Source organism: Hemiscyllium ocellatum, chromosome 23 (genome assembly GCF_020745735.1).
Source record: "Hemiscyllium ocellatum isolate sHemOce1 chromosome 23, sHemOce1.pat.X.cur, whole genome shotgun sequence".
Classification (NCBI taxonomy): domain Eukaryota; kingdom Metazoa; phylum Chordata; class Chondrichthyes; order Orectolobiformes; family Hemiscylliidae; genus Hemiscyllium; species Hemiscyllium ocellatum.
The window spans coordinates 30,711,593-30,783,681 of NC_083423.1; the positions used below are offsets into that span (position 1 = coordinate 30,711,593).

Below are 72,089 nucleotides of genomic sequence, written 5' to 3' on the forward strand. Positions count from 1 at the left end.
GTAGAATTGTAATGGACCTTTAACTAAATTTTATTTGGAAAAAATATTGTGACTGCTATTTCTGTTACAACTGAGGCATTGATATTTATTAGCGAACTGAATATAAGTGGAAAGTATTGTCCTAATTTTGTTTTCTTTCCATACTATTGTCTCAATTCTGCATTAACTTTGCTCAGTCATTGCTATGCTAGCAAAAGATAATCAGTTGCTATCTTCTGTTACTGGGAGTTAATATGCTCCTGTAATTTAGAAGACGTTTTAAAAACATTGTCTCCTTTGGTGACCAAATGTTTATCAGCCACAAATCTCTTTCATGACTTCCATTTTATTATGAATTCTTTCCCGTGATTCGCTCAAGAGATGTTGTAAAGAGATTTATAAAAGACAAGGAGTCAATGGACAGTGCTAAGGAATAGAAATGCACTTGGGAATAATATGTAACTAATGAATGAAAAGGATACAGTTTGAAGAAATTGTGGCTCCAACTTTATACTCGTGTAAAGTATATACATGAGCGGCTGCAGCAAAATAGTTTTATTTCCTGTGCTGTCAAGTATGATTTAAATACCTTGAAAATATTACTGGATAATAAAAAAATCTGTTATATTTGTATCATAACTAGCAAACATACTTTGGATTCTTTTTCAAGATGCTGCCCACTCTTTACCATTTGAATGCTACCTGAATAAAATTTATGGAAGAAATCTATGTAGTCTATGAAAGAAAATCTACAGCCAGCTTAAGAGTCAATTGAAAAATGATTTACTCCATTTATCAAATCAGTCTCCGTAGGAATTGAGATGTGCAACAAGTCTTTACATCAACACTCAATTAGTTTCCTTCTGTCTATTAAATTGACACCTTGTCAAAACGAGCAGACAGGTTTAATACTTTAATTCTAATACTAATGATAAATTATTTATTATAATTTACTCCGATATCATAAATTGCTTTTAAGTGAACATTAGTCAGTTTACACATACATATTTTATAAATATTCCTATAAACTGTGTGCAAATCAATTAGGTGTCTTAAAAGGTCTGGGAATTTTGGATGTAAGAAATTACTCAGGTAACTAGGGCACACACAAATGTCAATATTTTTACGTCCATCCTTCCACTCCTCTGTCAATCCAAATCTCAGCCATAAAACTGGCATTTCCCTCAAGTCGTCAATGTGACCATCATCTGATTGCACTTGTTCAGGAGGAACTCACAGCATTGCAACCAGGTTTTCAGGTGGAATAGGAAACAAAATAATCATATTTTGAAGGCACGTTGGCACAGTGGTTAGCACTACTGCTTTACAGCACCAGGGAGCTAGGTTCAATTCCCACCTTGGGCAACAGCCTCTGTGGAGTTTGTACATTCTCCCTGTGTCTGCATGGGTTTGCTCTGATATCCTTCCCCAGTCCAAAGATGTGTGGGTTAGGTGAATTGACCATGCTAAATAGACCGTAGTGTTAGGTGTAGGGGAATGGGTATTTGTGGGTTGCTCTTCGGAGGGTCGGTGTGGACTTGTTGGGTGGAGGGGCCTGTTTCCACACTGTAAGTAATCTAATATCTGTTTTGAAGTTGAAGATTTTTTGAGTGCTTTAAAAGACAGACCTGCACTGAGCCCTGTTCTGTTTCAATGAATGCATTTCAATGCCATATTTGTTTCAACATTATAAGTTGAAAAGCTTCCCTTTATTGCAGGTTCTTAAATTGCTCTGCCTGCTCTTCATGAACAATAATTGCTCTGCCTGCTCATCTTAACTTGCTCTGCTTAACTTGCTCTGCCTGCTCTTCGTGAACAACAATTGAACTTACATTTTAAAGCTCAATGATGACACATTCTTTTGAGTTTGGCATTTTCTTGGGTGCTGATCATTTATGTTTATTTAAGCCTATGTCTCCCTATTTTAACTGCAGGTCTATTCTATTATGTTTGGGAAGATACTTGGATATAACTTAACATTGGAAAAGTAAGGGCTATATTGAGCATATTTTGTGGTCTTTGGATTACACCAAAGAAGGAAATTCCAGACCTTCTCTCACAAATGCACCAATAGATATTTTGTTGTGTACATAGTGTATGCATTTCAAAAAAAAATCCTTGATATCAAGTGAAAATTTTTGGCAAAGTAAAATACTGGAGTTACTGAAAATCTGAAATCAAACCAAAAATGTGCTGGCCATTCACAATCGGTCAGGTGATATCTGTAGAGAGAAATGAGGTAATGGGTTGAATCTTACCTGAAATTGGCTAACTATCAGTCTTTGAGATGCCTAGTAAAGTTTCTTAGGCTTTTGTCCCAGATTCACCTCATTAACCATGCACCATGCCATTATGTTGCTCTGCTTCTCGGATTCTTCCACTCACTGTGTGCAGAAGTCCCTTACCACTACTAGGATATAATGGGCTCTCTACGGTGGCATCCAATTGCTCAGAAATGGAGCTAATGTATTGGGACAGAAAAAAAACACTGACTCTGGCTACTCCGGGTATGGTTGCAGCCATCTTACATTTGAAGGTTGCATTTAGGAATGGAGAGAATATGGAAAGCAATGCAGGTCAAGATTGGCACTGTGAGATGTTGGCTAAGCCTGGTAATCAGCAAACCCCTACCATGCTTCCACGACCCTCTCATTCCTGGACAGCTCATCAGTACTGACCCCAACATATTCCCACCCATAACCAGCAATTGCATTTGCAACTGTCGTCCTTATCCCAGAGCCCATCTCTTCAGTTTGATCCTGCCAAAAATCACGCTCCACAGAAGCCCCGTCAGGGCCACAATGGTGGTGACCACTGATAAAACTCCTACCCGACACTATCCATTCTTCTCCCATGCACTACTTTCTTCATTATATGTCAAATGTCCCCACTTTTCCATCCTTGTCCGCTCTATACTGAAATGGACTCCCTGAGAGTGACTGTCCCAAGTAAATGACTGACCACCTTCCCAAGCCTCTGGATAGTAATCGCTTGATGTCTTTGACTTAGTTTACTGAGAATTGCTAATTGGAGTTCCTATTTGACTGCAGCCCCAACCTTCTCCCTCTCCATCCTGACTGAGGACATGGACATTTGGTAGAATTATATGCAGTATGCTAGCTGTGCAGACTGCTGGTGCATACTGTCATTATGATATTGACATGGCAAGGTGCCATACAGCATAATGCCAATCAATGACTAATGACAGCTTGAACCAAATTGCTTGAACTGTGGCTGTGCTGAGCAACAGAGCAAGACTGTGAGCCCGTAAGCTGCAGCTGAGGGGGTAAAGTGCCAAAAGGCAAGTTAAGATAGGAATGTTGTGAGCATCAACATAGGAGCAAAGTGAATGAATAAGTGAGGATTCCTGAGATGCAGCCTGACCCAATCCATGAGATGTGTGCCTTTTTATTGTGCACAAAGTATCCTTGCAGCAGTATTGCAATACAGATACAAATACATTCCAATGTGCAGGACCTAACCATGAGTGGATTAGATATGTGCCATGATGATGCAGTGAGATTGGCACATATCATATGCCAAGATTTGTGGGTGCAAGGTGCATGTTGTCACTGTCCATGGAGTGTATCTTGGGACGGTCATGATTGATATCCAAGACAGAGGTCTGTAGAAGAAACAATGAGCCGGTGTTGCCAAGTTATCACTTGGCCTTTCATGTTGGGAATTATATAGAATCTCTAAGATGTGGAAACAGGCCCTTTGGCCCAACACCTCCACACTGACCTTTCGAAGAGTAACCCACCCATATCCATTCCCCTACCCTATTACTCTACATTTACCCTTGATTAATGCACCTAACCTACACATCCCTGATCACTACGGGCAATTCAGCATGGCCAATTCACCTAACCTGCACATCTTTGGATTGTGGGAGAAAACTGGAGCACCCAGAGGAAACCCACGCAGACATGGTGAGAACGTGCAAACGTCATACAGACAGTCACTTGAGGCTGGAATTGAACCTGGGTCCCTGGCACTGTGAGGCAGCACTGCTAACCACTGAGCCACCGTTTCTGTCTGATAGATCTGAAATGGGAAACTGCTTATTAATGAGGAGAGATTAATTACAATGAGATGTTAATGCACACTAAGGATGCAAATAGGTTTCTCCCTGATCTCTAGTGAGAATCTTGTCTTGTCATTCAACAGTTGTTTGGAAAATGGGACTTTTAACATTGAAAAGCTTCTTCCTTGCTATCTCACATGATTTTTCGCAACTTTCTCACAATGACTGACATCAGTCAGGGGCTGGGAAGATGCCTACCAATGTTTTGGATTGATATTTACCTTTCACTGGAACCAGAATAAAGAATGATTGGCAAATTTCATTTCTTGATACATGAAGGAATCAACACTGATTGAATCATAATGTGCCTAAAAGGTTCAATAGTGAATTGAATCATGCAAAGAAAACTTATCATGGTGCTCATGAATTAAAGGTTATTTAGCTTTTCATTAATCAAAAAATGAAAACACGTTTAATCGTATGCATTTACAAATGTATCTTATTAATACATTGCGGAAGAGATTGATTGGAGGGCAGTGGGTAGTGCAACTGGAACATGCACCCAAACAGATTAAGGCAATCTCTCAAAATCGATCCTCAGGGTTCATAAAATCCTTGAGCTGGGTGTACAGCGAGCTTACCTGGTTCAAATATCAGCATCAATCTGGAAAGCTTTTCATTAATTCTACAACTGATTTGGACATGAATATAGGAGTATGGTTACTAAGTTTGCAGATGACACCAAAACTGGTGGCGCAGTGGGTAGTGAAGAAGATTATTTGAGTACAATAGGACCTTGATCAAATGGGCCAGTGGCCGAGGAATTTAGTCTAGATAAATGTGAGGTGTTGCATCTTGATAAGGCAAATCAGGACAGGACTCATATAGTTAATGGTAGGGCCCTGGGAAGTATTGCAAACAAAGAGACCGAGGGGTTCAAATGCACAATTCCTTAGAAGTGGAGTTGCAGGTACACAGGGTGGTGAAGAAGTCGAAGAGTGTGGAGCTGGAAAAGCACAGCCGGTCAGGCTACATCCAAGGAGCAGGAAAATTAACCATTCGAGTATAAGCTCTTCATCAGGAATGATGGGGTGCCCAAGGGGTCTGAGAGATATATTGGAAGGGAGTGGGGCTGGGGGAAGGTAGTTAGGAATGCGACAGACAGGGTGGTGAAAAAAAACTTGGCATGCTTGTCTTCATTGGTCAGTGCATTAAGTTAAAGAGTTGGGATGTCATATTCCAGTCATACAGGATATTGGTTAGGCTACTTTTAGAACATTGCATACAATTCTGGTTTCCACGCTATGCGAAAGACGTTGTTAAACTTGACAGGGTTCAGAAAAGATTTACAAGGATGTTGCCAGGAATTTGAACATTTGAGCTATAGGAATAGATTTTTTCCCTGGAGTGTCAGAGACTGAGGGGCCAGGGCTCTACCATTTACTAGGTGAAAGTGGGTACTGCAGATGTTGGAGATTAAAGTAATGCTGGAAAAGCACAGTAGGGTCAGGCAGCATCTGAGGAGCAGGAAAATCGACATTTCAGGCAAAAACTCTTCATCAGGATTCATCATGTCCTGTCCTGATTTGCCTTACCAAAATGCTTGATTTACAAAATCATGAGGGGTATGGATATGGTGAATTGTCAAGATATATTTCCTAGGGTTAGGGAGTCCAAAACTAGAGGGCATAGGTTTAAGGTGAAATGGGAAAGAGTTAGAAAGGACAAGAGAGGCAACATTTTCATGCAGAAAGTGGTGTATGTATGGATGAATACCAGAGGAAGTAGTGGAGGCTGGTACAAATACAACATTTAGAAAGCATCTGGTTGAATAGGAAAGGTTTAGAAGGATATAGGCCAAATGCTGGCAAATGGGAGTAGATCAGTTTAGGATATCTGGTCGGCATGGATAAGTAGGACTGAAGGGCCTGTTTCTGTGCTGCATAACTCTCTGACTCTCTGACCTGAAAGTCCTGAGAGTGGGAGGAAGTTTGGGCAGTAAAGAAACAGAGAATGCCATATTTCTAAGAACGCAACTGAAACGTAGATTTACTTACCTTGCTTATGGTAGCTAACAGTGATCTCTATAAGGAGCTCCTATCAGATTGAAAGGTTCGTGTTTATACTGTGCGAGTACTGAGCTTAGGCTTTGTCCAATTTCAATGTAGGATCTATCACAAGGCCTGAGGTCTATCAACAGCACATTCAAGAGGTTCAATTCTGGTTTAAACTATTCAGCAGGATATCACCAGAGTCATTCTGCTGTCATATATTTCAATATCTTGAAGTCATTAGGCACACAAAATTGATCATTTTCAGCCTAGTTGAACAGGTTTGAATTACTCCCTCACTCTCCTCCTCCCATGCTAATTTTTTACTTGAAATGATACTCTGGAGAGCCATCTTCCTTATTGGTTGGATATTACATTCTTTTTGTTAGCATTAGAGAAAAGATTTTAATAACATTCTACAGAGGAAGAGGTTAATAGATCTCTGACGAGCAAGAGTCAGGCTAAGGAGTAATGCAGGAAAATTCAGGGAAAAATTAGACAGAAGTGATCGAATTGGATGGCTGACTCATGGTCATATGTTTGTAATACTGGATCAGCAATGAGCCAGGAAAACCAAGTTTATTCTTCCCATTCCATAACGAAGGGGTGCCAATTTGAGTCTGAACTGAGGAAGAATTTCTTCTCTCAGAGAGTTGTGAGTCTTTGAAACTCCTTGCGATGGACAGCAGTAGGGGTAGAGTCTCTGTGTATATTTAAGGCTGTGATAGATTCTTGACCAGTAAGGGAATCCAGGGTTATAGGGAATTGAAGGACATGTGGAATGTCAGATTCTATTGACTAGCAGAGCTGTCTTCAGGGACTGAACAGCCTCCTTCTCCTGCTCCTATTTCGTATGGTCTTATGGCAGTACAGGCTCACTGATCATTATGAGCACAGCAAAGTAAAACATTCATTACCCAGTCTTTTGTCTGGACAAATGTACTTGTGATTTGGTACAGAGCCATGAATGCATCGGTTAGATACAAACATGAACCGCAGATGCTGGAATCCAAAATAGACAGGTAGAAAGCTGGAAGAACACAGCAAGCCAGGCAGCATCAGGAGGTGGAGAAGTCGATGTTTCGGGTGACACCTGAAATGTCAATTTCTCCACTTCCTGATGCTGTTTTGTTAGCTGTGTTCTTCCAGCTTCCTGCCTGTCTATTATGAATGCATCAGTGACATTTCTGGATGATGTTCAGTTACTCACACAGTATAGAATCCCTGCAGTCTGGAAGCAGGCCATTTGACCCAACGAGTCCAAACTGACCCCTCAAAGAGCATTCCACCCAGACCAACCCCATTCCTGCAAGCCTGCAGTTCCCATGGCTAAACCATCTAACCAAATCATCCCTGGACACTATGAGCAATTTAGCACTGACCTGCTGATCTTTGGACAGTGGGAGGAAACTGAAGCAGCCAGAGAAAACCCATGCAGACACAGGGTGAACGTGTAAACTCCACATAGACAGTCACCCAAGGGTAGAATCAAACCCAGGTCTCCGGCAGTGTAAAGAGACAATGCTAAGCACTGAGCCACCATGCTACCCAGTATGCTGGCACTGTTATTAGATCCTATGTCCCTGAGTTATGGAATGGGAAAAATAAACTAGATTTCCTGCTTTATTGCTGATCCAATGCCACAAACATGCAAGGAGCAAGTGTAGGCTGTTCAGTCCTTTGGGTCTACGCCACCATTCAATAAGATCATGGCTGGCTGATTTTGGCCTGAGTTTCAAATCAATCACTACCCCGATACCCTTTGACTTCCTTGCTAGTAAGGGATCCAGTGACGTCTTCCTAAAAAAAATTCAATTCACAGGGGAAGAGAGTTCCTAAGATAGTCACTTGGAGAGAAAAGATTTCTCCTCATCTCCATCTTAAATAGAAAAGCCAATATTGATAAACCAAGCCCCCACAATGTTTAGGCTCTCCCACATGGAGAAATCCTTTCATCTCAAGATCTTAAATTTTTCAATAAAATCATTGCTTAGTCTTCTATTACCCAACTGATAGAGGCCCAGACTATCTAATCCTTTCTCATGAGATAAATTACATCTCATATCTTAGGTATCAGTGAGTGAACATGTTTTAACTGCTTCTAATGCATTTATATTCTTTCTTAAATAGGGAGATCACAACTGTACACGGTACTACAGATGTGGTGTCTTCAATGACCTGTACAACTGTAGTAAAACATCCTATCATATTTCATTCCCATGAAATAAGCAACAACTTTCCAATTGCCTTACAAGTCACTTGCTATATCTGCAATCAAACATCTTTTAAAAATTCATTGCCAGTGTGCGGACATTGCTGGTTAGACCAACATTTATTAACCATCACTAACTGCCCTTATGAGTATGGTGGTGATCTGCCTTCCTGAACTGCTGTAGTCCACATGGTGTAAGTACACCCACACTGCTGTTGTGTGGAATGTTCCAGGAATTTGACCTTGCAACAGCAAAGGAACAGTGATGCATTTCCAAGTTAGGATAATGTGGCTTGGAGGGGAACAAGAAAATGATTGTTTCCTCATTCATCAGCTGACCTTGTCCTTTTAAGTGGTAGAGTCATGGGCTTAAAAGGTGCTATCTGAGGAACTTTGATGAGTTGTTGCAGTGCAGTTTGTAAATGATGGGCAGTCTTTGGAGAGACAAGAAGTGAGATAGTCCCTGCAAAATTCCCAAACTCTGACCTGCTCATGTAGAAACAGTATTTATCCATTTAGTAAAATTCAGTTTCAGGTCAGTGGTAACTCCAAAGAATTGATGTGGTAGGAGATTCACTGATGAAATGCTAATGGATGTCAAAGGCAATGGTTGTATCTTTTTTGTTAAATTAGTCACTACATGGCTCTTGTGTGATGCAAATGTTATTTGCCACTATTCAGCACAAGTCTGAATATTACCTAGGTCTTGCTGCTTATAGATACAGATCACTCCAGTACCTGAGGAGGCGCGAATGGTGCTGAACACTGTGTAATCATTAGCAAACATCCCCACATCTGACCTTATGATGGTGAGAAGGTCATTGATGAAACAGCTAAAGATGGCTGGGCTAGGGCATTACGCTGAGGAATCCCTGTAGAGATGTCCTGGAGCTGAGATGATATACACCCAATGACCAAAACCATTGTCCTTTGTGCTAGGTATGACTCCAACCAGCAGAATGTTTTTCCTGATTCTAATTGACTCATATTTTTGCCTGATATCCTTGACACTGCACTCAATCACAATCTTAATGTCAAGTGCATCACCCTCACTTCCTTTCTTGAGTTCAGATATTTTGTCCATGTTTGAATCAAGGCTATCATGAGGCCAGGAGTTGAGTGGGCTTCGAGCAAGCAACCCAAACTGGGCTCACAGAGAAAGTTATTGTGAAGTATATGCAGCTTGATAGCCTTGTTGACATGACTTTCAATCACTCCACTGATGATTAAGTTAGACTGGTAATTGGCCAGATTGTATTTAGTTATTGTGTACAGGACATACTTGTAAAGATTTCCCCATTGCCGGATAGATGCCAATTTTGTAACTGCACTGGACCAGTTTGCCTAGGGGGCAAGGCTAGTTTGGAGCACAAGCATTCATTACTCCTGCCAGAATATTGCAATATCCATTGCCTTCAGCTGGTTCTTGATATCATGTGGAGTGAAGCAAATTGGTTGAAGGCAGGCATCCCTGATACTTAGCACCTCCTGTGATGCTAACATGAATAGGTACTTCAATCCATTGGCTAAAGTTGCTTGCAAATTCTTCAGCCTTGCCTTTTGTACTGATGTGCTGCAGCACTGAAAATGGGGATATTTGTGAAGTCTCTTCCACTGATCGCAACTGAATGTGTATGGATTGTCAAGTTTAGATCTGATCCATTGGTTGTGGAATCACTTATTGCAAACTATGCCTATTGCATTCTGTTCACACTGCTTGCTATGCAGGTAATCCTCTGTTCGAGTTACACCAATTTTTGTGAGGTATGCCTGGTGCTGTTCCTAACTTGCCCTCCATTTGATGATTCATACACTAGCATACCCAGATCCCTATGTACCACCCAGTTCCACAATATCCCTTCATTTATGTAATATGCTGCTTTTCTACCTTCCTACCAAAGCGGACAAGTTTAAATTTTCTTACATTGTACACAAACAGCAAATTTGTACCCCAACGTAATCTATATATAACCCTTTAAAGGCTATATTTGTCCTCATTACAACTGAATTTGCTTCCAACTCTGTATCATCAGCAAAGTTAGCAATCATACATTTGGTTCCTTTATCCAATTAATTAATATAAATTGTAAATACTTGATGCTTCAGCAGCAATCCCCTTCGTGGGGAGTTCCCTTCATCACATTCTACAGACCTAGAAAGGACCACCCGTCTACTCACTGTTTGTTGTTAGCTAACTAATTTGTTATTCTTTGTATTATGTTACCCCACACCATGAGTAATCTTTGATGTGGCAATTTTTCAACTGCATTCTGGAAATCTGAGTACATCACATCTATAGATTCCCTTTTATCCACTTTGTTACTTCCTTACCAGACTACAGGGAGTTGGTCAAGCATGATTACCCTTTCACAAAACCATGCTGAATCTGCCGAATTGAATTGAGATTTTCTAAGTGTCCCACTCCATCATGATTAATCAAAATTCTTGTAATTTTGTTATGACAGTTACTATGCTGGTCTGGTCTGGAGTTTTCTGCTTTCTGTTTCCACCTCTTTCTTGATGGTATGAGTTATATTTCCCATTTTTCAACATGAACCTTTCCTGCATCTAGGGAATTTTAAAAAATTAAATCAGTGCATCTGCTGCCATAGCAGCTACTTATTTTAAGAATGAAGTCCAACAGCATCTAGTGCCTTGACAGTTTTCAATCTAATGACTTTCTCAAAACCATTTCCCTTGCAAATGCAATTGTTTTAAGATACCTACTGAAGCAGGACATGTTGGATAATCTGGAGATAGCAAAGTCAAACAGTCACTCCCTAAAACAGACATTAGCCTTGTTTAATAACCAATCAGCGACGCCATGTCATATTCTGTAACGATTAGGTGTCATCTGTGCCATGTCTGTTCTGTGCAATATTTTTGGCACTATGTTGATCTAATTGAGGGTACTTAAGATGACTGTTGGGGCCACCTAAGAACAGTGAAGCTTTCATTTCTCTACTTACTGGAGTATGGCATCAGGAGGAACGGGGAAGGCTCCACATTGAGATGATTGGCTTCTGGCTGTTATTATGCAGAATAGACATACAGCTCAATTTCCAATGAGCCTTGAGTTTTAAACCATCTCCAAGCATCTATTATGGTGGACTGCCCACTCACACTGATTCCTGGCACAATAACAATTTCTTAGCTTATGTTTCATAGTCATGCATTTTCACAACTTTGTCAGAAGGATTTGAAACACCAGGTGGAGGCAATGACCACATAGGTTATAGTAATGGTAATAATTAGAACTGTAATATTTACAACAAATATATATTGATAAAAATTATTGCTACCCTTTACTTATACAATCGGTGTATTTATGTTTCATAAGAAATGGAATACAGAAATCTATTATTGATCTTCTACTTAAAGTAACATTTTCAGGAAATAAAACCCAAAGCATAAAAATCTGTAAAAGTTGAAGTAAAAAGTGAACAGGTTACAGCTGCTTTGGAGTTTTGTGATTCTTGTTACTGTTTATTGCATTTTTGTGCTATGAAGTAGCTTTCCTGCTAATGTAGTGAATAAAAGATGTGTAAAAATAAACTGTGTAAACATTTATTGGTTCTTTATTGGTATCATCTCGAACAAAGAACCAGTGAAGAGTGCTTCTTTCTATTCTCTGTGTCAGCATCTATTCAATAGCACTTGTATGCTTTTGCTTTCTGACAGCAAGACTTGCTAATTATAGTCCTTGAACTGTCTGACTGTAAACTCCAGTTGGTTATTCCATCAATTCTTTGTTGCATTGCACTGCTGGCAGTTTTAGAATAGATGTTTAAACCTAAGCTACAATTAGTAAAGCTAAGCACCATAAAATGTGTTGAGTCATGAGAGTTTTTGATTTAAAAACAATTTTTCTGTTTGGGAAACACGCCCATTGGCTATTTTGCATCGAGGGAAACTCATGGGGACACATTCAGAACATTATTTGCTTTATGTGTTAGTTACTGAACAGATGGAGAGGTTAGTACTTGTGCCAATGTCATCTTCCAATGATGCAATATCAGCCATATGATAGAACTAATTCTATTGCATATCTAATCTGCTAATATTCTATCGTGCTAACCATTACTATAGGGTCTTCAAACGTAGCGAGTAATATCTTCTCTGGTGAATGCGTAGGTAAATCTGCTGCATCTGCAGAAGATGTGACTCTTGCATTTAGAAAGCTGGAGGGAAATGCTTCATCCTCGCGATCTTCATAAAGTGCTGGGATGTTCTGGATGTTGATTAAGGGGTGAGTAGGGTTGCGGTTGAACTGGGACTTTGTGTCACAGACATCCTTTTCTAGATTGGATGGAACTGCTACAGTTGGCAAGTTGTTTGTATAGTTGGTAGCATAAGCTTTACTGATGGGAAGAGTTAGGCAGCTCTCTGATGAATATTTAATATTGCTTGTAGCACCTCCTTCAGACAGATTACTATCTATGAGAAATAACTTGTTAGAATTCAGATAGTCATGAAATGCAAGCATAAAACTTCAACATTAATATTGTTTTAAACTATTACAATCTGCAGTTAAATAAGTAAAAACTGTAAATTCATACTGTTAATATTGCAAATGCCAATCTGACCCTTAATTCAAATTAAAGGGAAATAACATATACTTCCTCTTACATCACCTGGATTTTATGGTTAACAGTGTTGAGAGCCAAACTTGAAGGATTTAATGGACTTCAGAACAGCAATTTTCCCTCTACTGACACGGCTTTCAAACTCTGCCTACAAATAAGCTGTGGCCTCCAGGAAAATTACAGCCACCAAGTCGGATGAGCAGCCCATCAGATTGAAGAATTCATATGGGTATCAAACCATAGAATAGATTATAACTCACATTGTTATCATTTTGCAGATACAAAATGTAGATTGGGACGTTGACATTAAATTAACACAGAAGTTAAAATATCATAAGGCACTTCATAACTAGTTTTATCTAAAAAAAAACTTTGTGATCATACTCCAGGGAACAGCATTAATTGCGCAGCATTCTACAGTGCTGACACTTTTGAAGGAAAAGACGCATTGTGATTTTTAGGAGAACATATCTATATCCATGATAGTTGACCATTATTTATCACCACCAACCTTAACAGGTCTTACATTCAAAAATCAAAACATGCTTCTCATAATATTCAAAAGCAGTGGGGTCAAGAAATTACTCTAAGGCTGGGAACTTGATTCAAAATTAAAAATCTATCCTATGATTATCTTGTTCTCCTTCTCTCATTTCTCCTTCACATTTCTTGCCTTCACCCCACTCCTTCACCTTATATTCATTTTTCCTTTCTCTTCCACTTTCATTAATTCCAGTTTAATCTCTTTCTCCTATTCATTTCTCTGTAGCAGTTTTACTTTCACTTTAAACAGTCTATAAATTGAAAGGGTGCATTTCAGGTGGCTGAAAGAGTCCAAAGTGTTAAAGTAACAGAGAAGGAACAAGGAGTATTGAAGGGAAGCAAGCTGGGACCACTGAAGTAATGAAAATAACAAAAGAGAGAAGAATGAGGCTTTTGCTGTTGAATAGAGAAGCACATTGTGTCTGGCGAAGGAGTGCTTACCATGCTCAGGAATGCACTATTTTATGGACAGACAAGCCTTGTCTTTGGTGCAGGGACTGGGGCCAAGGTCACATTGTGGTTCCTGAGAACTCTAACGTTTTTCATTACAAGGTGATATTCTTGCAGGCACTTTTGCTTGCAGTGTTTCTAATGAGAATGGCAGAGTTCTTAAGCCCCTCCGAGGTTAGGAATAGGTATGGATGGGGTTTGAAATTCTGGCTGACTGAATGGCTTCCTAATGCAATTCTAGGAACTATCTATGTATGTGGAGGTGTGTGTGAGGTTTGGATATTTTTATTGGTTCCCCAATCTAACCTTTAATTGACAAAGAAACCAGTCTCCAGCCAAATTAAAGAAATGCCTCTGTGGAAATTGTAAAAAGAAAGTGTTTTTTTCCTAATGGTGGATTCAGGACAAAGGAGCGATCTCAATTTCTGTTTTCTGATCCCTGAGGGACCAGCTCCAGTTAATTAGGTGAAGACTTTGTAATCTAGCAAAAATCTGAAGTTGGCTTAAAGGATGTGTTGTCTTTCATGTAGAAAGGGTAAAAGGGGTTTGAAGTCAAGTTTCTAGGTACATCGCTGATTCTTCTGTGTGTTTGCTGTCTCAGATATTTTGTTTTAAAATATGAGTAATGGAATGGGTGAAGACCTGCACTGTGGCCTCTTATCTTGATAAAATCTGGTTGGGTATTGATTTTTGGCTGGAATGTAATTGTAACAAAAATGTAAGTGCTAAGAGATGCATAAAGTGCATAATGTAGTCAGCAATTAATGTAAGCAGAACATAATTCAAATAGAATGTGGAAAATGATGGGAAACAAAACACTTAATAGAGAAAAGAAAACTTACAGATGAGACAGGTTATGAAATAGTGCTCAGAGTATTGACACTTGATCAAAACAAAAAGAAGCAATTTTAATATGAAAAACTGTCTCATAAAATGACATCTTTATGAGAAAATACACATTTCTGCAAATGGAGCGTACAGGTTTTTCTGTTTGATGGCAAACAATTAAAATTTACCAAAATCAGATTTTGTAATGTTGCAACTTCCCCTATATTGCACATACATTGAAATTTATGTTTGAGGTTTGTGAAAAAGAGACATACTGCTTGCTGAAGTTTAGTGTCTTGAACTCACCAGGGCAAATGTAAGAATATCAAATTTTTAAGGGGAAGAGGAAACTGCACTACAAGCACAAAAGAATACTGATTCATTGGAAAATGGAGTCTGGTTGGTCAAAGTGCTGACAAGGAGAATGCATCAGGAACAATTATCTCCCAAGCTTTTGTTTAAATTCAAGAAAGGCTAATCGGCCCAAATTCGTTGAGGAATAGACATGGGGAATGCATGAGGGAACAGTTGTCCCCAAAACTTTTGCTGAATAGAAAAAGGTACAAAGACTGGACATGATGTTTCTGTTTGCAGAACACATGGGCCTGCATAGGAATATGTAAAGCTTCAACCAGCACAAGTGAGCGAAACTGTGAGCCTGACAGACAGAGTTAAATTAATTATGATTATGCAAGACACAAAGCTTTGATAGTGAGTTTCTCTTTTTGGTAAAATTCAATTCTGTACGACCAACAGTTTTATATTTCTTAAACATCAACTCAGAACTATTCCTTAACTGTCGAATGCTATTGGGTTGAATGGGTAACAAGAAAAATATTTTTTCCAATAGTTTCATTATTTCAATAACGAATGGAAAAATCTATTGTTGTAAGTTTGGAATCTATGTCTTTTTTTTTATCTCTGTCTCTGCTAATGTAGTTATTGTTCATCCAAGTGGGTCAGTTTGATGCCTCATTATTCCCTTCAAATTCGGCCACCAAAAATATCTTTTGTCACAACTTTCTTCAGAGTACATTTTGTGGCTTGCTCTCTGATTAGAAACCTTTTAATTAAAACATTATTCAAAACAGATCTGGAACTTATCCAGTGAATTATGGGGTAGAAAATACTATACTGCAAATATACATAATATCAGTTTGCAGAAACTACAACTGCATTTAAAATAAGTAACAAAAACATTATCTCCACTTGTCTATTCTTTTAAGATAATTTGATTAATTAATATTCAGTAAACTCACACTTCACCTTTGATGGGAGATGGTACATGTGCCAACATGTTCTCCTCTGAATGCAAGAAGTTTCCATCCTGAGTCTTAGAAGTGCAACTTCCCTGATCCGGCCTGGGCTTTTTGGTGGTCACAATGCATGGATGAACATCCAAAGACAAGTGCCGACTGTGTTTTTTCTCACTGTTAACATTTGTGTTCCCTTCACTTTTACTGGAAGATGAATCTTGAAAATATTTTGAAGTCGAGTCTAGGAGAGGAGCCGCGAGGCCGTCTGTCGCTGTCTTTCGCCTTGCAGGCTTGGGTTTCTCCCCCTTGTTGTTTTCCAACTTGAAGGCGGTGGAGGGCTCTCTGAAAGGCTGGTGCAGTGGATTGGTGGTGGGGATCCACTTCATTTTCTTCCGGGGTCTCTTTATGACGAGTTGCTCGTTGCTGTCGATGTCAGCGGGGTCCACACTGGGGTCAATGGTTTGGATTCCTGCATCGCGCATGGTGGGAGTGACATCGTGGTTAGACTGAGCCAAGGCGGCCAGCAGTTGGCGCACCACATTGTCGTACATCAGGTCGCTCTCGTTGGTGATGAAGTCCAGGCGGTTCAGCGACTTGATGTGGTCGCGGTTCTCGTTGCAGAACAGGGCAAGGATGTTGATGTCGCAGAACTGCGACTTCTGCCACTGCTTCCTGGTCTTGATGCCGACCTTGTGCAGCTTGTCGAAGATGAAGTTGGACTTCCTGACGATGAAGAGGTGGATGAGGTTGATGAGGATGATCAGGTTGATGAAGCACAGCAGCACGATGTCCACGATGGCGATGATGCGCTGCATCTGCACCGAGGGCAGCTTACAGTTGACATGCACCTGGAGGGTCTCACTGCTGGACAGGTCAGGGGGCTCCCCCAGAGGGCAAGTGAACTCGTTCTGTTTCTGGTTGGCATAGTATGTGCACAGGTAACTGATTGGGATGATACTGAGGAAGACCACGGACAGCTGCCGCGACAGGTACAGCCTGGCCAGGAAGTTACTCTGGCCTCGCCGCTCCAGGTACTTCTCGAAGAGGTTCTGCTCCGGGCTCTTCTCCTTCTCCGCATTCTCAATGATCTCCCTTTTCTCCTTCTCCGTGATGCCTGCCCCTTTCGACTGGATCTGCTTCTCGATTTTGGGAGCCCTGCCCTCCGCCGCACGGTGGTAGCAGTTGTCTATTTCCTGAAGCAGAAAGTTGAGCTCCGAGGTCAGTCTGGTGGACGCCAGGAACTCCCAGCCCAGGGCCGGGATGTACATGATGCCAGCGAAGGCGAGCAACGCGTAAGGGAGGAACTTGTGCTCAAAGAGGGACGGCCGCTGACTCGGCTCCACACCCGGCACAGCATCTCTCAGCTCGGTCCAGCAATATCCTCTGGCGTATAACGCCTGGTCACGGGTGAAATTGTTGGGCGTGTAACAGTATATCGACTCCTCTGTGTAACAGAGAGAAAAGTCACGGTTTTTTTTTAAGAAACCCTGTCAATGGTGCTCTGTAGATTAAACACTTCAAATAACTCCGTCAATTGTAATACATTTCATTTTCCAAATGTTGACACCTGCCTTGAAGTTCCAATTCTTAAATTGTTCTACTCAAATCCAAAGATGTGCAGGTCAGGTGAATTGGCCATAGTGTTAGGTGCATTGGTTGGGGTAAATATAGGGTAGGGAAATGGATCTGGCTGGGTCACTCTTCAGAGGGTTGGTGTGGACTTGTTGGGCCGAAGGGCCTGTTTCCATACTGTAGGGAATCTAATCATTAAAAAAAAGCTCATTCCTGTCACACAAACTTTAAAACCCCCGTTTCCAGTCCGTTGCACTCCTGCCATGTTTTACTCTTTTAAACTGTTTTAAGGAACCATGTAAACCTAATCTCCTAGATAATAACACAACTGCATAAATACCAAATTTTTTTTTGGTGCAACTTGTGAATCCTAGCCGGCTTTGAACGTGGGGAAGGTGCTGATAGTTTGCACAGTCTCGGGAGATATTTCCAACATCTACTGATCCTGCTGAGTTTTTGAGTCCCACTGGGAAAACTCATGGATGAGTCGGCAGTGAGTATGTGGGTGCCACTTGTTTTCTGATTCCACCCTAGTATTGTAGGTGGGAGTGAGGGTGGTGGAGGGCTACCCTCCCACAAACAGCTGGTGGGCAGCTCATTGGTCTCATTAAAGGCCTAATATTGGAGACTCAAATGTTCCAATTGGCCTCCAGGTCCCTGGAGGTGTGTGGGGAAGGGTGCAGATTCCAGGAAGAGGTGATGTCCTTGTGCTAAAGTGGGTATCAGCCATCCAGGCAGTTTACAGACACTGCCAGGCCTCAGCAGCAGCCATTGACCACCCTTTGCAGGACATTCATGCATGCCCTTTCCCAAACAATGGTGACCTCACTCCTGAGACCACTTTTTAAAAATCTAAAATATTGAAGAGAGCTCATCACTATCTTGGAGTACGTTCTCTCTCGCTTACCTGGAAAGGCAAGTATTGACTTTTAAATACTCGAGGGATTCCTATTGATCTCCTCGCTTTGACAGCTCACCAACCATCCTTGGTCGGGTGGTCAGCCCACCTCTGGATACTAATTGACCAAGTCAGAGAAACTAATCATCTAGACACCTGCCCCCTATTCAACCATGACAGCAGTTTCCAAAGTCCTAGAACCTAAGAAAAAGTAACGCAGTGATCAAGTTTCTGAATGTAACCCCTCCTCTGAAGAATGGCTAACATTAGAAAGTTATTTATGAATAACTCCTTCAAACATTTGGGAAGTGTGATGGTTTTTGAAGCTATGCACATCTAAGTGTTTAACCTTAGTCTCCATATTTCACTCATTGAAAATTTCACAAGTGGTTATGAAATACTTTTATCCAACAGCTAGGCAATACTTCAGTTGATATATAGTTATAGCCAGTACATTTTCCAGACTTAAGATCCTTTTTAACTAGGTTAAATTTAAATTAAGCTAGCAACAACCTGGAAAGTGTCCAGTTGATTGTCAGCAGGATTCTTAAATTAGAGTTCAGGCGCAAAGAGACTCTTAATCTGGATGCAGCAAGATTTAGACTTCTGGGGGAAAAGAAACAGATGTAGTGAAAAATGATTGCCTATCTTTTGTGCTAAGATCCAAACCAATCTTACAAAGGTATGAGAGCACAGGAGATCTCTCTGCATGCATATATCATGGAATTTGGCAACATAGTTATGCTTAAATGGAATTATCTTAAATTAGCTAGCTCTGCATATTTTTTAATTCCTCCGCAGAGATTGGTTTTAAGCATGAAATAATTGCAAATAAATCAATTAGAAACTCAGCATACAGATTACAAATGTAGTAGAATTGTATGATATTCAATTGAATGTTAGTTCACTGTTTGTCTTATGGTAGGAAGTGTACTAAACTGAGTTGAATGCCCTGGCGTTGTGGAAATTCATTTTAAGCTGGACCATTTGAGATTTGATGAATATCATGCCTCATTTTTTTGTTATGTTGTAAGGGCCAATGTTTGTGAAGTAAACTTTGAATTCAACTTTTTTGAATAAAAATAAATAATGATAAGCCACTAGTAGTACCCGGCTGCAGAGTAATTTTGTGAATGGTGCAGTTTTCAAGTCAATGATTATTTTCCCTCCACTAGGATGACGCAAATACTATTACTAATCAAAGGAAAAGTAGGAGTACATAGTTTTAGCACCGCTAAATAAAGCTAATATTGTGAACTATGTTGTTCATGTAATTTAATATTTGGATGATTTTTTTAAAACCCAATCCTATATGTTGAAAATGAAAGCAACATTACAGAATTGTCTAATGATTACTTGTGGTGAGCAGAACATGCAGATGACTTTTTTTTTGCTTCTTTCATAGGATTTGAACATCACTGGCCAGGCCACATTTGTTACCTAAATGCTCTTGCTGCAGATGTGGAGTTATATTGGGCCCCACCGGGCAAGGTCAGCTGAGTTCTTTTCCTAAAGTTTATCAATGAACCAGTTGGGTTTTTGTAACAATCAAGATGAGAAAAGTCAAGACTAGTACATTCCAGATTTATTTGTTTAATTTAAATACCACCAGCTATCATAGTGGGATTTGTGCACATCTGGATTATGAGTCCATTTTGACATTAACACTGCAGCAGCACCTCTCTGCTTGAACTACCAAAAGACATGTAATAAAATGAACCATTAAGAAAAAAATCATTTTGCACAAATTGAATCAAATTTTATTCTTGCATTAATGAAGTCTTGTTTAAGCTAACTTATCCTAAGTCTATTTATATCTGGCTTTATCAGAGGATCACTAACACTGTATAAATAAATAATGTAAATGGACACAGTATTTGTGCTAATGGGTTCATTCACAATTTAGAGGAACAACTTAGCACAATGAAGCAAAATTGCAGAGTTCCATGATAATGCCCCGCACAATGATAGGATGAACATCCATAATTTACTTGGGTGAGTTATTGATCTTGGCACTGACATTCGGAGAAAGCAATTATTTTTACTTGAAGACTAGAGGAGGCAATGGCCCAGTGATAGTATCACTAGACCATTAATCCAGAAACTTAGCTAACATTTGGGTTTGAATACCATCATGGCAGATGGCATTTAGGTCAATAAAAAGATCTGGAATTAAAAACTACTGATCCCTTAAATCCCACTGCACCACCCCACCCCCACTCCGGCTCAATGATGTCCTTTAGTGTAGGAAATCTGCTACCCTCACCTTGTGTGACCTACATGTGACTTCACAACCACAGCAATGTGATTGAGTGGCAACTGCCTTCTGAAAAGACCTAACAAGCTCCACTCAGTTGTATTAGTTGCTATGACATCTCAACAAAGTAATGCAGCACCTGACATTGACAAAGGTATCATAAAAGACAATGGCAAATATAGTCCTGTCAGACCTGCAAAGTCCTCCTCACTAACATCTGTGGGCTAGTGCCAAAATTGAGAGAGCTGTCTCACAGCCTAGTCAAGCAACAGTCTAACATAATAGTACTCACGGAATCGTATCTGACAGACAATGTTCCAGATACCACCATTGCCATCCCTGGATATGTCCTGTCCCTCTGGTAGGACAGACCAGCACGGGTGGTGGCACAGTGATTTACAGTTGGGAGGGATTTGCCTTTGGAGTCCTCAACATTGATTCTGGACCCTGTGAAATCTCGTGGCTTCAGATTAAAAAGGGTCAAGGACACCTCCTGCTGGTCACCACATACTGCCTTCCTTTGGCTGATGAATCAGAATGCCTTGATGTTGAACAATACTAGGAGGTAGCAATGAGAGTGGCAAGTCCGTAAACTGTACTGGGGGTGAGTGATTTCAATGTTCATCACCACAAGGAGCTCGGCAGCAGCAATACTGATCAAGCTGGTCAGGTCCTGAAGAACATAGCTACTAGACTGGGTCTGCCGCAGGTGGGGAGGGAACCAACAAGGCAAGAAAATGTACTTAACCTCATATTTATGAATCTGTTGGCTGCAGATGTATCAGTCCCCGACAGCATGTCAAAGAGTGATCACTACACAGTTCTTGTGAAGACCAACTCCCACTTCACATTTTGAATACTTTCCATTATGTTGTGTGGCACTGTCACTGTGCTAAGTGGGATAGACTTTGAACTGATCTAGAAATTCAATACTAAGCATCCATGAGGCATTATGAACCATCAACAGCAATGAAATTATACTCTAGCACAATCTGGAATCTCATGTAGCATATACCCTACTCAACCATTACTATTAAGTCAGGTGATCAACCCTGGCTCAACAGAGATTACAGGAGGGTATGCCAGGAGCAGCACCAGAAATACCCACAAATGAGGTGTCAACCTGGTGAAGCTACTAAACAGGACTACTTGCATGCAAAACAGCAGAAGTTGCAAGTGATAGTCAGAACTAAGCAATCTCATAATTAAAAGATCAGACCTAAGTTCTGCAGTCCTGCCACATCCAGTCATGAATGGTGGTGGATAATTAAACAATCCATTTGAGCAACCAGCTCTGCAAGTATCCCCATATTCAATGATGGAAGAGCTCAACATATTGGTGCAAAAGATAAAGCTGAAGTATTTGCAGCAATCTTCAGTCAAAAGTGCCAAGTGGATGATCTATCTCAGCCTCATCCAATGATCCCCAGCATCATAGATACTAATCTTCAGCCAATTTGATTCACCCCAGCATAGAAACAGACCCTTTGGTCCAACTTGTCCTTGCTAACCACATACCCTAAATTAATCTCGTCCCACTTTACTCATATCCCTCTAAAACTTGCCTGTTCACATACACATCCAGATACCTTTTAAATGCTGTATTTGTACCAACCTCCACCACTTCCTCTGGCAGTTCATTCCATACATGCACCACCCTCTGCGTGAAAAGGTTGCCCCTTAGGTCCCTTTTAAATATTCCCACTCTCATCTTAAAACTATGCCCTCTAGTTCTGGATTCCCGTACTTTGGGAAAGACCTTGGTTATTCACCCCATCTATACCCCTCCCGATTTTATAAACTTCTGTAAGGTCACCCCTCCGTCTCTGATGCTCCAGTGAAAATAGCCCCAGCCTAATCAGCCTCTCCCTATAGCACAGACCCTCCAACCTTGGCAACATCCTTTTAGATATTTTCTGAACTCTTTCAAGTTTAACAACATATTTCCTACAGCAGGGAGACTAGAATTGAATGCAATATTCCAAAAGTGGCCTCACCAATGTCCTGTACAGTGACAACATGACCTCCCAACTCCTATACTCAATGCATTGACCAATAAAGGCAAGCATACCAAACACGTCTTCACTATCCTATCTACCTGCGACTCCACTTTCAAGCAACTATGAACCTGTACTCCAAGGTCTCTTTGTTAGGCAATACGCCCCAGGGCCTCACCATAAAGTGTATAAGTCCTGCCCTGATTTGCCCATCAAACCTTACATGAAATCACAAAACAGTTGGAGCCACTGGATACAGCAAAGGCTATGGGACCTGTCAACATTCCAGCAATAGTACTGAAGACTTGTGCTCCAAAATGTGTCACTCCCTAGCCAAGCTCTTCCAGTGCTGTTTCAACACTGGCATTTACCCAATAACGTGGGTCTGTACACAAAAAGTAGGACATTTCCAATGCAGTTAATTACCACCCCCATCAGTCTATGCTCGATCATCAGTAAGATGTTGGGAGGTGTCGTCTATAGTGCTATCAAATAGCACCTGGTCAGTGACGAGCAGTTGGGTTCTGCCAGTTTCACACAACTCTTGACCTTGTTACAGACTTGATTCAAACATGGACAAAAGAACTGAATTCCAGAGGTAAGGTGAGAGTGACAGCCTTTGACATCAAGGCTGCATTCAACTGAGTATGGCATTAAGGAACCCTAGCAACACTGGAATCAATGGAAATCAGTGGCTAATTCTCTACTGATTGGAGTCACATCTGACACATAAAATGGTTGTGGTTTATTGGAGGAATCATCTCAGCTCCAGGCTAGATCTGCGGGAATTCCTCAGAATAGTGTCCTAGGCCCATCGTCTTCAGCTGCTTCATCAATGACCTTCCATCCTTCATAAGGTCAGAAGTGAGCATGTTCACTAGTGATTGCACAATATTCAGCATCATTCATTATTCCACAGATACTGATGTGATCCATGTTCAAATGCAACAAGATCTGGACAACCTACAGACTTGGGCTGACAAGTGGCAAGAAACATACATGCCACACAAATGCCAGGCAATGACCCTCTTCAGTGAGAGACAATCTAATCACTGGCTGTTGACATTCAATAGTGTTACCATCACTGAATCCCCCACCATCAATATCCTTGGGGCTACCATTGACCAGAAACTCAACTGGACTCACCACATAAACACAGTGGTGGTAAGAGCAGATCAGATACTAGGAATACTGTGGTGAGTAGTTCACCTTCTGACTCCCCAATGCCTGTTCACAAGGCATAAGTCAGGATTGTGATGGAATGCTCCCTACTGGCCTGGATGGTGCAGCTTCAGCAACACTCAGGAAGCTTGACACCATCCAGGACAAAGTAACCTGCTGGATTGGCACCACATCCACAAACATTCACTCCCTCCACCACTGTCACTCAGTAGCAGCAGTGTGTACTATCTACAAGATGCATGGCAGAAATTCACTAGAGATCCGCAGACAACACCTTCCAAACTCACAACCACTTCCATCTAGAAGGACAAAGGCAGCAGATACCTCCTGGAAGTTCTCCTTCAAGTCGTTCTCACTTGGAAATATTTCACCATTCCTTCACTGTTGCTGGGCTAAAATCTTGGAATTCCCTCCTGAGTAGCATTGCACATCAACCCACAGCACATGGACTGCAATGCTTTAAGAAGGCAGCTCACCATCCCTAGTTGGGTAATAAGTGCTGGCCAGCCAGCAGAGTTAACAACGACTATTCTGCAATTCTGCTATATGGTTTAGTTCCAGAACACCATTGACATGATGCTGGAGAAGGTAAGCCACATACCATATTGGGGAAGACTTATGATGTGTGCAGAAGACAATTTTAAAAAAGAAAGTTCAAAATGCACCACCAAAAAATTCAAGCATGTTAGTTGTTTCCTAAAGTAGCCTAATCAGTGAGCATGTATAAATATCCTTACATTTTATAATGTGAAAATTCATAGTCCATACTTTTGCAATTTTGTGACAGACATGGTGTTCAAATCCAGAAATGATCTGATTTGTTGTATCTTCCTCTGTGTTGACAACACTTTTCTTTCAAGCAGCCTTGGATGAATAGAAATGGAGATCATGGTAGCAATTAATGTAATCATTTGGTTTGTACTTTATAGGAATTCTTGCAGAATTATAGGGATGTTAAGCAGTTTGCACTACTGTACTTATTAATTATGCAGTAGTGAACAGAAGCAGGTGAATTTGTTGTGAAAGAATATATACCCATGGTGATATTACTGGAAGGTACATGTCTTCTGAGAATTCCTATCTGCCTTTCCATTTTGCTTTAGACAAACAACATAATTAATTCAAAATAAGTGTCTACCTACCACTTCAGTTGTTTCCATTAGTTGTTTAGAGCTTCTGTGGAGAACAGTAATGAAGTCACCACTGATGTACACTTGAATTCATGACTTGAAAGCGTCAAAATATTTTCTGATGCATATTATTTGCCAATTGATGCATATTTTCATTTTCCTCCTTGCAATTCTCTTGTGCAATTCTAAAGGCGTATGTATAACTTTCTTCTGAGTAGAAGTTGGGACTTTAATGTATATTATGTACTTCCTTACTGATTTCATTTTAAATTTAATATGGCATTTTAAACAAATAAAGTTTGATTAATAAAGTTGCACTAGCATATCAAATATTTTTTTAATTTCACTGGCAACAAGTGCTTTTATGTTTTACTATGAGAAATAAAATATTTATATAATTCTTTGTATTTCCAGGGATGCATTTTTAAAAAACAATCATCGGCACTGAATTTTTAGAAATGTGGAAAAGGCAAATGTGAAAAGGTTTTCTTTGATGAATAATAGCCCAGTGAGTAAAGGATTGGAAATGCACAAAGACTGTGAATAAGGTAACCTCAACCAGTTCATTTGTTGGAATATGATAATTGGCTTCAGCACCATACGTCCACCAGGGGAAAATCAGCTACGGTTTCTGCTTCTGCATTTTTCCTTGCTGGAAACTCCCATGTATAAAAGTGAGAATGGGATCAGTCTTGGCTGTCAACACCTTAGTAAATCAATAAGCTCCGAACATTTACTGTGAGAGTTTACAGATAAAGATTGATCATTTGGCAATTTACCAGAAATGATTGGTGTGTAATGAACTGAGACCTTGCCAATGAGTCAACATATATAGGAGAGAAAAGAAGCAAATAAAATGTACAGAGAAGAAGTAAAAACAAAAGAAAACCTTAATGATAAGTTCAAAGTCCAAACAGAGCATACACAATACCTTCCCCACAATATGAGATTTGTGATAATGAAAAATTGGTGATGCTGAGTGGGCTGCCCAATTTTGTATTGCTGCCAATAATTGTTTCTTTGATTTCAGTCAAAATACCAGCAAAATTGCTGAAGAAAAAAGGTATTTACCTCATGAAGCTTACAAAGAAACAAATTGAGAAAATGTGCAATGCAAAACAAAAATTAATGTACCAAGCTAAATAGTACAATGAAACATCTAGAGCAGAAACATTTATTTGGCAAAGCAGTAAGTAAGCTTACATAATAAGCTACAAATAAGAAAAAAGGAAGAAGATTCTGATTGAATTTTTAAAGATGGATTGGAAATCTGATACGTATGGTTCCAGACAAATATTACGGCTGCATGCATTAAGTGCTGCATATCTTTAAAATGTGTGTGGCAATCAGGGCTAGTACATCCAAATATTAAATGGAACCAAAAGCTGTGAAATAATGCATATAACTAATACTTTCACTTGTCTCTGCTGGGAATACCAAATCAAACTACTTCCTTATTTCTATTTATGGTTGAAGAGATTGGTCAAAATATTTGTCAAAAGAAATATAACAATGAATTCACTGTCTCATCTGTAAAGGTCAATCTTTCCTTTGTTTATTTTCATTTTGTAATCTTTTCAACAAGCATTTGGGTATATACTAAACACAAACTATTGTATTACTTTTCCTATAATTTCCTTTAAACATTATTTCTATATTTTTTCTGTCCTTTGCGTCACATAGTTTTTCTTTTTCTTCTTTGTACTCCATTTACTTCCTCCTATACAGACGCAGGACTCTACATTTGGACACAATTAAGCAGCTTAATTTGTCATTGTTCATGTATGAAGATTGGCAGTAAGGGGCTATTATGGGGAATATTACATTCAATATTCCCAGGATATGTGTGCTTCCAGTAAGGATTGCTGAATTATAATGAGCACCAGGTACTTGCCTGGCATTTCCTTGCAATTACAGGGATAACATCAACCTGAGGTAAGATCAACTAACATAATACAAATATACAGGTTAAACTTGTGAAATTTTAAGAGGCTTATGTACTCACTCGTGAGCTGTGTACGGTCTGCTTTCTCTTGATCTGAATTCATTCAAATCACCTTAACATAGCAGGTAAGTTTCAAAAAGCATGTCAGTTTTCAGAATGATCATATACAAGTGACCCTTAAGATTGCATAACAATTAGTCACTGCTAGCATTTCCAGTATATGAGATTGGAAAAATACCAACATAACTGTCTTTACATTTTGGAAGGTTCCAGTAACCCCTTTTGCAACTAAAGCAAAGCTTTAATCACAAGACAGCCAGCAAAATAAGAAAGGTCCTCCCTTTGAAAAAGTGGAAGCCTTTCATTATTCAAAACTGTCAAAAAAAATTGACAATATCATCTGGTAAAAAAACCCAGGAATAATAGCTTTCTGGCAATCAGTAAGATATACTGTGAAAGTAACAGTGAAATCCAGCAAAGCTGCAGGTACATAACACGTTTAGACAAGAGTACAACGTACACTGAAGTGTTTCCTTCTCTATTTCTTTCCAAAAACATACTTTATTCATAAAATTTGTAAAAAATATTACAGAACATTGACCTGAATATTACATAATTTGCAATAAAATTCAATTTACAGCATGTTCCATTCATAGGTGCCTCAATATGCTTTTATAATTATAGTACATATTCCATGTCAGGCATACAGGTTGGGGGTGAAACATTTCAAATTAAAAATTACAGCAAGTGTAGTAACAATAAATATTTGTCTTTGCACCATATTCCAGTCTGACGTGCCTCAATACAATTTTACTAATTTTTACATTCTAATGTGCATTCTTTGTAAGACATTCCTCAGTTTTCAGCCCCTCAGTGTACTATGGCTGAAAGGTGTTAGACATTAACCTTTCCCCTCTTTGGTGGTTATTATTCAAGCTACTTAGAATAATAAAATGAATACAGCACAGCAAGTGGTCAATTGGCCCTTGAGGCCTGTGGTTCCAGCAATCAGGAACTTTGTCCATATGCAGAGAAAGGAACAGGAGCAGCAGACTGAGATCTGGGACACACTGGTCCTCATTGTCCAGAAGCTACAACAAAGTAGCATATTATATGACCATCTGGCTGCCTACTGGATAGGTTGACAGTTGCCATTGAGAGCTAGCTCCAGCACCCTCAGAGCCAGTTGAAGAGGAGCATCTGCACTCCCTTGCTCCAGCCATTAGGTCTCTTTGGAGATGCAGGCTCCCTGGCTGAGAATTCCCCAGTGGATGTCTGCCAATTCCCTGGAATGCTATTGGAGACTGCCCTTGATGTACTGCGCTGGGACCCCTTACTGATGGATCCCTCCATGCACTTCACTGAAGACTTGGAAACATTATTGCTTGCTTGCTGCACATGCAGTATGATTGCCATGTAAACTTCAGGGACATGATGAAGGTGCGAGAAACAACAAGAAGTACACCCACTTCATCAAGGACTACTGATCAGCAAGGCAAGCTGCCTGATTTAGTGACTGCACTAATTGGCATGGTAAGATAAGGCAGGGATGCTGTTAGCATGCAGTTGACACAAAATGAGTAGGTGCTTAGAAGGCAAGCAAGCAGGTCTGAGATGTATGCTGGTTTAATTCATCAGCTGGGTGCCTGTTGCTGCATGTAAAGTGTCCCTTTTTGCAGTCTTTTAATGCCATTTGCCAGTGCATGCTGCAATGCAAGTCTGTGCTGCCAGAGCATCCTGCCGGTGTATCTGAGAGGTGCCATGATGGTTGTGAGGCATTGGCAAAGGCTGGACAATGGGTGCCTGTGGCTGGTGCCAGTGGATCATGCCCTGAGCTGTGCTTTGGTCCTATGCAACAAGAAGGTCTTTCGGAGTATGTGATTGGTTGAACCCACCAGGTACCCACTCTGGTTTCCATGTTGAATTTTCTCGACAACGAGCTTGTTTGGTGAATTGGGGAATATAGAAAGCTGAATGCTAACGGGGCGAATCGAGGTGAGTGGTTAGCAAGCAATCATTCCCCTTAACTGGTGACTCACTACTGCCCAGTGAGAAACTCACCCTACTGCTTGTGAAGTACATGAAAGATGGAGCAAGATGCTCCAGATGTTGGACTTCTCGTCTGATTCTGACACACATCCTGCCACTGCCCATGTCGCTCAGCTCCTGTAGGTTTCTGTCTGACATATTTTTTCCTGAATTCTTGTGTTAGTGCACAACAAACATAAAGGTAAAATGAGAATTGTTTTTTGGGAACTCAAAATAGAAATACGTAACGTTGGAACTCCCCAATTAGCAACATTGGAAATATAAAGAGAAAGCAAGATTCAGATGGAACTCTGAATGCTGATGGCCACCCTGTTCTGTCACAGAGTCATAGAGTTGTACAGCACAGAAACAGGCCCTTCGGTCCAACTCATCCATGCTGACCAATATCCTAAATTAACCTAGTCCCATTTGCCAGCATTTGGGCCATGTCCCTCTAAACCCTTCCTGCCTTTTAAATCTTATAATTGTACCAGCTTCCACCATTTCCTCTGGCAGCTCATTCCATACGTGCACCATCATCTTCAGATCACCCTTGGCAGAATTTCCCTTTCCTCCACCACAGATCTGTGAAACATGAACTTAAACTAAATTCAGCAAACCCACAACGTAATATTGCAAAATGGACAATTGTTTTCTGAATTCACCTATTTCCATGGAACATAGAGACATAGAAAATAGGAACATTAGGCCTTTTGGCCCTTCAAGCCTGCCTGGCCATTCAATGTGATCATGGCTGTTCATCCAACTCAATACCCTGTTCCTGCTTTCTCTCCATACCCCTTAATCCCTTTAGCCCTAAATACTAGATCTAACACCTTCTCGAGAATATTCATTACTTTGGCCTCAACTGCTTTCTGTGGCAGAGAATTCCACAGGATCACCATTGGTGGTCGAAGATAATTCTACTCAGCTCAGTCCTTAATGAGCTAGCACATATAAATTTCCCTTTAGTGTTCAGTAGACTTTTTAAAACTCCTCCAAAATGAATATAAGGGAAATTTCTCATTCTGTGGATCTTTCCAATGGAACAGTAAATGCACTGATATTTAATTAAAGCATTTAGAATGTAATTGAATTAAAAAATTTACTATTGCTTACTGTGAAACCTTCTTAAATGACTTTGAAAGCAACTTTACTATTTCAAATGATTGAGGTTAATTGATTAATTTGTGTTTTTGAAAGTTATACTTTAATTAGTGTTAAACTTTGTAGCGGTTGAAAAACTAATCTTGAGGGTGTTAGAGGGACCCATTACATTCAGACTCCTTAGCTTATACTTTTTAGGAGATTGATTCCAAGTCATAACTGGTTCAAAGCTTTTAAGCTCCAAAATGGAAGTTTTGAAAATTTCCTATGCAAAATGTTGTCTTTGCTCTTCTATTAAGAAAGGCTTAAGCAGATATTTTACAAATATTCTGAATGCAATTCAGCGAGAAGAAGGTTGAGCAGTGTACGTATTATGGTGCAGAGTGCGCAATATAATTTGATGCATTCACAAGTATCAAGGCAGGTGACCATGTTCATTCAATGCTGCAGTATAAATGCACAAATTCTTATCATCAAGCCTAGATACATATATAGGGCAGAAATTATGAAGAACTGTTGATGTGACGCATCTTTAGCTGTGTGCATAAGTTGAATAAGATTTCAACCCTGCCACTCTGATACTGTTCCATATGCCATTCGAGTTGTGAAGCTTAATGATTTCTGCCTTGGCGTTTTTTTTTAATTTATGTGGGATGTGGGCATTATTGGCTGGCCAGCATTTATTGCCCATCCATGTGACCATGATAACAACTTAAAAGTGATAGAAGAATTGGTCAAGTACAGACAATGAGTTATCTTGTGTTACAGTTGTGCCTTAATTTGTCATGTATTTGCCTCTGAACCAATCACAAAGTTGTAGATTAACATTCCACATCAGGGCTTGAGCACAAAAATCAAGGCTACCATTGCAGGGCAGTTATAGAATCATAGACTCACAGAGATATAACGGACGGAAACAGACCCTTCGGTCCAACTTGTCCATGCCGACCAGATATTCCAACCTAATCTAGTCCCACTTGCTAGCAGCCGGCCCATACCCCTTCAAACCCTTCCTATTCATATTCCCATCCAGATGCCTTTTAAATGTTGCAATTGTACCAGCCTCTACCACTTCCTCTGGCAACTCATTCCATACATGTACCACCCTCTCATGAAAAAGTTGCCTGTTAAGTCTCTTTTATATCTTTTCCCTCCAACCCTAAACCTATGCCCTCTAGTTCTGGACTCCCCAGTCCGAGGGAAAAGACTTTATCTATTTATCCTATTCATGTCCCTCATGATTTTATAAACCTCTATAAGGTCACCCCTCAGCATCCAGCACTCCTGGGTAAACAGCCCCAGTCTATTCAGCCTCTCCCTACAGCTCAAATCCTCCAATCTTGGCAATATCCTTGTAAATCTTTTCTGAACTCTTTCAAATTTCACAACGTCCTTCTGATAGAAGGAGATCAGAATTGCACGCAATATTCCAAAAATGGTCTAAGAAATGTTCTGTACAGCTGCAACATGATCTTCCAACTCCTGCACTCGATACTCTGACCAATAAATGAAAGCATACCAAATACCTTCTTCACTATCCTATTTACCTGCAACTCCACTTTCAAGGAGCTATGAACCTGCACTCCAAGGTCCCTTTGTTCAGCAGCACTCCCTAGGACCTTACCATTACGTTTATAAGTCCTGCTAAGATTTGCTTTCCCAAAATGCAGTACCTTGCATTTATCTAAATTAAACTCCATCTGCCACTCCTCAGCCCATTGGCCCATCTGGCCCATCTATTGTAATCTGAGATAACCTTCTTCGCTGTCCACTACACCACCAATTTTGGTGTCATCTTCAAACTTACTAACTATACCTCTAATGCTCACAGCCAAATTATTTATATAAATGATGAAAAATAATCGACCCAGCACTGATCCTTGTGACACTCCTCTGGTCACAGACCTCCAGTCTGAAAAACAACCCTTCGCCACCACCCTCTATTTTCTACCTTTGAGCCAGTTCTGTATCCAAATGACTGGTTCTCCCTGTATTCCATGAGCTCTAACCTTGCTAATCAGTCTCCCATGGGGAACCTTGTTGAACACCTTACTCAAGTCTATGTAGATCATGTCCACCGCTCTGCGCTCATCAATCTTCTTTGATACTTCTTCAAAAAACTCAATCAAGTTTGTGGGACATGATTTCTCATGCACAAAGCCATGTTGACTATCCCTAATCAGTCCTTGCCTTTCCAAATACATGTGCATCCTGTCCCTCAGGATTCCTTCCAATAACTTGCCAACCACCGACACCAGGCTGACTATAGTTCCCTGGCTTGTCCTTACCATCTTTCTTAAACAGTGGAACCACGTTAGCCAACCTCCAGTCTTCTGGCACCTCATCTGTGACTAACGATAAGACAAGTATCTCAACAAGGGGCCCAACAATCACTTCCCTAGCTTCTACAGACTTCTAGGATACACCTGATCAGGTCCTGGGGATTTATCCACTTTTATGTGTTTCAAAACATCCAGCACTTCCTCCTCTGCAATATGGACATTTTCAAGATGTGACCATCTATTTCCCGACATTCTATATCTTCCATGTCCTTCTCCACAGTACACATTGATGTAAAATACTCGTTTAGCATCTCTCCCATCTCCTGTGGCTCCACACAAAGGCCACCTTGCTGATCTTTGAGGGGCCCTATTCTCTTCCTAGTTATCCTTTTGTTCCTAATGTATTTGTAAAAACCCTTTGGATTCTCCTTGATTCTATTTGCCAAAGCTATCTCATGTCCCCGGTTGCCCTCCTGATTTCCCTCTTAAGTATATTCCGACTGCCTTTATACTCTTCTAAGGATTCACTCAATCTATCCTGTCTATACTTGGCATATGCTTCCTTCTTTTTCCTAACCAAACCCTCAATTTCTTTAGTCATCCAGCACTCCCTACACCTATCAGTCTTTGCTTTCACCCTAACAGGAATATACTGTCCCTGGACTCTTGTTATCTCATTTCTGAAGTCTTCTCATTTTCCAGCTGTCCCTTTATCTGCGAACATTTGTCCCCAATTAGCTTTTGAAAATTCTTGCTTAATGCCATCAAAATTAGCCTTCCTCCAACTTGGAATTTCAACTTTTAAATCTGGTCTATCCTTTTCCATCACTATTTTAAAACTGATAGAATTATGGTCACTGGCCCCAAAGTGCTCCCCCACTGACACCTCAGTCACCTGCCTTGCCTTATTTCCCAAGAGTAGGTCAGGTTTTGCACCATCCCGAGTAGGTATGTCCCCATACTGAATCAGAAAATTTTCTTGTACACACTTACCAAATTCGTCTCTATCTAAACCCTTAACACAATGGCAGTCCCAATCTATGTTTGCAAAGTTAAAATCTCCTTCCTTAACCACCCTATTATTCTTACAGATAACTGAGATCACCTGATAAATTTGTTTCTCAATTTTCCACTGACTATTAGGGGCTCTATAATACAACCCCAAAAGGGTAATCATCCTTTTCTTATTTCTCAGTTCAACCCAAATAACTTTCCTGGATATGTTTCCGGGAATATCCTCCCTCAGTACAGCTGCAATGCTATCCTTATCAAAAATGCTACTCCCCCTCCTCTCTTGCCTCCCTTTCTGTCCATCATGTAGCATTTGTATCCTGGAACATTAAGCTGCCAGTCCTGTCCATCCCTGAGCCATGTTTCTGTAATTGCTATGTTATCCCAGTCCTATGTTCCTAACCATGCCCTGAGCGCACCTGCCTTCCCTGTTAGGCCTCTTACATTGAAATAAATGCAGTTTAATTTATCAGTCCTACCTTGTTCTCTGCTTTGTCCCTGCTTGCCCTGACTGCTTGACTCGCTTCTTTTCTTAACTGTACCCATCTCAGATTGATCTTTCCTCACTATCTCCCTGGGTCCCCCTTCCACACCTTACTTGTTTACTCCTCTTGAGCAGTTCTAGCAAATATCCCTGCCAATATATTAGTCCCCTTCCAATTCAGGTGCAATCCATCCTTCTTGTACAGGTCACTTCTACCCCAGAAAAGATTCCAATGACCCAAAATGTGAATACTTCTTCCATTCACCAGCTCCTCAGCCATGCATTAATCTGCTCTCTTCTCCTATTCCTCCCCTCATTACCTTTAGCACCAGGAGTAATCCAGATATTAGTACTCTCGAGGATCTCCTTTTTAAATTCCTTCCCAACTTTCCATATTCTCCCTTCAGCATTTCACCTTTTTCTCTTTCTTTGTCATTAATCCCAATGTGTACAATGACCTCCTGCTGGCCCCTCTCACCCATGAGAACATTCTGCACCCTCTCCGAGTCAGCCTTGATCCTGGCACCAGGGAGGCAACACACCATTCTGATTTTTTGCTGCTGGCCACAGAAAAGTCTGTCTGTGTCTCTAGAAAGTCCCCTTATATAATTGATCTCTTGGAACCCGACATACTTCTCATTTTATTAGAGCGGGTCTCAATACTAGGCACTTGGTTGTTCATGCTACATTCCCCTTAGAATCCATCACCCTCTACAGTTTCCAAAACAGCATACTTGTTTGAAATGGGTATAGCCACAGAAAACTCTTGTAAGTTCCTCATTGCCTCTAACTGTCTCTCCAACTGATCCATTCGATGCGATAGAATTCGCAACCAATGGCATTTATTGCAGATATAATCCTCAGTAACATGTAAACTCTCCCTCAACTCCCACATCCAACAAGAAGAGCTTAACACTCTACTAAGGGCCATTTTTGCTTCATCCAATCTGCAGACCCAGAAAATAGCACTGTCTTATTTCTCTGCAAAACACTGCTCCAGGCTAACTTCATACTTATGGCTTATATTTTTAAGTTTAATCAAGAGACATTTCTCAATAAAACATATAATCAAGAAAGAACCCACTCTACTCACTACTGCAGACTTAATGTAAGGCCACACTTAAAAATATTAACTTATCTGATTCTGTGCTGTGACCTCTCACAAACAGGTTCCTCCGAGATCAGTTGTGAATTTCACTGTATGTTAGTTTTCTTCCAAATTTCAGTATCCGGAATATATGATATTTGCAATATAAACACTTGTGTTTAACTTTAAGGACATTGAAAATTTTTGATGTGTTGAAGATTGACGGCCTTCTTGACATTAAAAGTATGAAATAAGCTGATAGTGTTAAGATATTTATTCTGTTCTATCTGGTAATGCATGAAGTGAACAGTCATTTAACAATTACATGGGGTTCTTAGCTAACATTTTCTGTTGCCAATAGTACAGATGGTCACTAAAGCACTGATGAATTTACAAACTATTTACTATTCACTGGTGTGGCATAATAACTAGAAACTATATATAGGACACTGCACTAATAGCATATAACAACAAATCCCCTCATGAATAAGAAAGATTCATTCTGACTGCAGGCATAAATCAGTTCTGAAAACTGAAAGAACAATTCCTATGCACATAACTATGTACTATAGTAGGAGAAAGTGAGGACTGCAGATGCTGGAGATCCGAGCTGAAAATGTGTTGCTGGAAAAGCGCAGCAGGTCAGGCAGCATCCAAGAAGCAGGAGATTCAACGTTTGGGGCATGAGCCCTTCTTCAGAAATTCCCTGAAACGTCGATTCTCCAGCTCCTTGGATGCTCCCTGACCTGCTGCACTTTTCCAGCAACACATTTTCAGCTGTGTACTATAGTAGCACTGTACTTGTCAGAAATAAAATCTGTCTATAGTGCTTTATTCTGACTGAAGCAAATGAGAAGACTAATGATGTGGAGGTTTTAACCTTTTTAACTGGATCTAAGTTATGTTGCCTATTCAGCATCAATTTTCTATGCAGCAACCTTCTAAACAGAACAAAAAAGTCAAAGTGTTACACATTATAAAACATTTGAGAACAGTGCCTAGTAATAACACTACTTTCTCAATGCGAGTGAAAGATAAAAGAAGGAAAGGAAATTGGAAATCAGAAGTTTAGACAGTGCTGGCCTAAAGCAAGATCTGTTCAACCCTGTAAGAAATGACTTACATTTTCATCATTATGTAAATGACAGTAAATCATTGGATGCCCCTGCAGCTCTTGAATCCCACCTCTGATATTGTAATTATGCTCCCAAACTCCCAAAAGATCTCAATAATCGAATTGTAGAATTGCTACAGTGCAGAAAAAGCCATTTGGCCTATCGAATCTACACCAACCCTTCGAAGTGCATCCTACTCAGACCCAGCCCCTATCCCCTAACTTTGCATTCACCATGGCTAATCCATATCACCTAGACATCTTTAGACTATGGGAGCAAACTGGAGCACCTGATGGAAACCCTTGCAGACTGGGGGAAAATGTGCAAAATCCACACAGATGATCATCCTAAATTGGAATCAAACCCAGGTCCCTGGCAGGGACTAACTCCAGAATTATTCACACTACTTGTAAAAATTTAAAACACAATTCAAATCTTCCAACTTTCTTGTGATTAAAATGCACCAAAGGTCAGTATTATTGCAATTGTCACATACTACATGGAATTGCCCTTCCCTTTCTTTTGGAAATGGACAATAATGTAGAATTTCCTTAAATACCTTTTATAAATCAAAATAAACTTAATTACAATGCAATTCTGCGTATGTAACAGTTACAATTTGTCAAACTAAGTACTTTGAGATAGATCTGAGAGACAGTTTTCCTCAGTTTTCTTAACAATTCCTGCAGATTTCTGAAACATGACTGATGTTAATTGAACCATGCTACTTAATTTGATTTTCATAATTTAAGATGAACGTCGATCATATCCTTTTAAAATTTTCTAAATCATTACACCATAAAACCAAGTAGCAACAGGTTGCTTTGAATCTAGTTTTGTGCAATGAAAAGGATTCATTGTTAACTGTTTGGAAAATAAATATCAAAGGAGAAGAGATCATGGTGTGATTTCATATCATTTGATGGCGATTTAGTTAAGCCTGAAGTAATTATGTTAAATGTGAACAAAGCAAACTACATAGATAAAAGAGATAAATTAATTAAGGTCATTTGGATATAGCTTAAAGAGTTAGATAGTAATGACAACCATTAAAAACATTAATTTCTAATTAACAAAGATACATTTCCTTAAGGAATTAAAAATGAAAAATAAGTGATCAAAGCGTGGGTTAAGAAGAAAAGTTAAAGATAGAACTAAATTGAAAGAAGAAGCTCATAATATTGTAACAGAAAAGACTAAGAAGGGTGAGGATTGTGAGGAATTTAGAATTCAGAATTCAGCAAAGGACAACCAAGTAGTTAATCAAAGGATAGGGGAATAATCTGACAAGAGACATAAAAATTGACTGAAAATGTGTTGCTGATTAAAGCACAGCAGGTCAGGCAGCATCCAAGGAACAGGAAATTCGACGTTTCGGGTCAGAGCCTTTCATCAGGAATGAGGAGAGGGTGCCAGGCAGGCTAAGATAAAAGGTAGGGAGGAGGGATTTAGGGGAGGGGCGATGGAGATGTGATAGGTGGAAGGAGGTCAAGGTGAGGGTGATAGGCCGGAGTGGGGTGGGGGCGGAGAGGTCAGGAAGAGGATTGCAGGTTAGGAGGGCGGTGCTGAGTTCAAGGGAATCGACTGAGACAAGGTGGGGGAGGGGAAATGAGGAAACTGGAGAAATCTGAGTTGACTGTAAAATTAAAATTGACTGTAAAGTTCTGAAATTTTATAAAAGGAAGAGGTTAGTAACAGCAAGTGTATGTTTCTTAGATAGGAAGAAAATCTCTGAGGCATTAAATAAGAGCTTTATATCAGTCCTTATGATAGAAAAAAAATTCTGGAATTGGAGTGGGGGGGGGAGCTAAGCGATTAATAGAATGTGGAATTTAGCAAAAGTAGGGTTAATAAAGATGTAGTGTTCCAGAATTAATGATACTGAAAGGCACCAAATTCCTGTTAGACCTGATTGTCTACATGCAAGGGGTTTATAATAGGTGACTATGGAAACTGTTAATGCATTGGTCTTGATCTTGTAAAATCGACAATTTCTGAAATGTTGCCTATGGTTTGGATGTTAACAAATAAACATTACCATTCAAGAAAGGAGGGAGGTTTTTATTCTGAACCTCCAAACATTCTCATTAAATGATTTAAAGGGAATAAATTTTAAATGTCTTTAGCTTAACAGCACCATTTGACAGACAATTTTGACAGGTCCTTTTGATAGGTACCTCTCACAAATTGTCTTGTTAACTGATTTGAAATACTTTAGTACCATCATGCTTTTCATTGAAGACTAGGATCATACTTACTGGTCTATAGACCTTTAGTATTAGTGGAGGCACAGAGACTATTCAACTAAATCCTTTTCCTTTTCATTGATTGTTTCAGGATGCATTTAATCTAACATGACTTTTTATTACAAGTGTCTAGGACAGTTTTTTTTCACTCTTTGCTTGATAAAAAGGTTAAATATTTGCAGAAAAATATTGCAAATATAATAGGAATTCTTTTACAATTCTGAAACAGCTAGCAAGCTACCTAATAGTTATAAATGAGTGTTGTGGACTGGACCAGACCACTCGAAACATTCTTAAGCAGACAATCCAGATGGTAACTTTGCAATTTGCTTCAGTAAGTGTACAGTGAAAATTACCCTTAGTAAGTTAGCTAGGTTGACCACCATGTTTTAAAACAGACAAAAATTTATTCACAAAGAACAGTACATACAATACTCACAGACCTCAGTCTATCCAAACTAGACTTAATAATGTTGTTCCGAAAATACACAACAGTCCCAATAAACAAACCCTTTAAACTCAGACAAAAATGAAACAAAGGCTTACAGGTTGAAGGTCGAAGTTCGTAGGGCAGAAGGAGAGACAGTCTAGCAGCCCACTGCTGAACTGCCTCAAACAAGACTTCAGCACTCAGGACTGACTATTCCCCTGTCATTATACAGGTTACTGATAAAACATGAGAGCTGTAAGGCCTCCCAATACCCTTTTCACCTCTGTACTCACCCAGCCAACTCAGAGCCAGTATTGCTTTACTACCCCTCTGAAAAACATCAAGGACACAGTATCCTTGAGAAAAGGAACAGCTTTTAGAAAAAAAGGAACAGCTTTGTGACATGAGGACTTGTTGATAAATCTATCTGAGGAGAAGTACAACAGTTTTTGAAAGATGACTGTGAATTCAACAGAAAAACACTTTGGAAAATTGATAGAAGGTTTTTGTTGCAAGAAAAGTCACTCCTCCCCGCACCCCAACCATCTAACACACCATTCCAACATAACATTGGGCAATATTTGGGGAAGATGTATACCAGAGCATGCCCACTACTGACAGGGAATATAGAGGGTGAAATGACTTCAAAGAAGAGCCCAGCAGAAAACATAGTCATCAATGTCATATGGGAGATGAAGGAAAAGTGAGGATGTGCAACCGAGACACAGAAAATGTATTCACTCAATAGTTTGAATTTTCACTGTGCCCACTTTTGAACTAAAGAATTGCGATTTCAGCTTAGAGTCAGCACTGCTGCACCTCCTGGTTCAATTGTAAACTTAGAAAATAAATGTATTACTTCTCTTTGGGCCAGCACTGACCGTGGATCCAGTTCCTGGCAGAGACAGAGAAGCCTACATTGCCTTCAACCTCAGGTTGGTTTCGCAGATTGGCTCCTGACAAGCTCAGACCTGAGTTGTATATTTTTGACAGGACCTCACTAACCTCCTGACTTGTTCTGCTCACCTGTTCATAAGGGACAGGTTAATACAGGGACGTGATGGGAAGGAAATGAGATTGTGGGTGCAAGCTGGGTGGAGATAGTTGAAACCTCTCATGTCATCTGCTCTCATTCTCTCAATTCAGTGTCCACCATGAGAGGGCAGTTAACATATGGTAGTTATGTAAACACCATTTAATTTTCTATCCTGTGAAAATGACAGTTAGTTTGTTAGGTTTGTTAGGAATTAATAATTTTGATTGACTTCTTATTTTGCTAGGAGAATTAAATCTTTCATGTGATCAGTTTTCCAACCCACTGAGAATGCTATCTTCAACAAAGTGAAAAATGTATAGCTAATGGCTGTATATTAACAATATTTGCAGCATTGATGCAGCACATAAAGTTATTGAAGTTTGCACAGATTATGCAAGGAAGGTCTGCATTAATTATTTAGAGGAATGCACCTTCAAGCCCAAGTACAGCTTTCTGTGGCTATTTAAGAGTGGTGAATTGTCTGGAAAGTGGTGCTGAACTGGCCTATCTGTTTAATAAGGAGTTACCTGAGCAATCATCAGCTCTCCTGTAGCTGGTGGATTTTAGAGACAGGGATTAACTGAGGGATGAACTGCTCTTTATGTTTGCAACTTTATCTCAGAGGTACTATATTTCCTTATAACCATTTATCACCTTTTGATACCAATTACCACTTACAATCCCAATGAGAGAAAACTCTCCCAAGGAAGATTCAAGAATTAACTGATCATTCGGATAACATGGCCAAGTTTTAAAGAAACCAAAGGAATTTTTATTTCCTTAATATGCAGATAACGTGTGAGAATGGAACTTATTTCATTCTTATATATGCTTGTTACTCCAAAAATACCATTGATGCATTAAGCCTGCAACAAGCTAACATCGCCTAACTACTCGAAATGATAGGCAGAATGCTGTGGCCTGATCTATGGTTTGCAGCATGGCTTATGAACCTCTGCATTATCTCTTTAGAACAACAGCCAGAGAAGAATGAGGTACAAAGTCAGATTAAAGCCTTCACAAAGAGAAACAAAATGGTGGTTGTCTCAGACCAACCATCTCAGCCCCAAAGCATTGATGCTATAGTTTGTCACTACAGTTTCCCAAGATTAATTTTTTTTCAGCTGCTTCATTAATAACCTGCATCATAAGTTCAGAAGTAGTCACATTTATTGATGAGTGCATGGTACACGACTACATTCAGATACTGAAGCAGTCCATGTCCACATGCAGCATGACAACATTCAAGCTAATAAGTGACAAGTAACATTTTGCACCACACAAGTGTTAGGCAATGACCACCTCCAACAAACCAGAATATAACTAAATCTCGGAGATAGTACTACCATGACTGAATCCTTCACCATCAACATTGATTGAAAATTTTAATGGATCCACTACATATATATTGTGTCTACAAGAGAAATTTTCTGCTTCAAGTAAACATTTCCTGACTTCCAAGGCCTTTTTAATACCAGTAGGTAGTACATGCAATGGAATACTCTCGGTTGCCTGGATGAGTGCAGCTCCAACTATAGCATCAATGCTTTGGGGCTGAGATGATTGGTCTGAGACAACTACCATTTTGTTTCTCTTTGTGAAGGCTTTAATCTGACTTTGTACCTCATTCTTCTCTGACTGTTGTTCTAAAGAGATAATGCAGAGGTTCATAAGCCATGCTGCAAACCATAGATCAGGCCACAGCATTCTGCCTATCATTTCGAGTAGTTAGGCCATGTTAGCTTGTTGCAGGCTTAATGCATCAATGGTATTTTTGGAGTAACAAGCATATATAAGAATGAAATAAGTTCCATTCTCACACGTTAATGACTGGAGGGTGGCTAATGCTATATCTTTGTTTAAGAAAGATTGTAGGGTGGAACCGGGAAACTATAGATCTGTGAGCCTGACATTAGTTGTGGGCAAATTCTTGAAGGTCATTATAAAAGATAGGATTTATGGACGTTTAGAGAGACAAAAATTGATTAAGGATAGACAGAATGGTTAAAAAGGCATTTGGCACACTTGCTTTCATTGCTCAGTCCTTTGAGTCTCGGAGTTGGTAAGTCATGTTGAGATTGTACAGGACAATGGTGAGGCCTCTTCTGGAATACTGCATTCAGTTCTGGTTGTCCAATTCTAGGAAGAATATTATCAAGCTGGAGACAGTTCAAAAGAGATTTACCAGGATGTTGACAGATATGGAAGGTTTGAGTTATAAAGAGAGGCTGGATAGGCTAGGACCTTTTTACCTGGAACATAGGAGGTAGAGAGGTGACCTGATAGAAGTTTATAAATGGATGATTTTTCTTCCTGCCTAAATACTATGTTATACTTATATTATATTTACACAATACTATATTATACTTACTTTAGGCTTTGGGGAGGCAATGACCTAATGGTATTATTGCGAGACTGTTAATGAAGACACCCGGGTAATATTTTGGGGACCAGGGTTCAAATCCCACCGCAACAGATGGTGGAATTTGAACTCAGTAAAATCTGGAAGTAAGAGTCTAATGATGACCATAAATCCATTGTCGACTGTTGGAAAAACCCATCTGCTACACTAATGTCCTTTAGGAAAGGAAACTGCCATCCTTACATGGTCTCGCCGAAACGTGACTCCAGACACACAGCAATGTGGTTGATTCTTAACTGCCCTCTGGGCAATAAATGCTGGCTTTGCCAGTGATGCCCTCATCCTGTGAATGATTATAAAAAGGAATATGGCCAGACGAATACCTGTCTTGGTCATGTGCCCCTCTTCGTGGAAGCATTACTCATAGAAGGCTTAATCAGCCAAATTTCATTATTTCAAATTCCCAAAGCAGCAGACTTCTCTTGGAAATTAATATCTCTTTTGCCAAATCAGCCTAGAACAAGTAAAGTGATGTACATAAACAGAAAGGTAGAGATTGCAATACTTTTCCATGTGTGACACTTATTAATTACACATAGGTTTATAAAGCACAGATGCCAATTATCATGCACCCATTCATTTCCACCATATCAACCAAAAAGATCACTAATGGATCATTTTGGCTTATGAAGCTTTCTTTACAGTTTGTTAAAATATGCCATATTCATATGTGCTATCATTACATAAAATGTTAGACCGGTGGAATTCTCCAGGCAGGAACTCACCTATTTTCATGAACGATGACCCCTGATCTTAGTGAAAGTGATGATCCCTGCATCATCACTCAACAGTTCAGATAGAGCTATCAATGAAGCATGTTTCCATAGCAATAAATGGCCTACTCCTATGTTTAGTTAAGATCTGAATTTTAGCCAATTTTGCTTATTCACATGTGTCACTGTCAAGGGTAGGATTGGCTTACCATCCCTAATTGCCTTTGAACTATGTGCCTACCCAGGTTATGTAAGAGGGCATTTAAGAGACAACCACATTTTTGGGCTTCAAGTCACATATAGACCAGTCCAGTTAACGAAAGCCAATTTCTTTCCCTAAAGGAAATTCGTAAACCAGTTAGGATTTTACAATTGATTTTACTTTTAAGGTCACCATCACTGAGGTAAGGTATAATTTCCGAATTTAATCAATTACTTCAGCTGCTGTGGTGGGGTTTAAACTTATGTCACCCGAGCATTAGTTTGGGCCTCTAGTTTATTAGTCCTGAGATAATTATCAATGTGCCATTATTTCTGAGCACGGTAAAGGAGAGACAAAGCAGAATTAGGGGAATTTAAATCTTTGGTTTCACATATCACATATTCATCTCTATGGAAAACAGTGAGGATTTTGGGTGGAAAAAGATTGCGTTTATAGCCTAAAAGGAATGGGCAATAATACAAACTAATGCAGATCTTAGCTAAAACAAAATATGCAGTTATAACAATTTCAGATCTGTTCAAACGTCCAATCAAATGTGCTTGATTCATAGAGCATACTGAACAAAATAGGTTAACATGGTTTCATAATTTACCTATATCTCTCCAATATCATCACTGAAAGCTTCATCTAGATTGTGAACGCTTCACAATTTGGTTTCTCTCATGATTTTCTCACCATCTATCATGAATACTGTCCTATAGAAACTTGCATCTTCAGATCCTTAATTGTATTATATTTCACAGGAACATCCTTGCCCACGTTAACTCACTTTCCTCTCCCTTTGGGCAGAGTTTTCAATCACTATGCCTTCACACGCAGAGAAACATGCTCTCATTTGCATCATTACTTATTTACCTCCATTTCCAAATACTTCCCTCAACCCTACTTTTCCAACTGTATCTCCAAGTTACTGATAGGTCCTTGACACATTATACTTGGATCCAAACTCACTCCTGCTGCACACCTGTTTTTACAAAGCTTACAGGTGCTCCACATTAATAACTGTGTAGGTTTACTGTTCTTTGTAACCAGTATGCAGCATACTGCTTAACTTTATGGATCTTCTGGACAATTTATGACTAACACACACTAATCAATCTAAACAGATAAGAATTGCTTTAACACTCTGAGAAGTAGCTTAATTTTGTGTCTTGATAGATTGATTATTTGCAAGTTGGACATAGACATCAACCATAACTGCATTCTAAGTCACAACTGTAAGAAGCTAACTACTCATTCTTCCTCTTCCATTAGTAAGAAGCTAACTACTCATTCTTCCTCTTCCATTAGTAGCTGCATCTTATTGGATTGATCCAGAAAAAATGCATCATGTCTAGGAATCATTCATGACATGTTCTACTTTCTGAGAGGAATTCTATACAATTCACACAGTAAGGGAATAGCAATGCAACTATTTAGGATTGCTCACAATTCAACGAATAGTTACATTTTCACATTCTGTCATGTTGGGAGACAAGCAAGGGGTCTAATTACAGGAGAGGGAGCTGGGAGGAATGGGACAAAAAGGAGAGAAGACAGGGAGGAGGGAAGAGAATATTAGTGGCCTCAAAATAATAATCATCCACCCCATTCATTTACAGACACTGAAAATCGAGGCAGCTAAATTCTACTTCTTTTCCCCTTTATATCACCATCATTTACCCAAATACACATCAGAGGTATTGGAATACAGAATTTTGTTGGTCACCTTAATGGAGCAGAGCATGGAAAAGTATTTGACTTTGAAATTATGCACATGTGTGTCTTGAGAACTCTGTGACACATGGTTGAATGGTAATAGTGACCTTCAGAATTACTGGCAGTGTACAGCAGATGGTTGATTATCCACAATGGTTTTTGTGGATCACACAACACTTCTTGTTACATTTGCTCTGATGATCCCAAGCCTCATTTCTTATTTTTCTGACTTGTTCAGTTATCTGTCTCTATGACAGTAAGTTTGAATCTTGTGGAATTGGTCTTGAAATGTATGCAAGGCCTCCATGCTCCTGAGCCCAATTCTTTTTCTCCATTCAAAGACTTTGCAATGATTATTACATTTGAGATACACAGCAGAAAGTTTTCTATATTGCATTCATACTGATAAAATTTGTTTTCTACTGATATCTTGAAAAAGAAACATAGGAATATCTTATTTTGTCACTCAATTAGTTCATGGCCATTTTGTACCTAAATTCCATTATACCTTTGAAATCTTTAACTGACAAAAATCTCTGTTATGGATTTGAGTCAACATTTGAGGCAATCAGCTCTGTGTTTCTACTACCTCTTGAGTGAAAAAATGGCTCCTGACATCATCTCTGATCAAACTGGCTCATATTTTAAAGTTATTCTCCATTAACAATTCATCACCAGAAGATCTTCTCCTTCTAACCTATCATTTTTTAAAATCATCACAAACATTTCAAATCATTGCTTGATGGCACAAAACTTGAGTATTGCTGAAGAAAGGCACATTTTGTCAAAGCTTTTCAACTTGCGCTCAATCAGGACCGTTCACAAGAATACTGGTAAAGGGAAAAACAACATTTTTCTTGACAGGAAGATAGAGATGTTCAGTTGGCAAGGTGACACTGAATTGTCCCATTTAAGTCCAAGATGAAAGGGTTTGATACAATGTATTTTTGACAGCAAAAAAGATACCTCAATTAAAATCATCCCTTAATCAACAATTCCTGTAAAAACATGGCAACACAACCTGGACTCATAATCTATCTCATTTAGGCTGAGGATTAATCTGGTGTATCTGTAATCCATGCCCTCTGAAACCAATATACCTTTCCGAATGTACAGTCCACAGAATTGAATATAATCCTTCAGAAGATGCCCTCCAAGTCACAAATAATGAAAATGTATGGCTGCTCCTTTGGAGTTGTTAGATCAAAAGCCTTGAAATCCATCACTGACAGCACCCATCACTGACAACACCAAAATGATCACAGTAATTCAAGTAGGCAATTGACTAATACCTCCGCAGGGTAATTAAGGGTAGGTAATAAATGTTGGAATTGCCAGACATGCTCATATCCCATGAAAGAATAAAAAAAAGAATATGGACTAACCAGTGCTTTATAAAAGTGTTGTGTTACTTCAAACTCTTTATACAAATTAGCAATTATGGTAACTTGTTATCTTTTGGGTCTGTTCGCACACTTAATTGACTTCTGTATATTCCTAAGTCTGTCACCACCACAGTCCACAGCCTCCTATCATTCCTCACATTTCCCTACAATGTGCTTCAATTGCCACAAATTCACCCACCCACTGAACAGCCCTTAGCAAACTTCTAATTCCATTTACGCTGTTTATTTTGCTTCTTAATATGATACCATTAACAAACCTAGAAATACAATTTGCAAATACTTTATCCAGGCTATTTACAAATATTGTGAAATACTGAGATGCCAGTGCAGATTCATGGCACTAGTTATATCCTGACAATTATTGAGCATACCTACCCCCTCTCTCTGGCCTATCTCCTAAGCAATTTCTTAGCCATGCCAATACATTGCCTTTATTTCCATCAGTTTTAATTTTTGCTTACTTTTCCGACCTGTTGTGGACCCATGATAAATATTTCATAGATATTCATATAAATAGCATCCATAGAAAACACCTCATCTAGCATGGCAGTCTTCATTCATTTGACATGATCTGTAGCTGAAGATTTAGATTTAGATTTTGGATTTTCCACCTGCCACATTCTCCCATCCACACATTACATTCCCACATGTGACATTATTGTGCATGTTTTGCCATAAACAAGGCCTTAACAGTATTTCTCCCATCTAAAGTGAATTTTCCTGAACCTGTTTTGAATGGGATATAGTCGAGTTCACACTTTCTACAGGTTATTGCACCAACATATATCCACGAATAAGACACTAAGAAGAATGCTTATATCCTGCCTGCCTGACAGAAACTGAGTCCGGTAAAATGAGTTTGGTGATTTCCGACTCACTTTGCATCTGGATCCCACCTTTTGTTTTGATCTGTTTTTCTGTGAAGGCAGGGTAGACACCATACAGTAACTGGAAGGGCCTCGTTTAAAGATACAAAAGGATTAATTGATGTCAACTGGTCCAGATTACAATTTTCACTCCAGCCAGTGCAATGAAATCATTGTGAAATTTCTGGCAAATGAAGACATAAGGAAAATGACTTGAGACCAGAATAAGTCATTTAATTTAAAATTTATCTTTCTTTCCTGAAAGGAACCAGGACGACCTGGAGTGCTGAAGGGATCACAAGGAAAGATTAGGCCTTATCTTTCCCAGGCTCCTTCCCATCTCCTGTGAAGTCTCTGCCCCCAATACAATAGAGCTTCTTGCAGTGGTTCAAGTGCTGAAAGATGGGATTAGACTAGTTAGGAGGTTTTTTTGACTGGCCAGACATGATAGGCTAAAAGACCTTTCTTCATCCTGTAGATATCTGTAGGGATTCAATGATTCTATGATCAATGACTATAATACTATAAGCCTGCCGGGTGATGCCTTTACCTGAACGCAACATTGCCAATATTTCAGACGAGCAGCTCAACAACAGTTGAGACCCAGTAATTAAAATTAACAGGCCTCCACTACCAGGCTGGTGGGTGGCTTTGGGAAGAAGGAATGGTTGTTTGCAACTCCTCCTCCTCCCACTGCCTCCACTGCACTTGCCTGGACACTAATTCAGTCAGATACTATGGAACATCCTGCAACACTTTGACTATTGATTAAGTCCAAAAGAACGTCTAATATTTTATAAAAACTGTTAAACTGAATAGAGAGATTCACAGAATTTCCTTTGTGGAGAGAGTTGGAATGGTGATTTATTTTCTATTCCCAGGGAATAGTTAAAGGAAGGGATAAGCTATCACAAAAGAGCAAAGCAATGAGTTTAGTTCAAATTGAATTCGCAAAATGATGGCAACGGAACTCCTCTTCTCTTATATCTACTGTTCTATCATTTTTTGTAAAAAGAAATAAATACAGATAATATGATTCTTACTTCTTTAAACTTTGGATATGTACTTTTACAGAGATAGATTCCCAAACCAATTTTACTGAGTTTTTGAAATAAATCAGAGCATATGACAACATAGAAGATCCATGTTGTTCATGGAATCATTCTGCCCATCATTGTTCCATCTTATCACAAAATAATTTAATTCCTTACCAATAATAACATTAATTTACATTTTATGAGTCATATCACTAAGTATTCTGAGCTTTCTCAACACCATTTCTTCTCCATGAAGAATTTATTATGTCAATAACAGCAATTTCACTGGCAATATATTGTTATTGTCTATTACATTTAAAGTCCAACAGATCATTAGTCAGCATTCAGCCTTTTATTTGCATTTGTATCCTTGCTTTGAAGAAGTTTATTTTCCTTGGTTCTCAGCTGTTGTTGGGATGTGAATTTCTGACAAATGAAGACAAAGGAATATACAAAATGTCTGATATAAATGCAAAGAATACTACACTTCCTGCAGACTGTGAAAGATAAAAAGAACAGTGAAGCAACACAAGGGAAGCAGTAAGAGTTACGAGAGCGGAATATGGGCAATAATTTATGAAGGTTATAAATGGACAAAACTAAATGTTTTAAGCAAGGAAAGTGGGTTGCTTGGAATAATGTGCATGCTTTAAGGTCAGGCAGAGGTGACAATGTAACAAAAAGGTCAGGAGATAGTAGACATGCCAATTATTTGCTTTATATTGGCCGTCTGTGCAAAGAATGAGATATAATGTAGGAGGAATATGAGAGTAAAAACAAATCGAGGGATAGAAATTTGCTAGATTTCAATGTTTAAAATTGTTAAGAAGGAAAATAATAAAATGAAAAGCTAGATAAATCTCCGAGACCTGTTAGTTTTCAGCCCAGGGTGCTAAACGAGGGAGCTGAGGAAAATTACATGTAATAATCATGATGTCCCAAAATTCTCTCAATTCAGGAACTGTCCTCTTGGAGTATAAGTTTGTCAGTTATTGCATTATTTAAGTGTTAAAAAGATAAACAGAGAAATTATAGATCTATTAGCTCAATGTAGGGAAGTTACTAGAATCTGCTATTATGAACAGTGTGAGTAGGCATTTAAGAAAATATGAATTGATCAGAGAAGTCAAAATAGATTCATAATGGGCTATCATCTTTAATGTATAAAGAATCTTCGAGGACATACATAACACAGTCGATAGTGCGCATCCAAACATCTTCAATGGAAGGATTTCCAAATCTCTCTTCCATCGAGTTCTATTTAAGAGATACTAACAAGAAAAGCACATAAATTTGGTGGCAACCCACAGGAATGGGTTAAGAAATTGATTATGAGAAAAGAAACAATAAAGAGGGATATTGCATATCATCCCAATTTACAAAATATGACATGCAGTGTCTCCTAGAAATCAGTACTGCCTCTTAAGCTAATCATGGTATTTATAAATGATCTAGATGAGGGAATAGAGAATCACATATGTAAGTCTGCTCATGACATCGGGTTACCTGGTACAATAAATAAGATAGGTGGAAACAGAAGGTTACACACTGACATTGATAAATTACACAAATAGACAAAACCGAAGTGGATGTGTAAAGTCATCCACTGTCTTAATGGTCTCAATTCATGGTGGAACCAAAACCAAAAATCAGTGACAGGGCAACCAGAGAAAACGTCTGGCACTTCTCACACAAAAGGGTCATTGAAACCATGAAATAACTGCACAGTGGCCAATATCCCATCACCATGTCACTCTTTATTTGCATGTATACAGTGCATGGGCTCTTAGCAGCCAGTCCCTAGGATGAGGAGGCTCTCTGAATCACCTGGCTATATCTCTCAGCCAGCACTCCCTAATTGGCCAAAGTTAACAACCTCAATCCAGAACAGTCAATGAGATCCATATGACCCTCATTACAATCACCACAAATCAGAATCTCTCTTCTCCAAAAATCTTAGATTGACTGAAAGTTTCAAACCTGAGACTAATAGATTTTTGTCAGACATGACTATTTGAGAGTATGAAATCTATGTGGGTGGATTAAAATTCAGACTCTTTATCATATTGCACTTTCAAATGTTTCACTAGATTCAACTGAGCAGTTGTAAAGTAGAAACAGCACCCGATGTGCTTTGTATGTATTCATAAATCATTTCGATTTTTTAAGATTCTCAATGCAGAACTACTATTTTAAAACAAGAATCAATAATTTCCTGAGCTATTAGAAACATTTTATAAAAACTACTGAGTAATATACCATACTGGTGATACATTCCAGTCAGACAAAAAGTGAAATAAGTGGGTCCCAAATATTACTGTTTGAAAAATAATCCAGGATATTCAAAATTCTGATTGGCAAGACTGCTGCATTAGGAATGAAGCCTTTGCATACAGCCTTATGCAATTTTCACTAATAGCCAAAAAAATACATCAAACGTATGTGACATTTTCCTAGATGATGACTGCTGGCACCTTGTGGCTCTTGCCATCTCCACCAATGTGCAGTACTGGGTAAGGTTTGTTTGAAGTAGAGCATAATCACTAGGAGCTTAGGGAGCTGGTACAGATATATCTGTTCCCCCCATAAGCTCAATTTTGTTTCATAAGAAGTTTGACTTATGACTAAGGCCTCCCAAGCAGAGAAAGCTTGTCTCCAGCCACAGACTGTGTGACATCAGAACAATGCATGAAGTGAATGCAACATGAACATTCACCCCTTCAATCCATTACTTTATACAACACAATACAACAATTTGCATTTATAAAGCATTTACAATGTAAATCACCTAAGTGCTTTGTAAGAAAGTAATCATTCCAAACCTAAATCAAAGAAACAGATATTAGATTAAGTGACAAATAGTCTTGCCAAAGCCATCTTTTAAGGACGGTCTTAAAAAACAAAGGTGGTGAGACACAAAGGTTTATGGAGGGAATTCCAGAGGTTAGGGCCTAGGTTCTAAATGCACAATTATCAGAGGTGTAGGGAAGAAAGGATAAAGGACAAGTCACTGGAGAAATATAGATGTTGAGACAATTGTGGGGCTATTAGAAGTCACCAAGGCAGAAAGGGACAGGGCCAAGAAAAATTAGGATAAGAAATTTAAAAGGAAGGCATTCATGAAGGGGTGGCCAAGTCAGTGAGTACAGATCTGCTACCATCCACCAAAAGTAGCTGAGCAAATAATTGTAAGAAGCATTGTACTCAGTAGCTGGCTGCAGTGCCACATGATCTGAGCTGCTATGGTAAGATTCCTACTCATAACTTAGTTTCCCTTAATTGTTCATCACTGGTAATCCTAGGACTGACAAGCTTCCATCACCCTACTTCTCATCACTCTCCTTAAAGCAGCACACTACTGAACCTCCTTCAGTTGCTAAAAAGTTGCTGCTGCCTCCACAATTCCTCCCCTTATCCCTAGTGGTTGTCTATCTGTGGCCACCAGACAGCTATCTCATGGGAACACTTGAAAAGGCTAATAAGCTTGGCAGGTAGGAAAGAGGTGTTTGCGTATGGTTAAGTTTAGTTTTCAAATGTTCCTGTAAAGAATTATGGAATAAACCATTATAGATCAGATGGTATTGTCCAGTAGTTAATTTGCATTGGTTTTGGTGTTCCTGATGAGAGTTTGGATCAGCTAGAAAGAGCTTGATAGTTGCAAGTATTTCAGGTTAATTAAATGAAAATGTTCATTGGTGATTTGCATGTGTAGGGCTATGCAAGCTGTCATCATTTCTGGTCCTTACTCCTCCTGTTGATTCTCTGTATAGTTTTTGATTTTCTGAGGCAGCTCCTTGTTTTCTTTCCTTAGTCAGGCAAAGTTGTGAAGGAACTTAGTGAAGAATGGCAACTCTGGAGGCCTGTTGGAACTCTACTGACTAAATCGATGTGTTCTGGAATTCCTGAAGAAGGGTTTATGCCCAAAACGTCAATTCTCCTGCTCCTTGGATGCTGCCTGAACTGCTGTGCTTTTCCAGCAACACATTTTTCAGCTCTGATCTCCGGCATCTGCAGTCCTCACTTTCTCATCTGACTAAATAGATGTGTCTAGAGAATGCCATGGTTTGTCTTGAATCATCTTGAGATGTAGCTTTGATTGTTGAATATTTAGCATTTTTGCCATGAGGCAAACTATTAAGGGATATTCCTTTACTCTCCAGCATCTGCAGACCTCATTTTTTACTTTACATCAATTAGCCAACCTGACACTCAATGAAAGAGCTGAAAGAAAAAGGAATTTGAGGGTTGGCACAGCATAAAGATGAATCTGGCACTTCCACAACACAATTTGGGGAAAGGGTTCTTCATGAATCAAGTGGTCCTTGCTTGAACATTTAATAGGGTGAGCATTATTTACAGGAAACCACTCAGGGTAATTAAATATTGCAGTCCAATGAACTTCTGCTTCTTGTGCAAAGTTGTAATTCAACATTCACCTCTGCACTGTCTGCCTCAGTTACTCTGCAGAGAGCAACATAACTCTTGATGTTTTGCAATCCAAAGGCCCATTTAAACTCACTACCAATAAGCTGTCTTAACTACTTTGATGTGTAATATAAAATATCTCTATTTACATTTTATTTATGTACTTATTAAAAGGCGCTGTATACATTTATCATCATTTTACATACAAATGCAATCTGAAATTAAATAAAATGAAGAGAATTACATAGCTCTTTTCAAATCATTTATAGATCACTCTCCATTCAATAAATTAGGCAATGACAAAATGATTAAAATATCTTTATTGATGTTCATAGAATCCCTAACAGCGTGGAAGGACGTCATTGAGCCCATTCTTTTCCAACCTTCCGAAGAACATCCCACCCACACTCACTTTCCCTATCCTATCCCCATAACACCGAATTTCCCATGGCTAATCCATATATATCTATGGACTGTGGGAGGCAACCTAAGCACTCAGAGAAAACTCAGGCAGACATGGGTAAATATGCAAACTCCATACAGACAGTTGCCTAAGGGTGGTATCAAACCCAGGTGGCACCGTGCCACCCAAATGTTAATGACAACAAAAACATAGTTGTACCTAATGGAAACTGAGTACCCAAGTGTTTCTGACCCTTGTGAATAACAGTTTGTGGAAAAGCTTGCCTATCTGGGACGGTGGAGGAGTAAATAGCAATTGATGTCTTTACTTCTGGGCTGGAATGCTTTCAAACATCTACATGGAGAACTCAAAGACTTGTACCAGAACTTGCAAAAATCACATGTTTGGCCTTGGCCTCAAAGTAATCTACTAATATATGACACCACTTTGTGATTGACATCCCAAGCTTTGCTACATAATGGACTAAAATGCCTCTTCCACAATACCTGCTGTGAAATCCAGCAGTTTGAATACATTAGGCATAATCAATCCATGTGTCACTGAGGATTTTATTCCAGCCATTATGTTAATGAACATGAATCAATTTTATTTCAGCAGCATGGAATTCAATATAGTACTCCTGGTCTGAAATTAACGTAATCTTGTGCCATGGATATTGTTAGATTCTCTATGTCAGTTACATGCTCATGTAAAAGTACTGCAGCTGGTATCACAGTTTCTGTATTGGTGCTTGTAGGTGCTTCTGAAGGTATTTTTTTTTGCACTGTAGGGTCTGGTGGAAAGGCAGATACTGCGTCATTCCGGTTGATCCATCTGATCTGTGGAGGCAATAAAGGTAGCACAAGTATCTCACAATTAGACATAAAATCTATGATTAACAGTAGAATACTATTGCATCAAACAAAATCTAAGAAATCCGTTTGTTTAAACATCACAACAGACCAATTAATATTTGCATCTTACAGAGATGTATACTTTGGGAAGACACTTACCAACTCAGCTAATGTGTTCGTGCCTCAAATTCTCCAATCCATTTCAACGTGACCAAGCTGAGTAACTCACCCTCCCCTCAGCTGGTACGAGTTCTTTGTTTGGCTCAGGACCTCTTCTCGTTGGTTGTTGAATGAATATTATCTTCTGCCTTTGTTTGCTCAAATCATTAACCATTCCAGATGACATACTATTTCCCTTTGCTATCAACAACTGTTTTCACCTACTTAGAAATTTCTTTTTGAAGCTTCAAACTAAATTGTTAGATTCAGTGTTGTTCCACAGTAATTAACCTTCAAGGCCATAGCATAGGATCTTTGACCATGAATCTTCCATTTATCCCTCCAATGCTTTGATTGGATACAGTTGCTAATCTCCAAGCAGTTATATTATCTACACACCAAAGAGTACTTTGGGGTCAGCAACTTAGTTTTCAAAGCATTCAGGCATATAACAATAGTCATTGTTCACATTCTAGAATAGCAATAACAATTTACTGCTGACACTAAGCTGCATTAGGCTGAATCATACAGCTATTATGTGTTACTGAATAAAATCAAATCTTGATCAAAATATTACTTCTGCATGCAAGTTAACTAGTAAAATTCTGAATATATAACACTTTAATATATGATACATAATAATTGATTCAATACATCATTTAATTGTGTGAGAATTTAAATTTTTTCACCAATGCAATCTTTGCTTTTCCACCATTTTACAAATCCTTCTTAAGTTTTGAACATGTACACAAGATAAATCATTTGTTTTGATTTATTTTCATCTGTTTTCAAACTTAACAGTTTGGTCTTCAATCTGATTGATTCTACATTAATCAGAATTATCACCTTGACAATAGGTAACAATGTTTAATTTAACAAGACTATCGATTCCCTCACAAGTGTGCAAATTAACAACTGATGATCACACAGTTGGTGATCCTAATATATCTCTAACAACAAGAACTGGGAAATACAGGCAAGCTGGTTCTCTTTCTCAAGATTCAGACAAAAATCCACGAGTTATTGAAGAAACACCACTGGTCATGACTGAAAAAAACTAGGAGCACGAGAACATCCCCTGCACAAACAAAATGAACAAACCTAATAATACATCAGGAATGGTAAGGTAGTTCCAGATGGATGTGGAGGCTTTGGAAGGGTACAGAAAAGGTTTACCAAGATGTTGCCTGGTTTGGACGGTATTAGCTATAAGGAGGTATTAGACAAACTTGGTTTGTTTTCACTTGAACGTCAAAGGATGAGGGGTGACCTGACAGACGTTTACAAGATTATGACAGACATGGATAGAATAGATAGTTGGAGTCTTTTTCCCAAGGTAAAAATGTCAATTACTAGGGAACGTAGGCTTAAGGTAAAAGGGGACAAATTTAAAGGAGATGTGAGAGGCAATTGTTTTACACAAAGCGTGGTAAGCACCTGGAATGTGCTACCAGAGGAGCTGTTAGAAGCAGATGCAAAGAACATTTAGGAGGTATCTTGACAGACACATGAATAGGCAGAGAATGAAGGGATTACAGACTGCGAAGAGGCAAGAAGTTTTTTAGGAAAGGAAGGCATTTTTTTTATCAGCACAGTCTTGGTGGGCCAAAGGGCCTGTTGCTGTACTGTGCTGTTCTTTGTTTTTTGTTCATATGTAATCCATTGCTGCTTTCAACTCTGTGCTAACTTTACCTGAAGATCATTGTGCGTCAATCTAAACAGAACAAGTGACAAAAATGAAGTCTGTACATTTGCTAAGATGTGGGTTATCACTAAAAATGACCATGAAAGGACATAAGGACAGGAGAACATAAAAAATATGAGCAAGAGTAGACAGTTCAGCCTTCCTGCAGCAGCCCAACCTGATCTACCATTTGATACAATCATGGTTGACCTCATCTTGGCTTCAACTGCACTTGCCTTCTCACTCTCCAGAACCCTCCATTAATGATTAAAAATATGTCTATCTCCTTCTTAAATTACTCAAGTTCCAAGCATCCAGTACACTCTGGGATAGTGAATTCCATAGATTCATGGCTCTTTGAGAGAAGCAATTTCTCCCCATTTCTGTTTTAAATCTGCTATCCCTTATCTTAGAACTATGCCCTCTTGTACTGGGCCATCCCTTTAGCAATAAATGCCAAAATTCCATTTGCCTTCCTATTACCTGCTGTATTTGCATACAGCAATTTTCAGCAATTCACACATGAGGGCATCCAGATCCCTCTGTACTGTAGCACTTTGAAGTTTCTCTCCATTTAGATAATAAGTTGCCTTTCTATTCCTCTTATCAAAATGGATAACCTCACACTTAACCACATTCCACCGCACCTGCCAAATTTTGGCACATTCCCCACCCTACCCATATCCATTCTTAAATTTCTTACTTCTTAATTGCAACTTACTTTCCCACTTATTTTATTGTCATCTGAAAAAAATTGCACTTGTACTTTATATCCCCAATCCATGTCATTGCTGTAGAATGTAACTAGTTGGGGTCCAAGGATCAAAACCCTGTGGCACTAGTTATGTCTTACTCACATGAAAATGACCAATTTATTCCAAATCTGCTTACTGTTGATTAGCCAACAGAAGCTGCTGGATTATTCTTAAAAAAATGCTTCAGTAATGCTCTGCTTGGACAGAACTCTGCCACACTTGTTGAGTTGTTACAGTTCCACATTATGTGTTTAATGCTTCCTGCTCTCAGGGCAACATATTCTTTCACCCAGATTACCCATGTCCCAGAAATATCTAAAATACCTGCACAAATATACACATTAGAGTGGTCCATCCTGTAAACTACAGACTAAAAAAATACACAGAACACAGGTTGCTAAAAGCAGTGTGCAATCATTCTCTTCACTTTTAAATGTGTATTGCTTGACTATTAATAGTTAAATGGTAGACAACATTGCCTTTTCAAAATCTGACTTCATAACGTCAAGGGCTCAAAAGCAAGAATGGAATAAATGAAACAAAAGTGAAATGAATGCATTATTTTAGGATTTTACTGTCTTTTGGAAAGATTGGTTTGAGCAGAGAAATGTAAAGATTTGTATTGAGGGGTAGGTTTTAATTACTTAACAAAAAGCAGAAAAGATTTCCAAGGAGTACTTCAGACTAGTTAACGTTTAGTGGCAACTGAATGGTGCAGACTATTTGTAGCAGGTCCAATTGATGACAATGTTTTTGAATGTGGACTACAAATTTTAATTAAAAGCCTTAGTTTAAAAATCTTAATAAAATGTCTTGCAAGTTTTTAATCCATCAGTTCTTTAAGGGAGACAAACATGATTGCTTATTCTCCACTCATCCACAACTAAATTTATTTGTGTTGCTTTAAATGGTCGAATCACACCATAAACTTCATGCCAATTGCATGGAGATGCGTCACTTACACAAATCTTTTCAGAAGGAAGATATGCCAGGGTCTTTCACAGATATAAAAAGATTTGACAAATGCTTCTCATGAGGCAGAGCTATTACCGTATGGGTTTAAAATCACACAAATGAGATCTAAGGCATTGTTTACGAGCTGTTTTGATGGGCCGTGCCTTTCAGTTATAAACACACTTGAATCATACCCTACATCCTCTGAAGCAGTTAGTTTGGGAGGGCGGGTTTAACGCGTAGAATGCAGCAGTCTACGTATCATGCTACTCCTTAAAGTGGCACCACTGCCACACACTGTTCATTTTGAAGGTCAGATGTCAACAATAAAGAGTCCCAGTGAAAGTTCTAATTAACAGGGAGATGGAGCTAAGAAGGGCACAGGATGAGAGTGAAGCGTGAATGTGACTGCGGTTGGTTCGCTGGGATCTTCCGTTCGGCAACATAAGGGAAATATACATTAGCAATGGCTGAGAATGCCGAGCTGGTACACCAGTTTTAACATGATTGCCAATGGTGTTGGGTTGTACACTTCTCGATCTTCTTACCTGCAAAATTTTTAGTAAATACCAATGTGACTAAGAGGATGGGGATAATGACAGTCCCGATGGACACTACTCTGTCGAAGGGGAGTTCTAGCTTTAGTTGAACCATGAAGGCTGCAAAGGGCGAACCTTTCTCATCTTGTTGGCCAGGAAGGATCAGCTCCTTGAGCTTTTCTCCAGCTAACAGCGCAGTAGCCATGTCTGGTTGGTGATCTATGATGTTGTGCATTCGTCACCGAGTGCAGATCTGATCCGTGGAACCGGCTTGCGCTGGATCCTCCGTTGCCGGAAAGCGACTGATTTTCCGAAAGATCGCTTTCTGTTAACATATTAACAACAACAACAACAACAAGCATCATGTTTAGATATGCGGATCGTGACACACGCCAAACATCAGGGAGGAAAAAAATATTAGCACTTCGATCATCCGCCAGTTAGCGAAAAAAACTACATCATTGCACCAAGACACATCCCAGGTCGCTCAGTTGTAGTAGAACACTGTCTTTCATTCCCTCTGACTAAAATTGACTTCATTAGTCAATCTTCATTGATTAAAATCATCCTGAAGCATTAGTTTACTGACTACATATAAAAGTGTGGAAAATAAAGAGAAAATCTAACTACCTTCTCATATCAACATATTATCCAAAATAAAGCGAAACTGTTCTACGTGTCATACATTCAACTTTTTGAAAAAAAAACATGGGCTCACCGAGTCGGTTAAGATCAGAAGTGTTAAAATGAGCTGTTTCTCAAATCCTCATTCTTTGATGAGCAGTAACGAGCCTTCACTGTTGCGAATTCACACTGAGAAAACGACGATTGGAGTTTACCATTTGCCCTCATCGTTCAGAAATGCACGGTGGGGTTTTTTTTTGCCTCCCGCGGTGTAATCGCTTCTGTTCTATCTGACAACTTTCAGCCAGCCGATCAGAAAGAGCAGGGAGAACACTTCCAGGCGGCGTCCGATGTTCGGGAGGAGCGGCAGCCGCAGCTAAGGCAAACCTGCGGCAGAACACAACTGGTTTCAGCACCATAGCCAGCTCCTAGCGCAGCTGCCGTGCTCCATTCATGGCTGTGTGACTGGCGAGGGGAAACACGTGAAACTGCAGCGGAGATGCCATTCCACAGCTGGGTGGGCAGCTGTCCAAGAGGGCTCCGTCCAATTCCGGCTTCACATCAGACCGCCCATCAGCTGCTTCTTAAACCCCACCGTGTGCTGCACACTCAACAACAAATCACTGAGATCCACTCCCACGATTCAAGCTGCGATCGGGCTGCTTGCCGGAGTCCTCTGTTTTTTTTTAACCTGCAGCACGTTTGTGGAAAATGCATTCCAGGTTTGGTCTCCAGGAAACAGTTTGCCTGCCTCATGACGTGTCTGTTCGCTTGCCTGTCATTTTATTACGATACAGGTTGCTGATATTGAAATTGAGGTCTATTGTTGTTTTAAAGCACGAACACATTAATGTGCACCTCCTGGTGTGTGTAATAGTCACGTCAAGCTTCCAGCTTGCTAAAACATTGTTCAGGGCATAAACATCCCGTACCCTCCTTTGCGCTCACGGACACAACTCTCAAAGCTACAACCTCTCATTAGTGTCACATATCTATTTTGCTCCCAAAACAAAACTTTGGAGCACGATTGGAGTGGATTAGAGAAAAAGGACCGTGAATGCATGAATAACTCTCGTTCCGACGCAGGCAGCGTGCAAACTTTGTGCCGAGTGTTCACTGAAGTGATTAGAAACAGGAGTCCAACATTATCTCAGTGCAAGCTGAATATCACACGAAGCCAGCCCGATTCTCTTAAAGACTGTCTGAATGCAGTAGGTTTAGAGGGGGTGGTTAACAGGAGCCATTTCAAGAAGCAAGGGGATTGGATATGGTGCAGCACCCCTAGGAGAATGCCCCAAGGTTTGCCCTGGAGGCCATGATGCACGAGGTAAAGGAACCGCGCGAGGTCCTGCTCTCTGTGCGTATTGGGGCAAGGGGAAGATATGGTAGGATCAGCGGGTGCTCCATGTCTGTTCAGGTACCCAGGTACTAGGAAGTCTGTAGCAGCAGGTAACTGAGATGGCCAATGCTAGCAGTATAATCCCGAGAGCCCAGATATTGTACACGTAGAATTCTAATGCTATCACATGGGTGGTCAAGGTGAATGAATTCATAAGTGAATCATAAGGCTGTCATAATGTTGCAATACCGTAACTTCATTCACCTGCTAACAGCCTCTATCAAGCAAAGCCCAGACCTCAAGATCCAATTCTACCCATATAAAACCCATTCACCAGTACAGCGCTAAGTCATGTCCATCTTCGAACTGCTTCAAGCCGGACACTAGGGGAGGTGATAGCTTACTGGTATTAAGGCTAGACTGTTAAATCCAGCGACCCAGATAATGTTGTGAGGACCTGAGTTCAAATCCTGCCATGGCTGAGAGTAAAATTTGAATTCAAGAAATATCTGGAATTCGGAGTCGTTTGATGACCGTGGATCCATTGTTAATTGTCAGGAAAAGCCCATCTGGTTCACTACATCCTTTAGGGAAGGAAACTGCCATCCCTACCCAATCTGGTCTACATGTGACTGCAGACCCACAGCAATGAGATTGACTCCTAACTGCCTGCTGGGTAATAAATGCTGGCCTAGCCAGAGACAACCTCATTCCATGAATGGATAAAAGAAAAAAAAACTCTCAGCCTATGCACAAACATCTCAGGTTCATTTGCCAATTGTATCATACTCACTCCTTCCTCTCACTCTTGCAGAACAAGGTGACCCAGAATACCAGGGAGTGGCAGCTAACCAGTGAGGTACAGAATAGCTACATGACCTCAACTCCATGTGGTGAAGACAAACATTGGAGCAGCTAGACAGAGGCCAGCTCCAAGGCTGGGCAGAAATGATTATAGGTGTACACACGTACAAACATGAGAGTTAGGAACAGGAATAGGCCGTTTCACTGTCTGGCCTGCTCTTCCGTTTAGTTAGATAATGTCAGAAGTCACATGAGACCAGGTTAAAGTATTTGAAATCACAAGCTTTCAGAACACTGCTCCTTCACCAGGTGATGGGTAACTATCTGGGTGAAAAATTAGCCTCAAATAGAAATTGATAAATTTCTGGAGACTAATGATATTAAGGAATATGGAAAAATGTGGGAAAGTGTTCCTATGTTTCAATCATTTTTGTTTCAAAGTGGATAACCAGATTAAAAATAGCCTGTTCTTGGATAGTTCTGCAACACACTACTCTAAGAAACTATCCCCAATGCATTGTAGAAATTCATCTTCCATGTAGTCCTTGTCCATTTGATTGTCCAGTCAATATGCAGACTAAAAGCATCCATTAGAATTGTAGTGCCCTTCTTATGTGCTGCCGTTATCTCCCAATATAGAACCTCAATTATCTGAACGATACTGGCGGGGAGTATTCTGTTCGGAGTATTCTGTTGGTGGGTGGCACTGTGGCACAGTGGTTAGCACTGCTGCCTCACAGTGCCAGAGACCCGGGTTCAATTCCTGACTCAGGCGACTGACTGTGTGGAGTTTGCACATTCTCCCTGTGTCTGCGTGGGTTTCCTCTGGGTACTCTGGTTTCCTCCCACAGTCCAAAGATGTGCAGGTCAGGTGAATTGGCCATGCTAAATTGCCCTAGTGTTAGATAAGGGGTAAATGTAGGGCTATGGGTGGGTTGTGCTTTGGTGGGTCGGTGTGGACCTGTTGGGCCGAAGGGCCTGTTTCCATACTGTAAGTAATCTAATCTAATCTAATCTAATAACTGATTGTTCGGATAACTGATCAGATCGTAAACAAAGGAAGCATGTACGGTACCTTGGGATCCTGTTTAGATAATCCGAAATTCAGATAATTGATGTTCAGATAACTGAGGTTGTTCTGTATACTTTATCCTGCAGTGTGAAAACCCATTAAGAACCCATAGATGGTTCCACTCATGACTTCTTTCCCTTCCACTCCTCATTTTGACCTAAACTAATTTCATAAGATGATTAGTTGCATTTCTAGCACTATTTGTCACTGCAATGATACCCTTATTTTTAACAAAACTATCCCACCACTTTTTACTTTCTACCCAATAATCATCAGGGACATTGAAAATCCTTGAATAGAAAGTTTCCAGTTTTGGTCACCCAGAAACCACAGCTATCTAGTCATATTCATTTAATTCTATTTGTACCAATTTGTCTTATTGTAAATTCTGCATGTATTTTGATAAAGAGCTTTAAGCTTTGACTTTTTATCACTTTACTTATTCTGGTTCTAAGTTGTGATGAGGAGGTGCTGGTGTTGGACTGGGGTGGACAAAGTCAGAAGTCACACAACATCAGTTGTAGTCCAACAAATTAATTTGAAATTATAAGCTTTCAGAGCACTGCTCCTTCACCAGGTGAAGCTGCTGAAGGATCGGTGTTCCGAAAGCCTGTAAATTCAAATAATCCTTTCCCCAGTGCTGGTTCCAATGTCTCATGCATCAGAACCCATTTCTCCCACGCCAATCTTTTAGCCACGCATTTACCTCTCTAACTATATTTACCTGTTGCTAATTCGTGTCCGGCTCAGATAGTATTCCAGAGATTAGTATCTTTGTGGTCTTGCTTTTTAATTTAGCCATGAGCTGCTTATAATCAGTTAGCAGAATCTCCTTCCTAATCTCTCCTATATTGCTGGTTTAGAAGAATGCAAGTGATGAAACAAAAATTATATCACTTTCACATTTAAACTTTGTTATGCACTTTGGCAAGAAGAATACAGGAACAGACAACTTTCTAAATGGGGAAAAGCTTCAGAAATCTGAAGCACAAAGGGGCTTGGGAGTTCTAGCTCAGGATTCTCTTAAGGTTAATGTGTTGGTTCATTTGGCAGTTACAGAAGCAAATGCAATGTTAGCAATCATTTCAAGTGGGCTAGAATAAAAATTGGGGGGTGCACGGTGGCACAGTGGTTAGCACTGCTGTCTCACAGCGCCAGGGACCTGGGTTCAATTCCTGCCTCAGGAGACTGACTGTGTGGAGTTTGCACATTCTCGCCATGTCTGCGTGGGTTTCCTCCGGGTGCTCCGGTTTCCTCCCACAGTCCAAAGATGTGCGGGTCAGGTGAATTGGCCATGCTAAATTGCCCATAGTGTTAGGTAACGGGTATATGTAGGGGTATGGGTGGGTTGCGCTTCGGCGGGTCGGTGTGGACTTGTTGGGCCGAAGGGCCTGTTTCCACACTGTAAGTAATCTAATCTAAAAAAAAAGAGCCGAAATGCACTGCCAAGGCTGTGAAAGGATCTGGTCAAATTGCATTTGGAATATTGTGACCAGTTTTGGGCCCCGTATCTGGCATTGGGGCTGGCATTGGAAGGAGTCCAGAGGACGTTAACAAGAATGACCCCAGGGATGGAGGCCTTGTCATATAAGAAATGGACTCAGGACCTGTACTTGGTGGAATTTGGAAGGATAAGGGTGGATCTGATTGAAATTTACAGAATACTGAAAAGCCTGGATAGAGTGGAGGTGGAGAAAAAGCTTCCACTATTAGGAGTGACTAGGGCCAGAGATCACAGCCTCAGAGTGAAGGGACAACCATTTAGAACTGAGATGAGAAGGAATTTCTTCAGCCAGAGTGTGGTTAATCTGTGGAACTCATTGCTGCAGAAGGCTATGGAGGCTGAGTCAGTGACTGTATGTAAAGCAGAAATAGATAGTTTCTCGATTGGTAAGGGGATCATAAGTTATGGTGAGAAGGCAGGAAAATGGGATTGAGAAACATATCATCCATGATTGAACAGTGGAGCAGACTCAATGGGTCAAATGGTCTAATTCAGCTTATATGATGTATGGCCATATGATCTTTATTCAGTCATTTGAATATATTTTGCCAGCTTCTTCTGAACTAATAGTTAGCAAACAGTGACTGAAACAGTGAGTGATAGTGCTGTGGGCGGCACGGTGCCACAGTGGTTAGCACTGCTGCCTCACAGTGCCAGAGACCCGGGTTCAATTCCTGCCTCAGGCGACTGACTGTGTGGAGTTTGCACGTTCTCCCTGTGTCTGCGTGGGTTTCCTCCGGGTACTCCGGTTTCCTCCCACAGTCCAAAAATGTGCAGGTTAGGTGAATTGGCCATGCTAAATTGCCCGTAGTGTTAGGTGCAGGGGTAAATGTAGGGGAATAGGTCTGGGTGGGTTGCGCTTCGGCAGGTCGGTGTGGACTTGTTGGGCCGAAGGGCCTGTTTCTACACTATAAGTAATCTAATCTAATTGATAGCAGAAACGTTTGTGGGTGCAAAAACAAATGGTGCGCTGGTACATAATATAATTTTAAGAATGAATAGAGTGCTTACCTTTGTTTCAACAATTTGCAATACAAAGGCAAGCAAACAGCACATCAGTTGACCCTTGATCTGATTCTATCTTGTTTACTGCATGCAGTTTAAGGCATTAAATCTGAAGAATGATACATTGGGCTTCTTGGGGTACTGAAAAGATTCACCAGAATTAAACCTAGGGATTAAAATATTAAATGTTGAGGATAACTTACATAATTATGTTTTGTGTTTGCTAAGTTTCAAAAGTTGCGGGTAACATAATCAAGGGTTTTGTAATGATAAACAATACTGATATAATAAGTTTCTTGAAGCAACTTCTTCTGGTGGAGAAATGTATACTATTAAACTATATAATCATACTTCAAATTCTCTCAATTCATTAAACCAACTAATGTACAAACAATCAAGGAATAACTTTTTACATTTATTCAATGTTAATGAAATCTATTCTAATTTTCATTTGGCTGATCTGTAATGTGCTCTTTACATTGTGCCATCGACAATATCAATACAAATAACATATACAAGAAAATATCCATCCTAATATTTTCCAAAACCTTTCTTCAATATATAATTCAGAGCATATTTGAATATTTCAAAAACTATCATGCAGTTACCTAACGAGATAAAGATGATAGTAAGACCAAGAAATAAATCTCTAAACAATTTTAGCTGTGCAAGTGGAAGTCAGTCAGAAATAGTCCAATTTCATCTCCATACACTTTGCACCAGTATGGCTACAATTTAGGAAAATTATTCAACTGTGTTTTTGCATGTGATAACAATTCTCTTTAGAAAGAACTTGCAGGGAACTGAAACAAATTCATAACCTTTCATTCTGACCACATTTTATTCGAGGGTTTTCACTACTGAACCAGCATTAGCAATGCACTACTGATGGTTAGAAAGGCTATGGCTTTGGCTTTTAAGTTATCAGTCGCTGTTTGCTATCTATTAGTTCAGAAGAAACTGGCAAAATATATAAGGAAAGAAAAGCCAAACAATCCATTAAGCTTGTACATATTATATATAATTTATAGTTTTATAACTACTAGCCAAATTGTTTAATCTCCAAAGGAAGCTAACAGAGAAGGTGAGTTGAAAACACAAGTGTGGAAGTCGTGGAGAGAAAGGGATGAAATGGAATGGGAGATAAGCTGTTGGGCTGACAGCAGTTAACAACAAGGTAATTCTCTGTGGCATCAAGCTTAGAAGTTCTGAGAAAGGGTCACTAGACCTGCAACGTTAACTCTGATTTCTTTTCACAGATCCTGCTAGACTTGCTGAGCTTTTCCAGCAACTTCTGTTTATGTTTCACAGCGTGAACACTCTTTTCTCCCCACAGATGTTATCAGACCTGCTGCGTTACCCCAGCAATTTCTGCTTTTGTTTCAGAAATGCTTTCAACCAAGTCCTAAACATCAAGCCAGACCCCAGAACAAAACACAGGTAGCAAACAAGATGGTACAACACTACGACACTGGCAGCAAGGGAAGTGTTATGAAAGTGCACTAATACAAGCCTATTAATGAGGTTCAGAGTAAACTAAGTAAAAGGCAGATTCCAGAAGATGATTAGGCTTTCCATATTGAAAGTCTCACACACACACCAATGGTATAAGATAATCAGAAGCTTTTATAGCTATCAATATTAATTGTCATGAAAAAGACAGGAAAGCACACATTAAATGTTACAATTTACATGGAGGCTAATGCCAACAAGCCACCACACATCCTGAAATATATATATCTCAGTTAGTGGCACTCCGTGGTTCAGCTAACAAGAAATCATTTCACAGCAAATAACAAATCACCAATTCTGTGCATTGGTAGAATCACACTACATTGCCAACATGCAAACTCATCCTGGCTTCCCATAACCTTTAATCTGGTGGATACCAACATTTGAACAGCAGCAGGACAGCCATAAAGTACAGATCTTGGTACAATCACAATTCATGGGATTCAAACCAACTGTGGCAGAATAGGCTGCACATGATGCAACTGAAACAGTCAATAATTTCAAAGAACTGGACTCAGCCAGATTTGACGTGATTGGCAATTTTAAGAGTGATGTAGTTTTGGATCTTAATGATGAGGAAATTCAGAGAGCACATTTAGGAGAAGTTTTGAACCGAACTGAATGAATTGGAATGAAATGATATAATTCAGAAGATCAATCACCTAATGATTGATGTAGTTCTATCATGTGAGTCTTAAAGAAGGATAATACTATAACAGTATGACTGGATGAATTACCCCTTAGCTGAAAATGTGTTGCTGGAAAAGCGCAGCAGATCAGGCAGCATCCAAAGGGCAGGAGAATCGACATTTCTGGCATGAGCCCTTCTTCTCATTCCTGAGAAATATTTGGATTCCAGCAAAGGTGTGTGGAGTACTACAACAATGCATAAAAACATATTAACATGGATCTCAGATTGGAGGAAGCCTGTTGTTTTGACATTATCAACGTTTTGGAATTGAGGACCAAAAACAAAACTATTTCAAAATTTGTGGATAGTACATAGGTAAATGGGAATGTGTGTTGCAAGGAAGATATAAAGTGGTTTCAGGAGAATTTGGACTGGCTTAGTGAATGGGCAAGAACATAGCTGATGGAATTGATTGTGTGGTTATCCACTTTGGTAGGGAGAACAGATGTTTGGTAGGGAGAACCATGCACAGAAGTTCTTAAATGATAAAAGGTTGGAAAGTATAGATGTAAAAGGGGTCCTAGGTGTTCTTGTTGATAAGTCACTGAAGGCTAACACACAAATGCAGATGGTACAGTTTAGAAGCTTCTACTCTATATACAGTGATATGACTGAAGCTAGATGAGTGCCCTGTTGTTTTACAGGTCCTGCTCCACAGGTCACAAGCAAAATAAAAGTATATTTCATAGTTAACAAGATGGTCAATTATATAGCTTAGCTAGGGATTCCCATTTCCTGGCCTGTCTTAGTGTTTTAGCTATGTCATTTTTTTTTAAAAAGCAAGTTCAGCCAAGACTCTTTAATAATTAGAATCATTATCAAAACAAAACCTATCCAATGAAAATGCAAAAACTGGTTAACATCCACAATTGTTAATATGTAAGTATAAATGTTTATCCAACTAAATAATCCAAAACACACACAGACAATGTGACAGAGCACTGCTGCCTCATAGCATCAGGGACCCAGGTTTGATTCGTGCCTTGGGTGACTGTGTGTGGAGTTTGCAGATTCTCCTTGTGTCTGCACCACCCCCCCACCCACCCACACACACACACACACACACACACACACACACACCAGGTGAATTGGCCATGCTAAATTGTCCATTGTGTTAGGTGCATTAGTCAGAGAGAAACAGGTCTGGGTGGGTTACTCTTCGGAGGATCAGTCTGGACTTGTTGGGATAAATACCCTATTTGTACACTGTAGGGAATCAAATCTAAACAACCAATACACCCATCCTTCAGGGGGAAAAAAAGAACATTTATATAAAAAGAAATATTTTTCTGATATTAAAGCTATACTTGAAGGCAAAAGGGACAAAGTGTAGAATATTCCAAAGTCTTGCTCTGATGTTCTGTGTGGTTAGCTCACTAATTGCATGTGGTTGTCTCTGGAGGTTTGGCAGTCACAGCTTTCTCAGGAAGTGCCACATTGAGAAGTCCCTGCAATTACTCGTTCAGAAGAACAAATAAGTTTCCCCTGAACTCAACAAGAGTATCCTTTTTCAGAAGCAGCAGAAATAAGCTCGGTAGCACTTCTTTACATACCAGCCAGCAAAGTACTCTCCATCCAGTCAAGTAGCCCTCGTAGGGGGTCGACAGTAAAATAAACAGTTAGCAGCATTGATATATACTGCGTAGAAACAGTCCATGCTGACCATGTTTCCAAACTAAATTATTCCCATTTGCCTGCACTTTGCCCATATCCCTTCAACCTCTTCCTGCTCATGAATTTGTGCAAATGTCTTTTAAACATTGTAACTGTACTTGAATCCACCACTTTCTCTGGTAGTTCATTTCATATATGAAGCATTCTCTATGTAAAATATGTTGTCTGCATCCTTTCTCCTTTCATTTTAAAATGTCCCCCCCTATTTTTGAACTCCCTCTATCCTAGGGAAAAGACCCTGTTCATTCACCTTATTATTCACCTCAGGATTTTATAAACCTCAATAAAGTCAACCCTCAACTTCCTACACTCCGGTGGAAGAAGGTTCCAGTCTTTCCAGTCTATTTTTATATCTCAAACCCTCCATTCCTGCATATATCCTGGTAAATCTTTTATGAACCCATTCCAGTTGAATAATATCCTTCCTATAACAGAGCGACCAGAACTGCACACAGTGTTCCAGAAGAGGCCTCACCAACACCCTGTACAACCTCAACATAATGTCCCAACTCCTATACTCAAAGGTATGAGCAATAAAGAAGACACATGATTTCTCAAAAGCCTTGTTAATAAAATTCATTGTTCTATAGTGACTCTAAAATAACCTCTTTCAAAGAAACCACTCCAGTTATTTCCATAAAAAATTGAAATAAATCCATATTCCCACAAGTCTTCAAAATGCAAATCCTTAAAGAAATATTAAATGTGGAGTGACTTTGTGACAATAGTATACATATTATTTGAATGTTTTCAATTTAATTCAGTATTTGTATCAACATTACTTTTAACTTAGAAGAGGTATACTTTTAATGAAAAGCATGGACATCATTGTAAGTTATTTTTGAGGACCTATATTGTTATGAAGGTGCAAGGGGCACAGTACCTTTAAAAGAGTTAAAAGTGAATAGAACTACCTGACACAGTACTAAGTGTTCTGAATAAGGTCACAATGTAACATTTGGTCGAATAGCCAAGTTAGTTGGGTTGCCTAAAGACGGCAAAACAAATTCAGATTTGGCCAATCAGTTTAAATTATGCCCCAAAATATCAAACTCCAGTCAAGTTTGAATTTAGGATATTGACAGTGTTAAAAACCAATGAAATGATCTGATGCTTTGGGGTACAAGACTGGGAAAAATTGAACAGTTGGGGGAGAACTGCCAAGCCACCAACATCTGCAGACTGCCCGTAGAATTGCTCTCTTAAAGGTACCTTTATCTATCAATGACCTGTAAAACAGAAATCCCTAAGAAGAAGAAGAGAAGACAAAGGAAGATATAAAGAGAAGATTTGACAGCTGGCTGGTTTTGAAATTTGAATTTTACTGTAAATCTTAATCGGGGGTTTTAACAGACTAGTATTATGGAGGGAAGGTAAAAGACACATTTTAATAAATGAGTTATAAACAATTGTTATTTAATTATTCTCTGTTAGACTTAAAAAAATTAAAGTTGTGAGTTTTTACTTTAAATATTGACTTTTAGCAGAGTTCTTTACTTCTCAAATTTTAACAGATTACAGCATGGGTTAAATCATTTCTGTGTTGCAAGTTTAAATTAAGCAAGGGGTTTACCCCTCGTCATCAGGATTTGAACTGGATTTGACAGATTTGAATAGATTTCGACATATCCTAGTAGATCCTAGCAGATTTAAACAGCAGATCTTAGCAGATTAGTGTCCTAGATCTTTAACTAAAATGTAGGTGAGCCAATTTGTTTAATTTCGGTGACTTGAGGCTGATTCAGTTAAAAGTGAGAGAAATGGTTCTTAAAGTTGCTAAAGAGGTTCTGGAATTTGAAGATGATTCTCAAATTTGCTAAGAAAGTTTAGAAGGAAAGAAAGATGCCATACTTTTAGAATTAGTAAATAAGTTAGATTTGGGTTTGGCTAAGGACAGAAGCAAAGCTGAAATTGTCAGGGAATTACTCAAACACTTAGGTTTAGCAGAGAAAAATGACAAGTGCAGTAGAGGTAGAAAAACTTTAATTACAATTGAAGAAAATCGAGTTAGAAGGTAAACAAAGGGAAAGAGAAAGAGAAAGAGAGAGAAAAGAGGGAGCGAGAAAGAGAAACAAAGAGAGTTGAGAGAGAGGAAGAAGAGAGAGCAGGTTCTTAGCTGAGCAAAGAGAGAGAGAGAAGAAAGAGAGAAAGAAAGAGACAGAAGAAAAGGAGAGACAAAAAGGGAGAGAATTTGAACTTGAGAAGTTGCGACTTAGTCAACAAAGTCAGGTTAAAAGGATGGAGATTAAAAGAGAAAGTAGTGATATATACAAATATGTCAAACCTCTGCCACATTTTGATGAGAAAGGTTTTGAAGCCTTCTTTATTTCGTTTGAAAAATTGGCTAGACAGTTGGATGGTCCAAGAATCTATAGATAATGCTAGTTCAGACTAAACTGCAAAGATGTGGTAAAAGAAACGAACCATCGGCATTAGTGAAGGTAGTAAAGGAGACCCTAAGAAGAGCCGAGAGCTGCGGGAGAGTGCACAGCCTAGGCAGGGCTGGGTATGGAGTTACTACCTGATCACTGCAAAGTTTTCACCTCTGTGGGTAAAGTTTACTCAGGAAGAACAGGGGGAGAAGGACACAAAGTTATAATTTTGAGAGATACAGGATCTAACCAGTTGCTGATAATAAGGGATGAGTGAATATGCACTCTTTCTGATCTGTTACCCGAGAGTATGGTAATTTGTGGGATAGTTGGACAGAAATTTAGCGTTCCCCTATGTAAGATCAGGTTGGAGTGCCAACTCAAGACTGGGGAAGTTACAGTGATAGCGATTGACAGAGTGTCAGTTTCAGGAATTCAATTTGTCCTTGGGAATGATTTGGCAGGATCCAAGTTGGGAGTGACACGCCTTGTTGTAGAGAAGGCCATAGAAGACCAAGAAACTGGGGAATTAAAACAGAAGTATCCTAGTATTTCCCAGATTGTGCAGTAACCAGATCTCACTGTCATAAGTCACAGCATGAAGCAAAAACTAATGGGAAAGATTAGTGGAGGTTTAATTAGCAGCCACCCTGTTTGATGTAATGGTGGAGGAGAAACTTGAACAGACAGAGGGTCAAACAGAAGTGTTCAGTCCTGAAAGGCTAAGGGACTTGCAACAGCAAGACAAGATAAAGAAAGGTATATATGTGGATGCATACTCTGAAAAGCAGGCAGAGAATATTCCAGACGATTATTATCTGAAAGGTAGAATCCTAAGATGGAAATGGAGACCACATCGGGTTAGTGCTGTCATATATGCCAAATGGTAGGTAAGCCACAGGTGGTAATAAAACCAGCACCTTTGTTGTCAATTCCTGCATTTGAAGACCCTTTCACATAGATTATAATTGATTGTGTAAGTCCCCGCCCAAGTACTAAAAAATGGGAACCAGTACTTGCTAACCATAATGGATGTGTCTCCCAGATTTCCGGAGGCAATTCCTTTACGGAGTATGAAGGCAAAAAGGGCAGTTAGCATATTTCTTCACATGATTTGGGCTATCCAGAGAGATTTAGTCAGACCAAAGGTCAAATTTTACTGCTAGGCTGTTTAAGGAGGTTATGGATAGCTTAGGTATACAGCACTTAAATCCAGTGCGTATTATCCTGAATCCAGGGAGCTTCAGAAAGGTGGCATCAGATCTTAAAGACCATGTTGAGAGCATACTGTCAGGATTACTGAATGATTAGATAAATGAGTTGTAAATAATTGGGATAAAGGTATCCCATTCATATTGTTTGTCATTAGATATGCCCCAAACAAATCTACTCAGTTCACTCCCTTCAAGTTAATATTCGGGCATGAAGTGAGAGGTCCTTTGAAATTAATTAAAGAAAAATTGACAGGACCTAAGTTGGAGATCTCACACATAGTTTATGTATCAGAGGTGAGGGAGAGGTTAAATCAAGTGGGTGAGTTAGCTAAACAGCCCCTAAAAAGGGCAGAGCATAGAATGAAGCAGGTGACAGACAATAGCTCTGAGATGTGGACATT

The 72,089-nt window shown here is 39.5% G+C and overlaps 1 protein-coding gene across 1 annotated transcript; it reads right to left on the reverse strand.

Annotated features, from left to right (window-relative positions):
- Positions 1-12,326: 12,326 nt before the first annotated feature.
- Positions 12,327-58,112, reverse strand: panx2 (pannexin 2). Its single transcript, XM_060843171.1, has 3 exons — positions 57,887-58,112; positions 15,943-17,376; positions 12,327-12,706 (listed from the first exon to the last, which is right to left on the reverse strand). The coding sequence occupies exons 1-3, from the start codon at positions 58,110-58,112 to the stop codon at positions 12,327-12,329; spliced, it is 2,040 nt and encodes a 679-aa protein (XP_060699154.1).
- Positions 58,113-72,089: the final 13,977 nt, after the last annotated feature.

What these genes read in the sequence shown, in the direction of transcription:
- panx2 (XM_060843171.1), bottom strand. Translation starts at nt 58,112, where the DNA reads ATGCACAACATCATAGATCACCAACCAGACATGGCTACTGCGCTGTTA. An exon ending in ATTTACTAAAAATTTTGCAG is followed by an intron (nt 17,377 to 57,886) that starts GTAAGAAGATCG and finishes TCTGTTACACAG; the next exon opens with AGGAGTCGATATACTGTTAC. An exon ending in TGTACCATCTCCCATCAAAG is followed by an intron (nt 12,707 to 15,942) that starts GTGAAGTGTGAG and finishes TATTTCTCATAG; the next exon opens with ATAGTAATCTGTCTGAAGGA.